This window comes from Moschus berezovskii, chromosome 9, assembly GCF_049115385.1.
Source record: "Moschus berezovskii isolate FMDL1 chromosome 9, NW_MosBer_1.0, whole genome shotgun sequence".
NCBI classification, from domain to species: Eukaryota; Metazoa; Chordata; class Mammalia; order Artiodactyla; family Moschidae; genus Moschus; species Moschus berezovskii.
Genome location: NC_142468.1, coordinates 106,961,054 through 107,022,001, shown reverse-complemented (window position 1 = coordinate 107,022,001; position 60,948 = coordinate 106,961,054). Strand labels below are relative to the sequence as shown.

General features: G+C 45.5%; 4 protein-coding genes and 1 pseudogene across 4 annotated transcripts; 2 read left to right on the top strand and 3 right to left on the bottom strand.

Moving 5' to 3' along the window:
* Positions 1-1,506: 1,506 nt before the first annotated feature.
* Positions 1,507-2,617, bottom strand: NOP10 (NOP10 ribonucleoprotein). Its single transcript, XM_088840134.1, has 2 exons — positions 2,478-2,617; positions 1,507-1,896 (listed from the first exon to the last, which is right to left on the bottom strand). The coding sequence occupies exons 1-2, from the start codon at positions 2,529-2,531 to the stop codon at positions 1,756-1,758; spliced, it is 195 nt and encodes a 64-aa protein (XP_088696260.1). The 5' UTR covers positions 2,532-2,617; the 3' UTR covers positions 1,507-1,755.
* A 1,750-nt stretch (positions 2,618-4,367) lies between these two features.
* On the top strand, positions 4,368-14,414 carry NUTM1 (NUT midline carcinoma family member 1). The gene is made up of 7 exons (XM_055437222.2): positions 4,368-4,383; positions 5,995-6,703; positions 9,498-9,626; positions 10,745-10,884; positions 11,357-11,640; positions 11,870-11,986; positions 12,335-14,414. Exons 1-7 carry the CDS (start codon positions 4,368-4,370, stop codon positions 14,327-14,329), a joined length of 3,390 nt encoding a protein of 1,129 aa, XP_055293197.2. The 3' UTR covers positions 14,330-14,414.
* Positions 14,415-15,398: 984 nt separating this feature from the next.
* Positions 15,399-22,778, bottom strand: LPCAT4 (lysophosphatidylcholine acyltransferase 4). Its single transcript, XM_055436931.2, has 14 exons — positions 22,636-22,778; positions 21,245-21,387; positions 20,695-20,915; positions 20,034-20,146; positions 19,864-19,924; positions 19,517-19,575; positions 19,285-19,319; positions 18,709-18,763; positions 18,496-18,578; positions 18,112-18,237; positions 17,641-17,773; positions 16,409-16,507; positions 15,951-16,128; positions 15,399-15,745 (listed from the first exon to the last, which is right to left on the bottom strand). Exons 1-14 carry the CDS (start codon positions 22,747-22,749, stop codon positions 15,591-15,593), a joined length of 1,575 nt encoding a protein of 524 aa, XP_055292906.2. The 5' UTR covers positions 22,750-22,778; the 3' UTR covers positions 15,399-15,590.
* A 17,633-nt stretch (positions 22,779-40,411) lies between these two features.
* Positions 40,412-40,656, bottom strand: LOC148776992 (small integral membrane protein 15-like). Its single transcript, XM_088840455.1, has one exon. The coding sequence runs from the start codon at positions 40,635-40,637 to the stop codon at positions 40,413-40,415; it is 225 nt and encodes a 74-aa protein (XP_088696581.1). The 5' UTR covers positions 40,638-40,656; the 3' UTR covers position 40,412.
* A 9,549-nt stretch (positions 40,657-50,205) lies between these two features.
* Positions 50,206-50,618, top strand: LOC148776991 (protein BEX4-like; annotated as a pseudogene).
* Positions 50,619-60,948: the final 10,330 nt, after the last annotated feature.

The following is a 60,948-nucleotide window of genomic DNA, read 5'->3' as shown; positions in this document are numbered from 1 at the left end:
TACAACATTGAATTTTATTTCATACCACAGTGTATTTTCATTCACTTTATACTAAAGAGTCTCCCATTTCTGAGAACATCTCAGATACTTAGGAGATCTCTTAAGGAAAAAATCTTTGGTATATACACACCGATTTGAATTTTCTTTAGTCTACACAGTAGGTAGTATGGAAAATGCTAATCCTTTTTTGGCGGGTTGGGGTAGCTTATAAAGACAGAATCAGTCTGCATTAAAAAAAAAAAAAAAAGATAGGATTTGCTTGTTTGTTTTTTTAGCCACACCATGCAGCAGCTTGCAGGATCTCCCACCCCAAGGGCAGCAGAAGCTGGGAGTCCTAACCACTCGACCACCAACCACAAAGAATTCCCCTTAAGTTAGTTCTTTAAACACTTCCTTAGCAGAACCTTTTCCCTAGTCATCTACAGAATTTCTAGCAATTCTTCAAATATTAACCTCTAATAGGATAGGACAACTTTTTACAATCTCATTAATGCTAAGAGCCTTAAGAGGCTAAGAAACCAAAAATTACTTGACAGAAAATAAGTATTTCACCATTCTCATAAGTAATAGAACTGGAAATCCTGTCTTTTATTAACTAGGTATGACCCAAGTCTTCAGATTTTTTTTTTTTCTCTCATCAGTCAACTATTCTGAACTTTTCTGCTAGGACAGTCAGACATCAGCGTCAATGAGAAACATATTTACCCCTTTCCAGGGCCAGTCTTGATAAATCAAATTTGGGCTGATGTATGTTACAGTGGCACTAAGCAAACATTCAATTCAATGTCAAAGGCCACAAATAAGCTCAGGATGTACCGAACTGACTTGATAAGGAGAGGAAGAAGCAATCATTTCTTGAATGCCTGTATACATTTTGCCTCATCATCCCTATGCTATGAAGAAATTGGATTACAAGTTTATGGTTGCCCCATGAAAGAAGCTCATGGCCTAAGAAATCTTCCAGGATGAAAAGAAAACCCTCCAAGATATTTCCAGAGGGGCAGTAAAAATGCATAAAGGCATTCCTATTCACAATGGTTGGATGAATTAAGATCCATCACTGAACTCTTATCAATTTTAGAGGTGGAAGAGTACTTAGAAATGATGAGAAAAACGGAACTAAACAGGTTGACTTTCTCAGTTATAAACAGAGGGGTGAATACTCATTTTCTGGCTTCCAATTCAACATCTTCCTCCCACATAGCTGCTATTATTTTTCAAGCAACTCTTCCATTTTGAGTGAGATTTCATTTCAAGGAACAAAAAATTAGTTAACCGAGAACACGGCTATTTCTCACTGAATGCTGACAGTTGCAAGTCTTTCTCAAGCTTTTTTCCCCTTCCCCAGCACCTTACTATGACTCACAGCACAGCACGACTGCTACAGCAGTCACCTAAGTTTCTCTTCCAAGTGGTCTTGATGTAATCCTGGGGTACTCTTCCCTCTCGTCTCCCTCGTTTTTGTTTTTAAACCACGACTTTCTTCCCACAACATACAAAATAACAGCTTTTTGAAATCATTTTAATAACCTGGCAGTGATTCAAAGCACGAAAAGATTCAAATATCTCCCCTTGATCGGGGATGCTACCATGACTGCTTCACAACAAGCATGATCAAAGCAAAAGATGAGACCGGATTCGAGGAGCAAGAGTCGAGCAAGCTTCCAGGCTCACAAACTTAAGAGCCTGGCTGCAGAAAGTCTCTTGGGGGCTGGCAGGCAGGCAGCAGAAGACACATGAAATGTTAAGACATCCTCAGAGGACGGGGCGCGGCTGCTGGGTCATGAGCACCTTGAAGCGTTTCTTGATGGTGATTCGGTGTCGAGAGTATTTGTCGTCTGGGGAGAATCGAGCAGGGTGGGCCGAGCACGTCTGCTGTCCCATAGGATCAAGTTTCTGCTCGAGGAGGAAAGAAAGAACATAATCTCAGCACTGTAGTGGAAAAACTCAATCCCTGGCCTCAAAAGGGAGATGGAGGCTGTGATGGGGAGTTCAATTCAGTCGCTCAGTCGTGTCCGACTCTTTGCGACCCCATGAACCGCAGCACACCAGGCCTTCCTGTCCATCACCAACTGCCGGAGTCCACCCAAACCCATGACCACAGAGTCGGTGATGACATCCAACCATCTCACCCTGTCTTCCCCTTCTCCTCCTGCCCCCAATCTTTCCCAGCATCAGGATCTTTTCAAATGAGTCAGCTCTTCGCATCAGGTGGCCAACATCTTGGAGTTTCAGCTTCAACACCAGGGGGCCGCGCAAAAACGGTAAACATGACAGAAGACGCGACCTTAAGATCTAGAAGCCACCCATTTCTGCTTCCATTAATACAAACCACGCGCGGCTTCTGGAGTTTCTAGTCCCGCCCCCGCCCCCGCCCCCGCCCCCGCCCCCGCCCAAGCAGCTAGAGAACTCTCTCGACGGCTCCTTCCAATGACATGCATCGCTAAGCTCAAATCCAGCCCGTTTACCCTTCTCACCTTCAGCGTGTAGACCCGCTCTCCTTGCTCGTTGAGGTAATACTGGAGAAACATGATCACACTAAGTCAGGACGTTCCAATTCTGTCCGCACCTGCCTCTAACTGAAGGCCTCACGTGTTGGTCAATTTCCTTCCTGTACAGCCGGAAGTCTCGCTCTGAAAGCACGCCGGGAAATGTAGTCCAGTTTATTTAGACTTTTCTCTAGCGGGACAGAAGGAGGCGCACTAGCGCAGAAATTGACCAGTTGCAACCCAGTTGCAATCTTGCAGGAGTTGTAAGACACGTGCAGTGTGCCCACTGTGTGCTGGTACTGCTGGGGAGAGAGGGGGGTAGGGATGGATATAGATTAAACATAACTGAATAGTATCCTGTTTTTATCTCAAGATGCACACCCATTTCAGAGGCAATGAGTTTCTAGCACCTACGGAACTAAAAGCTCCAGGATCCAGAGCTTCCTTTAATTTAGGAAAGAAAGAAGATTTTCTTCCTTCCCCTATTTTACATCCGGTTCTCTCGCCCTGTTTCAAACATTGGCGGTAAAAATGCACGATGGGTATTCCATATTCTGCACAGCGAAAAGAGCGTGAAGTTATCTTACGAAACCAGTGAAGCATATTTTAGTGGTCGACCCAAGATTCAAACTCAGGTCTCTACCACAAATTCAACTCTGTAGTGGTGAGTAGCTAATAATAGCGTAATAAGATGCGCCTCTTAGAGGTATGGCGAATTTTTAAAAGAACGTACAAATTCTCTTTATAGGATTCTGGTTTAAAGATATGAAAATTGGAACCCAGATATCATTAACCGAGGCGATCATTGCGGTATGATTTATAATGGCGAAAAACGTTGGAAGACATGTTAGCTTTATAACCAGAAAAACCTTAAAGTTGTTTTTTTGGTTTTCTTTTTTTTTAAGTATAGTTTGTGTTTGCTTGTAGTTGTATAAAATATCTCAGTGAGGATCCAGAATAAATCCGGTTTTCTCTGGCATAAAGAGCTCAACTTGGTTCCAGAAGGAGTGGAGGGGGACTTCCTGTGTAGTACATTTTAAATAGTTTGACTTTTGAACGGTCCTGATATACTACCCATTTTAAAAATTAAAATTATTTAACAAAATTTAAAACCACAAAAATAATTTAACAAACAAACAAAAAAGACTTTTGGGCCTTGGAATTTTACTGAGTGGAAGTTTTTGATTAAGTGGGAAGCTTTTTAGCCCAGGGTAAGGCCGAGCCTTCTGTGGACTGCAGAGGTGATGGTAAGAGTCTATTTGGGAACTGCAAAACAGCTTTCTAAGGAAATGATATGCATACAGCAAATCAGCACCCTTGATATTGTGAGACAACCCTAATTTGAAACCTTCTGTTCCCTTGATCCTTAAATATACAGACTATGTGCTCTGATTTTGGTTTAGAAAATACAGCAAACATTGAATTGTCAAGAGTTTGCGACAGTCTACTGTTAACAGGAAGTCAGGTACAAAGCTGGGTGGAATTGAAAGGCACAAAACTAGATACATTGGTGAAGAAGTGTATAGGGAACCAAGATGTAAAACTATGTGGTTGGGAATCTGAGAAATAATTTGCAAGTTGTCCTGAAGAGATACACAATTGTGTCGCCATACTCTGGTTTGGAGGGAATTCCTGGTTACTGCCTACATACCAGAGTCCTTTGTGGAGTATCTCCCTAACCTCACCCCATTTCCCCCTTCCCTCCCCCCACTGTAGAATGCCTTGAGTTCTAGATTCTAGTTCTGTTTTGATCTGATCTTTACCCTCCCTTCCTTGGATCCCTGTGTTTCTACTGGAGGTTACTCTCTGGGTCCTGGACCTGCCTGTCTCATTCTGGAGGCTTCCAGACAGCCACAGTTAGTGCCCAAACCTGAGACGATGTCTTCAGAAGGAGGTGAGTCTTCCTGTCGGGGAGGGTCCCCTGCCACCAGCTCCCTCCTTGGAGATTCAAAACTTTACACTTTACCTGGGGACGAGCTCTCTGGGCTGACCTAGAGGGATGTGAGAATACCAGATACCACAAGAGGCATCACACTGGGGGAGGAGATGGTGCTGTTAATATTAGGGGTTGGGGAAGGCAGGGGGCCTCCTGGGTGCAGATCAGAGCACCTCTGAGGAAAGTGCTGAGTGGAGAGAAGGGGTGGTAGTTAGCAGCTTGCTTCTCTGGAAGAGGGATACCTTCAACATGTGTTTGTGTGGCAGGGGCAGGGATGTGTGTGGTACGAGGGACACAGAGGGTTTCCAGGGGAAGGCCCAAGTTCTGCTGTCTTCTTTAGGCAATTGGAGGCTGCTCTAGAATTTTGCCCTGAGAGAACTGATCTGGGGCCACTCTCAATCTTCCTGGGTGTAGGGAGTGGAAGCCTTGTCTGGAAAACTCTTCAGTGGGGCCATCTGTTGCCAAGTCCATCGAGAACTGCCCTCCCGGAAACTAGATGAGGAGGTGCAGTAAGTGCCTCTCAGAGCCTCCTGGCTCCTTCCAGCCCCAGCGAGGGCTTCTCTTTTAGTGTGGGGAGCAGTTTTCCTTGCTTTCCCAGGGTCAGGGGAGGTGGGTCACTCCAGCAGAGATGATGACTGGGGCTTCCCTGAGACGCTCTGACTTTCTGCCTTTTGTGGAACTCAGGCCTCAGACCCATTTCACTGTGTTCCGTTCATCAGGGAGTATTGCTGGTCCTCTGCTCTGTGCCTGAGGTGAAGAGTTTGCTCGTATTCCCTGTCTCCTTCAATGGTCAGGAAGCAGCAGAAGCTGAACGTTGTTAATTTGCCAGCAGAATAATCTATCTAAGAGGCGGAGGAGAGCAACCTCAAATTAGGCAGATGATCTATTATTATTGAAAGTCCTAGGAGACACATGTCCTGATTAAGTACACATTTTAATATATTTATCCTTGGTCTCTTTGACTAGAGTCCACATAGCCCCTGAACTGTGTCTCAGACTTCATGGTCAGTGCCTTTCAAAAGTGGATCCTATATTTCTGACATTAGGAGTTTCAAGCAGAAGAATCACAGATAACATTTTAGTATGTACAGCATCTACTTAAAGCTCTGGAAACCTCCCTCCCCACACCGCCCTCCCTTTACCCATTTCCTGGCTCTTATCTCTAGTCATTCCTGGCTGTTAAGTAACAAAATTTCTGGGAACCAAACCTCTAACCCACACGTCCCCTCCTGGGAAGAGTGCTTCTGTGAGTGGTGGCAGGGACCACAGAGAAGCTGGGAGCAGGGTCCAGGTGGCTTGAACGTGTTTGGAATGTACCTGTATGATGGATATGTTATGGAGTATGAGCTCCTGGGTCCAAGGTCACTGCAGCTTCCATAGTGCAGTCATTCTCAACAGGGAGTAAGGGACATCAGAGACACTTGGGGGACATTTGCAAATATACGCGTTCCCACTCATTCACTTGCTGAGAATCAGTGCTCTGCTTCTTCAGGGATGAGAGTTGAACTCAGATGACCTAGCTCTTGGTCTCTTTCTCTGCTACTCTGTCCTCTCTTTTTGTCTCTACAGCATCTGCATTGCCAGGATCGGACATGACCATGAATCCTGGCAGCGCCCTGTCTCCTTTTGCTGCACTTACCTTCCCCCAACCTGCTCCTGGCCCACCAGACCCACCACCATGGGAGCCGCCCTCTCAGGCCCCTGTGCCTTCAGCATTCTCTCCAGGCAACCCTCTGGTGCTCTCTGCTTTCCCCAGCCCATTGTTGGTGACCGGGGATGGGGGCCCTGTCCCCAGTGGAGCCGGAACTGGCAAAGTCATTGTCAAAGTCAAGACAGAAGCGGGGTCAGCTGAGCCCTCTCAGACTCAGAACTTTATCCTAACTCAGACCGCCCTCAGTTGGATTGCCACTGGCGCTTGCTGCGGGGGTCCTGAAAGTCCTGCCCCCGGGCTCCTGACAGCCTCTAATGTGAAGACCCTTCTGCCCACTAAGGCTGTTGGGCTGAACCAGGAGGGTGTCCCATGCCTTCCTGCTCAGGCTCCACCACCAGCTGCCCAACTGGCCCCCATCGTACCCCCAGAAAAGGCTTGGCCAGGGCCACAAGGGACAACCGGGGAAGGAGGTTCTACGGCCACCCGCCCCAAGCCCTCACTGGGTGACCTCTCCTATACATCCAAGGGTGTGTATGAGAACTTCCGGCGCTGGCAGCGCTACAAAGCCTTGGCGCGAAGGCACTTATCCCAGAGTCCTGATGCAGAAGCCCTTTCCTGCTTTCTTATGTAAGTGGGGAGACCGAAGATTCATTATCCTAGAGGCTTTTAAGTGAGGAGGGTTTGGGGATGGACAAAGTGGTTAGGCTATTTAGGGATACTTGAGGGCAGGTCGTGAGGGTGATGAAGATGCTATGAGAATTAAAATAGCAATGCAACAAACCTCTTTACCCATGTGCCAGAGGATAATAAGCCTCAGGTGTCTTCTTTCAAGTGATCTTCACAATCCTACACGTTCAGGCAGGCATTTTTCTGGTCATCCTCATTTATGGTTGAGAAGGCTAATGCTCAGAGCGTGATTGGAACACAGGTCTCTGATAAGGAGTGCCAGGGCCCTCTTGTGCTATTTTACTACCTTTTAAAAATATATATTATTTATTTTGGCCCCTGCTGGGTCCTCGTTGCTGCGAGAGCTATTCTCTAGCCGCAGTGAGCAGGGGCCACTCTCCAGTTGTGGTGCTCAGGCCTCTCGCTGCTGTGGCTTTTCCTGTTGCAGAGCACGGGCTCTAGAGCGGGCCGGTCTCATTATTTGCGGCTCCTGGGCTCTTGAGCACAGCGCAATAGTTGTGGCAATCAGGCCCTAGTTGACTCGAGGCATGTGGGATCTTCCCAGATCAGGGACTGAGCCGTGTCTCCTCCATCCGCAGGCAGATTCTTTACCACTGAGCTACCAGGGAAGCCCTTAATTATCTTTTGACATGGAGTTGAACTGTCCAAACCGACTCAGATGAGGAGTGCTCAGGGAGGAGAGGATGGTGTGGTGCCAGGCGAAGGAGCTCATGTGCCACCCTATCTACTCTCCTGTTTTGTTTCAGGGTTTGGGGCCATGCCTAGCAGCTTGTGGGAATCTTAGATCCCCATCGAGGGATTGAACCGGGACCCACAGCAATGAAAGGGCCAAGTCCTAGCCACTGGACTACCAGGGAATTCCACATACAGCTTCCTGTTTTATTAGGAGAAGTCAGGTTGAAATAGAAGTCAAGTCAAGGGAAGTGGCAGAGCTCACTTGGGCTCCCCTGCTGGCTCAGATGGTAAATGATCCACCTCCAATGCAGGAGACCTGGGTTCAATCCGTGCAGGAGGAAATGGCAACCCACTCCAGTATTCTTGCCTGGAGAATTCCATGGACAGAGAAGCCTGGCGGGCTGCAGTCCGTGGGGTCAAAAAGTCACACATGACTGAGAGGCTAATGCTTGGTCTAGAGCCCACGCATTGGTCGAGGGCTGGGCCCCGCCACTTGCTAGGTGTGTCACCCTGGGCCCTGGCACTAGTTCCTCTGCTCTCAGTTTTCTCATCTAGAAAGGGGATGGTTACTTACCTCAGAAAGTTGCTGAGATGAAATGAGTTACTGTATGTGAAATGCTTAGCAGAGTGCCTAGCACAGAGAATGCCTCATCAAATGGCGGCTGCTATTGTTGTTGTTATTGTTATTATAAAAAGGCAATCTAGAAGAGAAAAAGAACTCACAAAAGGCCAGAATGTCTATGCGGAGTGGATGCTTGGCCTGGGAGCCCAGGGTCACTGGGCCGTTAATGTTTATAAAGCAAAGTCATTAACCACCTGGGGAATTTTCTCTTCTTCCCACTAAGAACTCTGCCTTTCTCAACTGCACTGCAGTCTCAACATTTTGTGTGAACCATCATATAACAATATGCCACCTCCCGCACTTAAACCTTTGGGCTTCTCAGGTGGCACTAGTGGTAAAGAACCCACCTGCTAAAGCAGGAGATCTGAGTTTAGGGTTCAATCTCTGGGTTGGGAAGATCCTCTGGAGAAGGGAATCCAATCCATCCCAGTATTATTGCCTGGAGAATCCCATGGACAGAGGAACATGGTTGGCTACAGTCTGTGGGGTTGCAAAGAGTTGGACATGACTGAAATGACTTAACACACACATCTTTTACTGGACTTGGAAAAAAAATGAACATCATGTTCCTCCAGTGGCTGAACCCCTAAGGGAATCTCCCTTTCCTTCCTGACTCTGGAATGAATTATTCAAAAGGCTCCCCCAAAGTCCTTGGTGTAGATCACTCTCTGCTTTCTCCAGACAGCTCTGGGTGTCTTAGAGCCTGGGAATCTGAATTTCTAACTCCTGGCCTGTTTCTGTTCCCTACGTTCGGGGGCTCTGGGCAGGGTCTCCGGACCAGGCCCTCTGCTACGGTCACCCGGGAGGCTGGTAAAATGCTCAGTCCTGTGATTCTGGGGGCGCTGGGATCCATGTTTATAACAAACTTCCCCGGGTGATTCTAGGCACAATAATGATTGAGGATTCACAGGAAGTCAGAAAGGCAAAAATAAATCACAAAGAGCTCAAAGAGTATTGATATTTGATTGTGAGGGGTATCCTGGAGGCAAAAAACGCTTAAAAAGCAACAAGTAAAAACACCCCACAGCCTTTAATTAGATTCATTTGGGTTAGTGAGTGCCTTTTTTTTTTTTTTTGGAAATGTAAGAGCCTTTGGGCAGGGTTCAGCTTACTTTACAATGAATAACCTGAGTGCTTTCTTCCTTGTGTTTGGTTGAAGATAGTACTGTGAGAATTCAAGGTGGTTGATTTTAAAAGATGGGGAGATGAACTGTCTGATTTTCTGTGAGGATTGTAAATTTCAGTGGGAAGAAAGACCAGTGTGGTAAACAGCTGGCTGAAGGTTGGGGAGCTGGAGTCTGATCCACAGTGGGATGTGACAGGGACCTGGAGATGCCTGATCTGATGAGGGGCAGGGGGTGGGCACTGAGGAGGGGGTCAGGGCAGGTGGGTGGCGGGTACACTTGCAGACTGTGACTGACCCAGTGGGGGTTTTAGCCCAGTGCTTCGTTCCCTGGCCCGGCTGAAGCCCACGATGACTCTGGAGGAAGGACTGCCAAGGGCTGTGCAGGAGTGGGAGCGTACTAGCAACTTCGACCGGATGATCTTTTATGAGATGGCAGAAAAGTGAGTCCCAGCAACCCTCATCCTCCCTGGGGACGGGGGTGGTGGTGGTGGTGGTGGTACTGTGTGGCTGAGGGCAGGTAAGAGAGGCTTGGGTCTGGGCTGTGGGTGGTTATCATAAGGGATGCTGGAGGAGGGGTATAGACTAGCAGACGGTCTCCTGGATGCTCACTGCTTCTCCCACCATCTTTGACTCTTGGGACTTTTCTGTCCTATCTCCTCTTGGAAGCTTTCCCTTCTCCAGATCTTGAGTTATGTAGAGGCTTTGATATTGAAGCCCTTAGGACGGGATTGGATCCCAATTGGTATAAAAATCCCATGCTGAAGGGAACCTAGTGATAAAGAGGTTTAAGTCCTACTAGGAGGTTCTTTCCACCTCACTGACTAGGTAGCACCTTGGGGTCACCACTCCTGTGGAAACAGTGGCACAGGAATCATTTAGCCCATTGCCTCAGGGAAGGGCTTTTTCTTGAGGAGGTTTGTCCGGGGAAGGTCCTGGATGTCCAGGGTGGTCTTCTGGCTCATATCCCCAATTCCTCCATGATAATCTCCTTGGTTAAAAAAGTAACTCAGGAAAATGAACCCTATCCTCCAAGCTTGGCTATCACTTTCTCCCTGGAATCTTCTGGACCCAGACTTCCTAGATTGACCCTTCTGGGACCCCAGTCCCAGCCTCAGGCCTCCTGGGTCACAGCACTGCCTCCTAGTGGGAACTTCCTTGAATTGCAACTCAGGCTCTGCTTCAGGAACACAGCCATTCTTTATGGTTGCAGGAACGGGCAGATGAGGCCTTGAGGAGAGGATCTTGCCAGGTGCGGCCTGACTGAACTCACAAGCCGTTATTAATCTGAATACCCTCGATGTTGAGTGGGATAGGGTATGAAAAAGCCATGATTCTGTCCTGTAAAGCTTACTTACAAGCTCTAGATTCTTTTCTTTTTATTAAGAGTAGTTTCTTAATAAGCTTTCTAAGTGACAACTGCAGGGAGAGGGGCCATGTGGTGACCTTGTGAGGGTCTTCCAGAACTGTTATTCATTCGGCCGTCTGTGAGCAGGTCCCCTGGGTTTTTAATGAATCACGGTCTTCTCAGCACTGCCTGGGCCTTCTGCACCCCCTGCAGGTTCATGGAGTTTGAGGCTGAGGAGGAGATGCAGATTCAGAACACACAACTGATGAGTGGGCCCCAGAGCCTGCCTCCTGCAGCCCCTCTGAAGCTTGATCCTCCAGGACCACCTGTCCCTGAGGTTTGCCAGCAGCCAGGTAAGGCCACCCAATGCCAGCAGGAGCCCATGGGCCAGGAGCTCAGAGGGAGTCACACAGAAACCCGTCACTTCCATCCAGGGAGTGGCAGGTGATGTTCCAGACAGGACAGGCGAAGTTCCCTTTGTGCCAAACTGGATGTTGATCTTGGCCAAGTAAACCAACCCTGTCACTGAGACTGTAATTGAGGCACACGATGCCTCATCTGCCTAACAACTGAGCGCTGGACCAGGGGGCTTTTTGGAATTTCAGGGGTTCTGAGAGTCCTCCTCCAGATTCTCAGACCCTCCAGCTCCTAAGTTTTCTCCCCTGACTGGTACTGTTGTCAGGTCAGCCAAATCCACTCTGGACCCATCTCAGTGTGCCCAGGTCACTGCCCTTAGAAGCAGGGAGTTGGGGTGGGAGGGGGTGGGAGGCAGGAGCCGAGGTCTCAGCACTGCTTCCCGTTTCTGCTTCCCGCCTCGCCCCTCAGTGTACATTCCCAAGAAGGCGGCCTCCAAAGCACGGGCTCCCCGCCGGCGGCAGCGCAAAACCCAGAGGCCTCCGGCCCCTGAGGCTCCCAAGGAGATCCCATCAGAAGCGGTGAAAGAGTACGCCGACATCATGGAAGGGCTGGTGGGGAACCACTTGGCCAATGAGGAGTCAGATGGGAGACAGGAAGAGCAAGAACAGCAGCAGGAGGAAGGGATATATCCAGATGCTGGTCTTCTGAGCTATATCAATGAGCTGTGTTCTCAGGACGTCTTTGTCTCCAAGGTGGGCTTGCCCAAGGGGTATGGTTTCTAGCAGATCCGGGGTGGGAACTCCAGGGAAGATCTATGGTTTTGCCCGAGGCCTTTGGGAACTAGACTCTCTTCAGTGCTGAGGAAAGTGTGTAGCTGGTGGTTTCCAGCCACCCAGGTAGAGGGTGGTGAGTGGGAGGGTGCCTCTTGTTTCATGTTACCTCCTCTCAATGACTCCCATCACTTTCACTTCTGTTCCCCAGGTGGAAGCTGTCATTCACCCTCAGTTTTTGGCAGATCTGCTGTCCCCAGAACAACAGAGGGATCCCTTGGCCTTAGTTGAGGAGCTGGAACAAGAAGAAGGACTCAGTCTTGCCCAGGTAAACCTGGGAGGTAGAGAATATCAGAATGAAAAACTTATGTGGCTTCGTCTAACCTTACACTGTGTTGGATGATGCAGCTTCTGGAGAGGGACAGCTTTAGCATCCAGCTTTGGGTGTAGAACAAGCAGACGAGGGACCATGGAAAAGGGGAGTTTAGGGCTAACGGCATTGCAGAATAAGACCCAATAAGGTGGAGAAAAAGAGCGGTGGTACCTGGCTTTGATACCATCACTTAAGCCACTTACTTGTATCCCCTGTCCTGCCTAAATACCGTCTCCTCCCACCCGGCCTGCTACCCCTTCTCACAACTATGTATAGAACAATATTTGTCCATTCTCCTTCCAGCTGGTCCAGAAGCGACTCCTGGCCTTGGAAGAGGAGGAGGATGCCGAGGCACCTCCAAGTTGCAATGGAGCCCAGTCAGATTCAAGTCCTTCTATTTCTGATGAGGATGAAGATGGGGGTGGGCGGCTTCGGCCCTCACCTGGGCCTCGGGGGGCTGGGTGCTCCCTCCGCCTTGGAAAGGCTGCTTCTCTCGGAAAGCGGGCAAGAGAAGTGTCTGGTGGGCAGGAGCGGGCCCTACATGGCCTGAGGGTGATGGGCAGGGATGGGAACACCCTACCATCTCCCAGCAGCTGGGGCCTGCAGCTAGAACTTGTAGCTCCCCAGGGAACTCAAGGGCCCCCGAGTATAGAGAGAAGAGGGTCTGGGGAAGTTTCAAACCAGATATCCCCACCGCAGGATGACCTCCTGGGAGGTGCTGGGTCCCCTGGGTACTCCCTGGGCACTGACAGGACTTCCGAGACTCTGCCCCTTCGCTGGCAGGAAGGCCCCCAGCTACAGCCCATTCCTAGTTTGGATGTTGGACTTGCAGGGCTGGCTCCTCTGCAAGGACAGGGGTTAGAAAAGCAGACCCTGGGGCTGCCCCCAGGACAAGAGGTAGAGGCTCTTGGAGTGGCTCCTCAGAGCATGGAGCCATCAGTATTGTCCCAGAAAGGCTCTTCAGAGGCCACGTGGGGAGATGACAGTGGTCTCCCCGCAGTTCAGAGTTATGATCAGAACCCTTCACCTAGAGCAGCTGGGAATAGGGATGAGGCTGGGGCTTCTCTTAGCCCGAGGCTGTGGCTCAGCAGTGAGATGGATGCTGTAGGCTTGGAGTTGCCCTTACAGATCGAGGAGGTCGTAGAGAACCTCCACGAGGAGGAATGTGTAACTGAGGCTCAGGGTGGTGGCCAGGCATTGGGCTCTAGAAGCAGAATTTCCCCAGGCCCCAGAGAAGCCCTGGCACCTGGGGACGTGGGAAGCAGTGCAGTTCCCTGTGGAGACACAGATGCCACACTTGCCCTAGAAGAGAGAAGCTATTGTGGCCTGTTGGAACCTCAGACGGCCAATAGCCCGGCCTCGAGGCCTAGAAAGGACACGGCACAGAGCCCTGGGACTCTGCAGGATCCTCGTGATCTGTGGTCTGAAGATTGCCCCCCTTTGCTAGAAAGCAGAATTGGGGCCTCTACACTGGGGGCTTCTAAAGAAACCCTCCTGCCTGCAAGTCAAGGCAGTATCCTTATCCTGGGGACCCAGGACACCTCCTCCTTTCCTGAGGCCAGCCCAGAGGCAGGGAGCAGTGGCAATTCCATTTCTCCTCTGTTGGAAACCACGTATGTCAACATACTAGACATCAGGGATACCTGTGGCCTCCAGCTGGGGGTCAGCGAGGATATTTGCCCGCTAAGTTTTAATTCTTATGACCCCCAAGGAGAAGGCAGGGAGAATACTGATTTATCTGAGCCTAAAGACCTTGCTCCCTTATCAGGGGATCAAGAATCTTCTGGCCATGGGAACCCCAAATCAATACCTCCTCACCAGGGCCTTAGAAGCACTTCCCCCAGCTGGGGAACCAGGGATGCCTTAGTTGCAAGAGAAGCCTCTCCTGTTACTGAAGCATGCAGTTCAGCAGATGGGGCCAAAGCCGAGGAGGAAGACAAGGAGCTCTCCAACTTTGCCTACCTCTTAGCCTCTAAACTTAGCCTCTCGCCGAGGGGGCTTCCCCTCAGTTCTCACCCTACTTCAGGCTTGCTCGCCTCAGGGCATCCTCAGGGGACCCAGAGAGCATCGCACTCCCTTGCTCCTAAGGCAACAGGCCTCGGCCAGCTTCCTGCTGCCAAGTCTGGGAAGCAAGCCCTAGTTGGAGGACCAGTCAAGAGGCCTTTACGGGGAGATGAACCTGGGGCGCCTGGGGAGAAACCAGTGACTCTGGGAGTGATTCGCACCTCACAGCCTCGTAAAAGAAAGCATGATGGTTTCTCCAAGAGCAGGAGGAAGAAACGTCGTCGCAGCCACTAGGGGGCAGCCAGAACATCCTGTCCCACCTGCCAATCCCTGTGGGTGGGGGCCCCCCCAGAGTAGACTATCTCTCCCTGGCAGCCTGTGAACAGACACCAGATACTTGCTCTCAGCTCTGTTGTTTTGCGCCTGGGGCAGAGGGGTGTCGTGCTGGCTAAGTAGGAGGTGGTCCCCTGGGTGAGGTTGGAGGAAACACCTTTGGAAGTTGTATGAGAAAAAAAAATAAAGATTTTGTTGTTGGAAAATGTTCTCCATGTGCCCTCACTTCTTTGCTGCTAGATGGGGTGAGATGCTGAAAAGGAGAAAGGAGGTGGGGCAGCCTCAGATTTGATGGATCCAGATGGCTTTCCAGCCTCCAGCCTTACTGAGGTATCCTGATGAACCTGGTGCTAAGGGTCCTGTGATTACTTTATTCCTTCCTCATCAGAAGCCTGGATGTGGTGTTGGGAGGGCTTCTCTGGACATTCTGCCATGATGTGTCTCCCTTAGAAGTCCCTAGATGGAAAACTGCTTCTTTTTAACCTGTCAGATTTCTGGGATAGATCTCTATTTCCTTAACCAATTTTCAAAATGGTGCCTAAATCTATAGGAGGGGCCTATTCTTGTTCCTTGAAAAGCAGCTGGACAGAAGGGACTTATACGTACCCAATTCATCGTATGACAGAAACTCTGTGGAGTGACAGGTCTGAGCTGCAGGTAGGACTGCTGGGTCCAGACACAGCTCTCTGCCCCGACCACAGGGGCATCAACCTTAGTATGATTATTAAATATGAAGTGGTCAGCTATTCTTTAATCTCTAATGAGGGCAGAACAAGAGGGAACAGGCTGAAAAGAAGTTCAGGAGGCAGCCTGTTACAGGCTATGACAACAAGAGGGAAGATACCAGATCTGCATGATCCATCCACCCGCAACTGAGGACTAATTGGCTGTGGCTAAGAGATCTGGCCTTGGGAACCTTCGGGGGTGTTCCCAGGGCAGCCTGAAACCACCACTTACTTCCTTTCCTCCTCAGCTAATGATACTATCAATGTGACTGAACTTCATTTTTTTTTTTAAATAGATATAGATATATATTTATATATAAAATAGTTTCTTACAAAATAAAACCAAACGAAAAATGAAAACCAACTTAAAAAAAAAAGTCAACAACAATAATGAAAACTCAAGCAGGACAGAGGTGGGCTTGAGGCCCAGGGGTGGCCCCTGGTGCTGCCCTGAGTCTGTGAGCGGGTGCGAGCTGGCAGGGCGGGGGTCGAGGTGCTCAGTCGCCCTTCTGCTTGGGGGCTTGCACAGTCCCGTTGGCCAGAGCAGTGGTGCTGCCTGGGGAGGAGGTGGGTGGTGTCTGGGAGGGGCGCAGGTAGGTGCTGAAGATCTTCCCATGGAGCGGGTGGTGGAGGGAGAAGTCCTGGAACTCACCTGGAGGGGAAAGGAAAGACCCAAGGAGAAGAGGAGGAGGTCCCGGCTCTCCTTACTGTCTCAAAACCAAGGTACTGTCCCCTACATCCCTGGCTGTATTCTCCCGGTCTTGCCCTGAGGATGTCCTGATGCCCCCAAGCCAGCCACCAGCCCTGTGCTGCTGACACCCCGACTGCCCACACAGGGCCTGCAGGGGGTGACTCACAGAGGGAGAGGCCCTGGCGGGCCCCCGCCTGGCACAGCTCGGCATGCAGAGTCCTGGCAGCGGGGCGCGGTGAGCCGAGCAGCAGGTGCAGGATGGTGCTGAAGCCATCTTTGTACAGCAGGCGGCCTGGCCCCTTGGCCTGCTCCTTGGCCTGCTCCTCTGGCTCCTCGGCAAAGAGCTGGGAGGAAAAGGGAGGCAGGTCAAGCTCTTTCCTTGGGACATCACCCTGCATGTCTGTCTGACAGGCTCCTCCTTTTTTGGAATTATAATGGTCACAGCTGCTTCCTTATACCTGTTCCCAGTGAGGCCTCAGCAGAGACGCTGGGGCTCTGTGGTTCAGAAAGTTTGGCACTGGGGTGGACACCAAGCACCTACTAGCCAGAAGCTCCTGGGAACAGCTCACCGTGGGTGGGGTGAGCACAGGCACTCTGGGGCCAACCCCCACAACTTCCTGATACCTCAAAGGCCAGGCGAGTCAGCTCCTCCAGGCTCCTGCCCCCACTCAGAGCTGCCAATGCAAGGGCCACGTCTCGGAAGTCCACCAAACCATCGGCATCCTGCAGGGTGGGAGAGAAACCAAGGCAGTGTAGGGACCAACCCCATACCCGCCCTCCTGCTCTGGATCTCAGCTCCCCGCTCTTCTCAGCAGGCATGGGGTGACCCCTGTCCTGGGTCTGCTTCCCTCAGAAGTGTGGGACCTAAACTCTCCAGGATCCCTGACAGTTCTCTCGGGGCCCGGGTTCGCTCATACCATACCTCTTCAAGTCACCTGGTGACAAAGCTCTCCTACAAAGGGATCTCCTGGGAATGATGGAATCCCTCAGGTATGTTTAAGTTACCATCACTTCTGATATACAATCAGGGCATTTCGGACCCCAAGCTGGAAAAACTGGTTCTCTTCTGACTCGGCCTATGTGGGAGAGCTGGTTTGGCAAACTAATAAAAGGGGGCCACAGGCAACATTTCTCACCAAGAAAAAAAAAACCTGAGGATGCCTGCTGTGCGATGTCTATGGGGGACCAGGGTTTTGGCTCTGCTCGGCTACAGGCTATGATGGGACGCTCCTTTCAGGGACAGTCTGCCCCAATCTAAGGAATCAGCACATCTGGGTCACTCTCTGTCCCTTCAGAGGATGTCGAGAAGTATGGTCTGCATCTTGGATCAAAAAGAACTCCTTAGGACCATTGGGGGTTGTTTGTAAACATTACGAATCATCTGAGGTTATTATAATTCAACAGGACAACCTGGCTAAGTCCCAGGAAATATATGGCTCATCAAGATTCTTAAGAAAGTTCAGGAATCCTCCAGAGCAGCTCTGAGACATTTAAAAAAAATCTGCCCAAGTATTACAGATACGTGTGGGTCTTAAACTCTCAGCTGTCTAACATGTCCAGTGTAGCCTCCTCCATACGTCCCCTTCCCCACCCAGCGCTCACAAGGTCATGTGATCCCCATCTCCAGCATATCTCAGAAATTTATGGATCTCACTGACCATTATCTCGCCATCATTCTTTCCCACAATGACTAAAACACTGCTCCTCGGTGTATAAAAAAATGAATCTCCCAGGGGACCTCAGAAGATGTCTGTCTACCAACAGCTACTAGATCATCCAGCTTACACTCCAGATTGGCCATCCACAGAGCCCCTGGGATACGGTACTTAAAATCTTGAGCATCCCAGCCCCTTTACCTGCTGGAAGTAGCTAAAGGCACCAGCCACCGTCTGGGAGTCAGAGAGCTGTAGCTGCTTGGCAAACTCTTCCTTACTGATCCTTCGGCTCCGGCCTGGCTCTGTCCCAGCGTCTACACAGCCTGGGGACAGCCTACAAGGGAATTGTCGTCGAAGGTGCGGCGCTGACTCAGTTTTCTTCTGGAAACACCACCAACCAGCACCTTGGCCCCAGCCCCAAGAATCCTCCCAGCACAGGTACGTCTGGTATTTTTCTAAGAGGTACTCTGACTCATAGTCCCTGGAAAGCCATTCCTATCTTTGTCATTGGGGTTATTACATAACTTTTTTCCCTGCTTCCTTTTACTCCATTATCTTTCAAAAAATTCTTCTCATCTTCCTACTTTTTTTTTTTCTTTCTTAGGACTCTTCTTCCTCCTACCCATTCTTCCTTTTCCTCTTACCCACACCCTCACCTCCAAGGTCACTTACCCAGCCTTCCGAAGCACTCTGCCCAGTTCCCAGAGCTGCGGCTCCAGGGCCACCTTCAGCCGGCCCACCACAATCACAGGCAAGCTCCCCACAAACTCACACTCGGTGGCCGGAATGCCCAGGGCCCTACAGGACAGAGAGGGATGGAATGCTGGGGGACTGGGGTGGAAGACACATCTGAGGGTTCGTTACTGATTCTGGCCTGCTGACCAGGGAGAGGCGATCAGGCCCCCGTCACACATCAGCTATCAATAGCCCTTCCTCCGGACCGACTGCCTCCCCCACTACAGTTTTGCCTCAAAACCTCACTCAGCTCTCCTCCCCTTCCTGTGGTTCCTCTGCCCTGTGTATCTGCTTTTAGGAAACACCCCGTGGGACACTCACTGTGCCATAACCCTCTGGACATTGTTGGCATAGAGGGTGGGGTCCCTGCTCTCCTCCGGGCTGGGGCGGTATACAGGTAGGAACTGAAACACACACATACATAGGCTTCTCATCAGGACTTGAAAGTTAGGGGTGACCACTCCCACCCTCTTTTCCTAAAGATCCCCAGCTCAGCCAATGGTTGCTCTCCTACCCCACCCCTGGGAGTCATACCTCCACATCCACGATGCTGCAGGGCTGAGAGGCTGTGAGCCAGAGGACTTTGAGTCTAAAAGAAAAGAGACCTCAGATGCTCTCCAATCTCTAACTACGTGCACCCTCCAGCCCAAGGATGGGAGTGGCAAAGTTCTGCCCACTGATATAAAAATCAGTTACTAGCTGTAGAGTCAGCTGGATGAGTATGTAGCTTGGAGATAGAAGGGCCAGAAAGGCGGTGGGTGGGATAAGAGAGCGCTGCAGGGCCCTGCCAGGCAAAGAAGTATAGGCGAGGGGTTTGAGGAACCACGGGAAGGAGCAAGCCTGGTGCTGTGGATAACCGAGGAAGAAAAGGTTGCAAAGTGAGTCAAAAGGCACTATAACCACAGCAGGAATGATTAGTAGGGATAGCTGAGGGCACTTCCTGGTAAATCTCAGGAGATCAGGACAAAACAAAGGGATATGGGCATCCCCTTCTCTAGAGTTCTCTCAGTTCCGGGATGAACAAGGGCGATTCACCTTGTCTGGAGGGTAGAAGATGGGCTGTGAACTCTGGTGGTCCCCACCCTCACCCCCAGGAATACCACTACTCACACTCCAGGGCCCCTCCAAGCCCAGCTGGTAGTGTCCTGTGGGAGAAGCAGAGGTGAGAGGAGAAAGGCATTACTTTCCTTCCCTGAACTGACTGAGCCTCTCTGAGCACAGGCCTGCGCCCCGACCCAGCCCCGCCTCCACACACATATCTGGCGGCAGCGGCACCACCGGCAGTTTTCAGACTCCCATTCAGGGTGGACTTGTGCCCTCCCTTCCCCAGACGACCACTCACCAGACTGTTGGGGTAGCGGATGAGGACAGGCTGCACAGGCACCCCTGCGATGAAGGCTCCTAAATCCCATGGCCACCCCCACCCACAAGGCAGAGGTTAGTGCATGGAGGCAGCTGGAGGGCATGGAGTACAGGGGTCTGGATCAGCTCCACAAGGAAATCTGGCTGTGCTCCATTTCATTTATAATCTCCTCTGACTCCTGGAGACTTTCCAGTGTCAGCCAGGAGGTTCTCTATCTTCCTCCCTCCCTCCCCCACCCCGCCACTTTTCTTGGGTTATTTCAGAGTCCCTCTCCATACATGGGGCTCCCTTCCTACAGCCCTCCCATGTACTGCTGCTTTATTCACCTGGTTTGAATTTCAGCAGAGCCTTCTTGTTGGAACAGGTGCCCTCAGGAAAGAACAGTACCTGGGCGGGGAGGAATCAAGGGACCAGAATGGGTGGAAGGGGAGAAGCGGCAAGAGAAGCCTCCCAGGAGCACAGAGAACACGAGGAGGTCCTCCGACCTTTGACCCACCTGAGGCCACTTGCCTCCGGAGGTAGCCCGCCTTCGGACCTCTTCCACCACTCTGCGCCGAGAGGCTGGGTCATGCCTGGACACTAGGATGGCTTGGTTGAAGCGAAGGAGGGCTGGGGTAAAGACAGAATACAAAGAGCCACTTGGTTCTTCCCCAGGGGCACTAATACCAGAGCTCCCTTCTAAGCACAGAGCTCAGAATCTAAGAGGCTGCTTCACAAATAGTATTCATTTGCATTTCATTTGCCAGTATCAGTCGATATTGCTTCTAACTTCTCCCTTCTCCACCTGGGACCAGTTCTCTCCAGAGTCTCTGACTCCTGTCTTTTTTGGCCCAGAGTAGCCATCTCGCCGGAGAAGGCAATGGCAAGCCACTCCAGTACTCTTGCCTAGAAAATCGCATGGACAGAGGAGCCTGGTGGGCTGCAGTCCATGGGGTCGCTACTAGTCGGACACGACTGAGCGACTTCACTTTCACTTTTCACTTTCACACACTGGAGAAGGAAATGGCAACCCACTCCAGTGTTCTTGACTGGAGAATCCCAGGGACGGCGGAGCCTGGTGGGCTGCCGTCTATGGGGTCGCACAGAGTCAGACACGACTGAAGCAACTTAGCAGCAGCAGCAGCCATCTCGCCCCTTAACTCCTCTTAATCTCTCACCTCCAATGACAGGAACGGAAAGGTTCTCAGCTCGAGACACAACCTTGGGCAGGTCACAGGGCAGCAGTACAATGGGGTCAAAGAAAGTAGAGTGAGGGGCGGCAACCAGGACGGGCGCTTGAAGGCGAGAGGCCCGCTGGCCCCGAACTCGAATCCGGAGGAAACCAAGCAGGAAGAAGAGCAGGCGGCTGAGGCCCAGCACCCCATGGTGGCACACAGTCCTGCAGGGTAAAGCTGGGCATCAGTGGAGGCAGCTGACCTTCACTCATCCCAAGCTCAGACACCCAGGAAAGCAGGTGCCCTTCTTTTGCCCTCTATTACCTGGCCAAGAGGCTAAAGTCTCTGGTTAGTCTGGGACATATCCGGGTGCATCGTTTAGAGTTAAGGTCCTGGGTACCAGGGTTTGAGCTTGGCTGACTCATCTCACCTACCCAGGCCGGGTAGGAGAACTTCAGAACCCTCCCTCATCCTCTTCTCAAAGAGGGAGCAGAATGGATAACAGGGAAGACAAAGGAGAAATTGGGTCTCTGGGGGCTGATCCCTCACTTACTTCCTCCATCCGGTAACTGGCTCCTGAAGCTGCTCCTCAGTAAGACCAGCTACTTGCAGCCAGGCAAAGGGCCAGAGGAGAAAGAGGACGATAAAGGCCAGAAGCACTCGGATGGGGGCCAGCAGTGCCCCCAGGAGGCAGAACTGCAGAGGGTGGGAGAGAAGGCCACTTCAGGGCTGTGAGATGCTCTTTACAGGCTTCCCTCCCCAGCAGGGATGGACCCAAGAGCAGAGGGCCATCACCCCACCTCTGTGGTTCAGAAGACAAGTAGTGTGGGAACGGGAGATGGGATTGGAACCCAAGGTGGGATGAAGACACCAATAAGGGAAAGAGGATAAAAGATTAATAGGATCAGTGGCCTCACTTTCATGTCTTTCGGTTGGTCCCCACCACACCTAGAAAATTAAAAGGCTGTTAAGAGGATTCAAGGATAACCAGTGTGAAAGTGCCCAGCACTGTGTTTGGTGTAGAGTAGGCTAGAGATAGTTCGTCCTCCCCCTCGTCTTCCATAAATAGATCCCACGTCCAGCAGAAACCAGGTGCATAGTCCTTTTCACTGTGGGCCTGGGAGGTAGAGGCCAGAAAACAGAGAGGTTCACTTTTCAGACCCAGGGCAGTCTCTAGTTCTGCCCAGCAGCACGCCTCCCCAGTTCTAGGAACTGGGGGGAGAAAAAGAGTTCGGCCTTACTCCACACAGCAGGGGTTGCCAGGGTGACTTCAGGGGCTGCCCTGGGGAACGTGCAGGTAAACAAACCGAGCTCCAGGAACCGACCTCAGGGGAAGATGAAGGCAACAGAAACCTTGGACACTCCCTTCTCACACCATCCCGCAGCTCCCCCAGGCCCTTGCGGCCCTCCACTTCCTGTAGCCAACCCCCTTCTTTACTTCCCTCCCTGCCCCCACCATGAGGTGCTGCATTGCGCGTGGAGAGGGCAGTGCAAAGTGGGGTTGCTGAAAGGGCACAGGGGGTGCAGGCTCCGGGCCCAGCAACCTCTTCCATGTCAGAGCCTCGGAGAAGCACTCAGCACGCCTCTACCCCCACCCCCGCTCTTCGTAGCCTCCAACTCCATTCTAGCCCATCTGCATCCGCAGGATGTAATCCGCAGTCTCCAGGGTTCTCCGTCTCCCCCACCCCTGTGTCCCCTGCAGTCCTCCAGGCTCACCTAGTCAATTCTCACCCACCTTCAGCCTGCAGATCGCCCAAGCGCGCGTCCTCTCCAGGACTCCTTGACCACCCCCGCCGCCCCCACGTGCGCACCTCGGACTCCCCGCCCGGCTAGCCTCTCACCCACCTCCTTCCTGGATCTCCATCCCCATCTGCGTCAAGGCTCTAAAAGGCCTCCTTTTTCTATCCGCGCGAGTCCTCCGGGCGCCCCCCGCCCACACCTTACCTTAACCCTCTGGAGGCGGGAGAGATGTAACTCGTGCACGAAAGGGTTGGGGGGCGCTGGGGGTCCGGGGGTAGGGTCGAGGGGGGCCCAGTCCCCCGGACTTCCCTGGCTCATAGCGGCGGGAGAAGGTGGGCGGGCGGGCGCCCCGGCCCGGCCCCGGGCCCCTCTCTGCAGAGCGGCGGCGGCGCCTGCAGCGGCGGCGGCACTCTGGCCGCGGCCCCGCCTGGTGCGGGGCGCCGAGGGGCGGGGAGCGGGCGGCGCGGCCGGGCCCGCGTTGTCAGGGAGCCGGCCGGGGGGCGGGGCCTCCAGCGCCCGGGCGCCGCCGCTGCTCCGCGGCCGCCGCGCCGCGGGCCATTGTTACGAGGCTGCAGGTTGCGGGAGCGCGGTGTCCGCCTGCGAGCTGCCCCCTGGGCCGGCCCTCCGGGACTTCCCCTGGGAAGACGCGGCCTCCGCCTCCCCGCAGGCCTCCGGCTCGGAGCGGGTTTAGGGCCGCGGGGAGCGAGCGAAGCGGAGAACGCCCTACGACCCCGCCCGGGCGTGGAGGGCGCCCTGCAAGCGCGGATAGGGTGGGGCCCTCGGGCGGATGAGCGCGGAAGGGTGGGCGCGCGGAGGCCCGCGGCTCCCGGGCGACGCGGGCCCGAGCGGCCCCGGCGGGCTCCCGAGCCCCATCCCTCTCTCGGAGGCCAACCACCTTTCCTTCCCGGCCGTGCCGACGCCATCGCGCGTGAATGTGAGCGCTCGCGCCCTCTGGCGGCCGCCTGTGTCTCAGCTCGGCGTCCGCATCCTACCTGCGTTAGGCAGGGCTGCCTGTCGGTTTAAGGACTCCTTGAGCCGTGCAGACTAGGGTCACAAACTTGTAAGAGCCCAGCTAGACCTGGCTAGGAACGGGCAGTGAGAACCTGGGAAGCTGGGATACGTGTCTCTTTTTTCCTGTCTTTCTGCTTCTCTCTTTTCCTCTCGCCACTGCTTGAGAGGACAAAGAAATGCCCTTCATCCCCAAACTGTCCTGGAAAACTCTTAAACCGTTGTCGTCAGGTCGTGGTGAGATCAGGGAATTGGGTAGACTTTGAGATCCACACCCAGTGACACAATCAGAAAGATAATTCTTGTGACAAAAAGGAAATAAAAGCCTCATTGCTTTTGGAAAGAATTTGCCTTCAGTTCACCCTGCTTTACGGCTCTCTCCTGCATCTTTGTCAGTCACTATTGCTTGAGGGTAATGGAAACAATGGCAGGTCAATGGGCTACTGGGTCATTGAGTAATATTAATCTTTTACTGGAAGGGAGACCAGGCTAAAGTCAGGAGTCACTTCTAGCTAGACCCCCTTCCCTCCCTTCTTGCCACATAATTTACCCACTTACATTCCTGTCTCTGTCCTTACATCAACTACAAATTGGCGCTTGCCAACGGTATTTGCCTCCTGCTTTTGTCGATATTAAATCCTGTGCTGCTGTAGCAGCTGATCTTCAGCACACCCTGAATGAAGTTAAGGGTGGAAAGTGAGGCAGTGTGTGCTCCAGGGAAACTGGTGGAACAGGTTTTTAGGTAGGTAGATATTTTCAGGAACTTATTTTATGATCCCAATCCTTGCATCTTCTCATATCTAGGAAAGCACTATAAATCCTTCATTGTGACATCAGCTCCTAGCAGAAAATCTTCTGTAAGTTAAGCGCTTGATTGCGTTGAAGTCCCCTTTCACCAGAATCACGTACAATGACCTCCTCCCACTCCCTCTTTGGAGTACCTCAGAGCTATCTGAGGTGCTGTCTCCTGGGCTGCGGTCCTGATTTTTCCTCAAATAAAACTTAATTCTCGTGTTGTGCATGTTTTTGAGTCGCCACTTACGAGAGCAACCAGCATTCTCAGAATAAAAGGATATCCTAGGCGATATTTCTTTCTTATAGATTTTTAGAGACGATTCCATATCTCTTTAATTTTAACAATTTACTTTTTCACCTTTTTTGAGATATTAATGCCAAAATGTAAGTTTAATGTACAATATGATTATTAGATACAGATATACATTTTACCTATTATTTAAGAGAAACCAGATTATGTCTTGGCTTTTCCAAAGTAGTTTCAATATTTTTATAATTTCATTTTTTTCAATTAAGGCAATCATTAAAAGCATAATTGCACATAAGTTGCTTTTTATGCTTCTAATATTTTCAGTTTAGTTCAGTCGCTCAGTTGTGTCCGTCTCTTTGCGACCCCATGGACTGCAGCACACCAGGCTTCCTTGTCCTTCACCATCTTCTGGCGCTTGCGCAAACTCAGGTCCATCCGGTCGGTCATGCCATCCAACCATCTCATTCTCTGCTGTCCCCTTCTTCTCCTGTGCTGCTGTAGCAGCTGACCTTCAGCACACCCTGAATGAAGTTAAGGGTGGAAAGTGAGGCAGCGTGTGCTCCAGGGAAACTGGTGGAACAGGTTTTTAGGTAGGTAGATATTTCAATTATGAGGACGGCTTAATCTTTCCCAGCATCAGGGTCTTTTCCGATGAGTCAGTTCTTTGCATCAGGTGGCCAAAGTATTGGAGCTTCAGCTTCAACATCATTCCTTCCAATGAATATTCAGGACTGATTTCCTTTAGGATTGACTGGATCTCCTTGCAGTCCAAGGGACTTTCAAGAGTCTTCTCCTACATCACAGTTCAAAAGCATCAATTCTTGGGCACTTAGCCTTCTTAATGGTCCAACTCTCACATCCATACGTGACTACTGGAAAAATCATAGCTTTGACTATATGGACCTTCGTTGGCAAAGAAATGTCTCTGCTTTTTAATATGCTGTCTAGGTTTGTCATAGCTTTTCTTCCAAGGAGCAAGTGTCTTTTAATTTCATGGCTGCAGTCACCATCTGCATTTTGGAGCCCAAGGAAATAAAGTCTGTCACTGTTTCCCCATTTATTTGCCATGAAGTGATGGGACCAGATGCCATAATGTTCACTTTTTGAATGTTAAGTTTTAAGCCAATTTTTTTACTCTCCTCTTTCACCTTCATTAAGTTTCTTTAGTTCCTCTTTGCTTTCTGCCATAAGGGTGGTGTCATCTGCATATCTGAGCTTATTGATATTTCTCTTGGCAGTCTTGATTCCAGCTTGTGCTTCATCCAACCTGGCATTTCACATGATGTACTCTGTGAAACTCTAGAAGTTTTACCCTTCTATAACTCTAGAAGTTAAGTAAGCAAGGTGACAATATACAGGCTTGATGTGGTCCTTTCTCAATTTGGAACCAGTCCGTTGTTTCATGTCTGATTCTAACTGTTGCTTCTTGTCCTGCATACAGATTTCTTAGGAGGCAGGTCAGGTGGTCTGATATGCCCATCTCTTAAAGAATTTTCCACAGTTTGTTGTGATCCACACAGTCAAAGGCTTTAGTGTAGTCAATGAAGCAAAAGTAGATGTTTTTCTGGAACTCTCTTGCTTTTTTTATGACCCAGTGGATGTTGGCAATTTGATCTCTGGTTCCTTTGCCTTTTCTAAACCCAGCTTAAATATCTGGAACTTCTTGGCTCACGTACTGTTGAAGCCTAGCTTGGAGAATTTTGAGCATTACTTTGCTAGCATGTGAGATGAGTGCAATTGTGCAGTAGTTTGAACATTTTCTGGCATTGCCTTTCTTTGGGATTGGAGTGAAAACTGACCTTTTCCAATCCTGTGACTGCTGCTGCGTTCTCCAAATTTGCTAGCATATTGAGTGCAGCACTTTAACAGCATCATCTTTTAGGATTTGAAATAACCCAGCTGGAATTCCATCACCTCCACTAGCTTTGTTTGTAATACTGCTTCCTAAGGTCCACTTGACTTCACACTCCAGGATGCCTGGCTCTAGGTGAGTGATTACACTATAGTGGTTATATGGGTCATGAAGATCTCTTTTGTACAGTTCTTCTGTGTATTCTTGCCACCTCTTCTCAATATCTTGTGCTTCTTTCAGGTCCATGCCGTTTCTGTCCTTTATTGTGCCCATCTTTGCATTAAGTGTTCCCTTGGTGAGGATCAAAGTCTAGTTGAAGTTGACTTGTCTGGCATCTGGGACCCACTTGAGTCTAATCAGTTTCTGTTGTGTCCTCGGGCTATGTCATTCTTTCAAAGAGTGTGCCTTGCCTCCTTCCCTCCTGTTTCAGCTTGACTGGGGAAGGATCTTCATCTAACCCCCTTCAGTTGATGGCAGAATTAATTTTCTTGAGACTGTAGGATTCATGGCAGCTTGATTCTTATAGCCAGTGCCAGAGAGAGAGAATCTCTGACCTCCAGGTTCTCTTTTAGGTTAGCCCACCCAGGATAATTATCGGGGTCCAGCCTCGATATGGCCCAGAGTATCCTCAGGATGAACGGCGTCGGCGTTAGAGAGAGAGAGAGAAAGAGAGAGAGAGAGACAGGGGCTGATGATTCCTTGGTTTACGCTGGAAACCAATAAAACCCCAGCATGCGGTTTGCTCTGTTTACGTAGGCCGCAGGCGCCCTCTCGAATCGGCGGAGGCATCCCACCAGGGCACCCCCTTGAGTGAGTCTTAGAAGCCCAGGCAGATAAGTAAACGCAGAGGGCCCAGCGCTCCAAGGATCTCAACCAGAAAAAGGAGAATAGAGAAAAGGATGGAAAGAGAGAAAGAACGACACGGGGAGACCAAGCTTCAGTGAGCAAGGCCCAAAACTTTATTTTCCTGTGCTGCTTTTATACCCTAAGTTATGCGCATAAGAAACAGAGAAAGGGAGGTATAGAGTCACGCCAAAATCAAGTGGGGTCAGCAGTCTTGATCCTTATCAGGATCAGGGCTTATTTTTGTGTGATAAAAGTTTTAGGTGATTTACATCATCTTCTGGCCAGGGGGCCTGCTAACAGTTTTATGGCCCTCTCTCCTAACAATAGGTTAGTTAGCAAGTAAAAGACCCTTTTTTTAAGGTGACTTTCCTAAAGTTAGGTGCATAACAAAGTTACATTCCTATAAGGCACCGGTGTAGTGAGCTGCAAGAAAGGAACTTATTAACTTAAGATCTGATGTGGTTAAATCAAAGGCTACTACTTATATTCTCTATATGTGATTAATATATTTCCAAGGATACAATAGATAGAGGAAACTTTGCAGCAAGCATTGATTCAACAATGAAATCTTTTTTAGTACTACTCTAATGATTTTAACTTCTTCAACAGATTCCTGTATATTAGAATATTAGGCTTTCTGTCCTTGCATGGCTGGGAGGCTATAAACAGTCACACTCACAGTTGTAAGAGCCCGGACAAACTTGTCATGCAAGTTAGAAAGCTATCAGAGGGGCTTGGATTGGAACACTCCTATTAAGCCGAGGAGAACTTTTAAACTACAGCTCTGAATTAATGTTTTCAGAGAAAGGTGGTTGGGGGGAAGCCCCCGTAAGTATTAGAGGACTTGGTAAGAGGCGTAAGATAGTAGAGCAGTCAGATTCCGGTTTTCTTTGGGGTAGATGCTCAGGTAAGTCCAGGGGGCTCCTTGAGTCCTGATTAGCCTTTGCCCGTCAGGCCTCTTCCCCAATTGACCTTTGCCATGGGTAGGATTTCCCTCGCTGGCTCCCAGCAGATAATACTGCCTTTGATTAACTCATAATCAACTAATTAGGGATTGTGGCCCTTAACTACATCTGCAAAATCCATTCACTTTTTCATTATGATGTGACATAATCATGTGAATGATAGTGCATTACCTTTGCCATATTCTGCTGTTAGAATCAAGTCAGGACATGCATAGTCAGGAGGAAGGGATCGTAAGACCACCCTAGAGTGTGTTTGCTATAGACACTAAGTGATTTTGGGTTCCTTATGAAACATACTGTCCAGTATGTTTCACTGTTGTGGAGAAATATACTTATTTTTCCTGTAAAAGTAAAATTTTTCTCTCATTCAGAATTTATTGTTTAACCATCTCACACTCACAATTATTGTTCTGTCACTAAGTCATGTAGAGCTCTCTGCAACCCCATGGACTGCAGCTTGCCAGGCTTCCCTGTCCTTCACTAGATCACACTCACAATTACATGAGCTATACTGAAATGCAAGGAGATCCAACCAGTCCATTCTAAAGGAGATCAATCCTGGGTGTTCATTGTAAGGACTGATGCTAAAGCTGAAACTCCAATACTTTGGCCACCTCATGCGACGGGTTGACTCACTGGAAAAGGGTCTGATGCTGGGAGGGACTGGGGGTGGGAGGAGACGGGGACGACAGAGAATGAGATGGCTGAACGGCATCACCGTCTTGATGGACATGAGTTTGAGTGAACTCCGGGAGTTGGTGATGGACAGGGAGGCCTGGCGTGCTGTGATTCATGGGGTCACAAAGAGTCGGACACGACTGAGCGAATGAACTGAACTGAACTGAACTGATACTGAAATGCAGATGTAAACAAAAGCTCTCATAGCATAACAAAAGCAAAATTAAGTAGAGTGAGGTCTATAACTATTTCAAGAGCAAATTCCCTAAAGAAGGTAATTTAGTTAGATCTTGATATATAAGTAGTGGTTTGTAAAGAAGTTGGGAAAGAACAGGTCAGACAGAAAAGGAGCACTTACTCTGGGACAGGAGAAAGTTAATGAAGGTTTGAACATACCCATGTGGTCAGACTGCTGGGAGATTGGGGGTGGAGGTGGAGACTGAAAGATATTGTGCAAAACTGTTAAAGCAGTCTAAATGATTAGTGTTTGTTCCTACCTCTAGTAAAGAGTAAGCTGTACTCAAATAAGGACACAGCAGCTTTCAGTGGAAGTTCTATTAGTTCAGTTCAGTTGCTCAGTTGTGTCCGACTCTTTGCGACCCCATAAACTGCAGCATGCCAGACTTCAGAAGTTCTATAGACATCTACATAGTAATGTGGATAATCACCCATTTTGTGTGACTGTAACCTCACTGTAAATGGACCCTAATCTCAGACTTCCAGCCACCTGAGAACATACCTTTCTGTTTCTTAAGCCACCCTTGTTATTTTGTTATGGTGTCTGAACTAAGACACTCTTGCCATATTGTTTATCACAAATCTACTATTTAAACATGAGGCTATGTACTACCATAAGGGCTGGAGACAAGGGTGCTTGAAGCAATCTGAGATGATTCTGAACCTTTGCAAACTTACTTTCTAAACGAATGAGAGTTGGTAACTGTGTAACTGGGAGTTTTTTTGAGTTAAATTCCATGCAGAGTATGGTGTTCATCAAAGGATAAATAATAAAAATGTCCAACTTGTAGTTTAAATAAATATTTTTAAAACTCAAAAGTAACCTTAGCAATTGTTTAAAACTTGGACCCATAGGGTATTTTTTTTGGAGGAGTAATTTATCTTTGACATTGTTCAGAATTGCTGGTGCATAGTGATAAGAAACTACTGAGTAATTTTTGGCTGGTTTTATTACTGTTTTTAAATTTTCTACAGAGAGTGCATACTCTTGTTGCCTACACGTGGGGCTGACTCTGTCTAGCAACCTGCTCTTTGTTCCCTACTGACTCCATGATCTCTTCGGTGCTTGTTTCACAGGTTAAGAACCACTGGTCTAGCTTGGGAGACTTGCAATATTTGGGGCTGACATGATTTAAACATATTCATTGTGAGCCATCAGCCAAATCCAGGTGGGACTGTCTAGTATGTGGATCTGGGGCTCAGAGATGGAGATAAAGGTTTTGGAGTGGTCTACGCATCTGGTAGAGAAATCAAAATTAGAAGTGTGGGAACAGATGTATTTCTATTTCCTTCAGAGGTGCCTTAAATCAAGAAAGAATTCTTCTGATTGTTATCTTTTCTGTTTTATTATTTAATAAAATAAATATTTATTAAGCTACACCTATGGGTGGTGCAGTGGTATAGAATTCGCCTGCCAATGCAAGAGACACAAGAGACTGGTTCGATCCCTGGGTCAGGAAGATCCCCTGGAGTAGGAAGTGGCAACCCACTCCAGTATTCTTGCCTGGAAAATTCCATGGACTGAAGAGCCTGGAGGGCTACAATACATGGGGTCGCAAAGAGTCAGACATGACTGAGCCACTGAGCACACACATACATCTATTAGACACCATGTTATCTTTAACATATTGAAGAATATTCAAGATAGGTTTAAGACGAGAAAAAAAGTTTCAAAAGGGGAGCTTGCTGCTTAAGGGCATATGCAAGCAAGGGGAAAGAGGTGATTCCATCTCTGTGGTCCTGAGTGTACCATAGTGCTGAGTCTCAAATTTTTAATAAATGAATAATTGATGCTTATCTCAGACATCTCCTGTTCCTCCATGAGTCACTTAAATCCAGGGACCTGGAACAATGGCCATCAATCACTATACCTGAGTGACTATGCTGAGATATGCATTCACAGTGAGCTTTAGAGAATACTAGGCTACTACATCTTTGGCTGCAAAGAATATAATCAATCTGATTAATCTGATTTAATCAATCAATCAATCTGATTTCGGTGTTGACCATCTGGTGATGTCCATGTGTAGAGTCTTGTGTTGTGGGAAGAGGGTGTTTGCGTTCTCTTGGCAAAACTCTATTAGCCTTTTCCCTGCTTCATTCCGTGCTCCAAGGCCAAATTTCTCCACTGATCTCCAGTAGCATGCTGGGCAAGACCAGGAGCTGACTGTGGCTCAGATCATGAACTCCTTATTGCCAAATTCAGACTTAAATTGAAGAAAGTAGGGAAAACCACTAGACCATTCAGATATGACCTAAATAAATTCCCTTATGATTATACAGTGGAAGTAAGAAACAGATTTAAGGGAATAGATCTGATAGAGTGCCTGATGAGCTCTGGATGGAGGTTCATGACACTGTACAGGAGACAGGGACCAAGACCAGCCCCATGGAAAAGAAATGCAAAAAAGCAAAATGGCTGTCTGAGGAGGCCTTACAAATAGCTGTGAAAAGAAGAGAAGTGAAAAGCAAAGGAGAAAAGGAAAGATATAAGCATCTCAATGCAGAGTTCCAAAGAATAGCTAGGAGAGATAAGAAAGCCTTCCTCAGTGATCAATGCAAAGAAATAGAGGAAAACAACAGAATAGGAAAAACTAGAGATCTTTTCAAGAAAATTAGAGATATCAAGGGAACATTTCATGCAAAGATGGGCTCGATAAAGGACAGAAATGGTATGGACCTAACAGAAGCAGAAGATATTAAGAAGAGGTGGCAAGAATACACAGAAGAACTGTACAAAAAAGATCTTCATGATGAAGATAATCGCAATGGCGTGATCACTCACCTGGAACCAGACATCTTGGAATGTGAAGTCAAGTGGGCCTTAGAGAGCATCACTACGAACAAAGCTAGTGGAGGTGATGGAATTCCAATTGAGCTATTTCAAATCCTGAAAGACGATGCTGTGAAAGTGCTGCACTCAATATGCCAACAAATTTGGAAAACTCAGCAGTGGCCACAGGACTGGAAAAGGTCAGTCTTCATTCCAATCCCAAAGAAAGTCAGTGCCAAAGAATGCTCAAACTACCACACAATTGCACTCATCTCACACGCTAGTAAAGTCATGCTCAAAATTCTCCAAGCCAGGCTTCAGCAATATGTGAACCGTGAACTTCCAGATGTTCAAGCAGGTTTTAGACAAGGCAGAGGAACCAGAGATCAAATTGCCAACATCTGCTGGATCATGGAGAAAGCAAGAGAGTTCCAGAAAAACATCTATTTCTGCTTCATTGACTATGCCAAAGCCATTGACTGTGTGGATCACAATAAACCATGAAACATTCTGAAAGAGATGGGAATACCAAACCACCTGGCCTGCCTCTTGAGAAACCTGTATGCAGGTCAGGGAGCAACAGTTAGAACTGGACATGGAACAACAGACTGGTTCCAAATAGGAAAAGGAGTACGTCAAGGTTGTATATTGTCACCCTGCTTATTTAACTTATAGGCAGAGTACATCATGAGGAACGCTGGGCTGGAAGAAGCACAAGCTGGAATCAAGATTGCTGGGAGAAATATCAATAACCTCAGATATGCAGATGACACCACCCTTATGGCAGAAAGTGAAGAGGAACTCAAAGGCCTCTTGATGAAAGTGAAAGAGGAGAGTGAAAAGGTTGGCTTGAAGCTCAACATTCAGAAAACGAAGATCATGGCATCTGGTCCCATCACTTCATGGGAAATAGATGGGGTAACAGTGGAAACAGTGTCAGACTTTATTTTTCTGGGTTCCAAAATCACTGCAGATGCTGATTGCAGCCATGAAATTAAAAGACGCTTATTCCTTGGAAGGAAAGTTATGACCAACCTAGATAGTATATTAAAAAGCAGAGACATTACTTTGCCAACCAAGGTCCGTCTAGTCAAGGCTATGGTTTCTCCAATGGTCATGTATGGATGTGAGAGTTGGACTGTGAAGAAAGCTGATCGCTGAAGAATTGATGCTTTTGAACTGTGGTGCTGGAGAAGACTCTTGAGAGTCCCTCGGACTGCAAGGAGTCCATTCTAAAGGAGATCAATCCTGGGTGTACATTGGAAGGACTGATGCTAAAGCTGAAACTCCAATACTTTGGCCACCTCATGCGATGAGTTGACTCACTGGAAAAGACTCTGATACTGGGAGGGATTGGGGCTGGGAGGAGACGGGGACGACAGAGAATGAGATGGCTGGATGGCATCACTGACTCGATAGACATGAGTTTGAGTGAGCTCCAGGAGTTGGTGATGGACAGGGAGGCCTGGCATGCTGTGATTCATGGGGTCGCAAAAGTCGGACACGACTGAGCGACTGAACTGAACTGAACTGAACTTAAGGCTACTACATAGAAGAATATCTTTGGCATTTATGCAGATACCATTGCTATCTGAGCAACCAGCCTTGGGGTTATATTTTCATTAATCCTTCCTGAAAGTAATGGTATAGATTTGAGTTGCTAGAATGAGACTGGTTCAGAATAAAGTAAACAGTCTTAAATTTGGCATCACCCAATAGTTACTGCTGTCCAATCACTCCTTTGCTTGAGGCACATATCCCCACTCTTCCTCACATCCCCCTGTCCAGTGTTAGCTGCTCCTGAAGCCACTCCCTTCTATTAATACCATCCTAAGCTTGCCAGTTTTCTGGTGATAACCAAAAAGTTCTGTTTTCTGCCTTCTTTTTCACTTAGAAATACCATTTAAATTTTGATGAAATATCTAAGAACTAGCAATGATTGATGGGACAGAATTAGGTTAGGTACTGTATGAGGCAGTAGTGGAATGTGTGAAGAGGCAAAGCAAGCGTGCGTTCAATATTGTCATGTCCGTTAGGCCTAGCACAGTGTCCGATGGGAAATACTTCGTAATTATTACTGTTGGCTAAATGCAGAGTAGTAGTTATTGCTTTTTCGTGCCAGAGTTTGAAAAATTCTCTTGTGGCTTACAATCAGAAGACATAAAATAGAGTATCAGTGATCAAAGAATTAGAGCCGTAAGAATCAAGATGGCAGAATAGGAGGACATGGAATTCGCCTCCCCCCATAAACACATAAAAAATCCATCTGTATGGGGAACAGTTCTCACTGAAAACTAACTGGGAATTAGCAGAAAGCTTGCTGGCTTCCACAGCAGAATGGGGGAATTCCTTGGTTGTCCAGTGGTTAGGACTATCTGTTTTCACTGCTGAGGTCTGGGTTCAATCTTTGGTCCGGAAACTAAGACCCACAAGCCACACAATGCAGCCAAAACAAAAATAAACAAAACCAACAAAGCAGGGTGGAAAAGGCAGATCGAAAACTATGTGGCTGGCCGACTGGTTTCAATGACCACCCTGGCACATCCTGCGATCTGAACCAAGTGAATGCTCCAGCACCGTTTGCCTTGCATTGAAGCTCCACGCTGGAGTGACGGTTCCCATAACCGAGGAAAAACTCTGGCCATGAGGTGCTGTGGTGGCTCAAATTCTAAGCAGAGCCTGAACAGGGAGGGGCAGCCATTGCTGGTGACTGCACAGCAGCCCATCAGAAGCAGACCACATCTCTGATGGTGGCTAGACCGCCACCCCCATGCCCCACTCTCAATGAATACCCACACTGGCCCCTCTTACTCCAACACTGCTCCCCTCTCAGGCTGAGGTGCTGTTGTTGGGAGGAAGCAGAACATACACTTGAAGAGAACAGAGCCAGCTGAAACCAGACCCTCAGGGTTTCAGCTCCAGAAACTTAGGACCTGACCCCGCCCCGATAGGGTAGTGACAGCCACTAAACAGAGGGGCAGAACCACCTCCCCCCGGCACAGACCCTGGCCCTTTCATCCCCAGCCCCATCTTCTACCAAGGTGACAGCTGCCAGCATACCCTGAGGAAAGATGGGACCTCAAATCCGGCTCTCACCAAAGCCACTGGGCACAAACAGACTGTATAGAGAAGCTCCTGTATAAGGACCCCCTTCAAGACTAACAGTTAACTGTTTCACCTAATTTCATAGAGTCAGAGAAAGATTTAAAACAAATGAGAATAGGGAGGGCAGGGGAATGAATAATGGAGTTCAGAGGATTTTTCAGGCAATGAAACTACTCTGTATGATACTAAGATGGTAGATACACGTCATTATAAAAAGATTAAAAAAAGGTACATGCTCAAAAAAAAAAAAAAAAGAGAAAGCAAGAATTTTTTTCAATTGAAAGAGCAAGAGAAAAGCCCTGAAAAAATAAACTAATGAAACAAATAAATGATTTATTAACTAAAGAATTCAAAGCATTAGCAATAAGAATTCTAACTGAATTGGAGAAAAGAATAAATAAGCACAGCAAGAATTTTAATAAGGATCTAGAAAATGTAAAAAAGAACCAGTGAGAGCTGAATATGAAAACTAAACTGAACTGAAACACACTAGAAGGAATAAATAGGAGACTAGGTGATACAGAAGAACACATAAGTGATTTGAAAGATAGAATAATGGAAACCAGAATAGCAGGAAGAAACACACAAAAAATGGAAAGAGTTTAAAGGATCCTTGGAAACACATCAAGCATATCAATATCTGTACGAGACCCAGAAGGAGAAAAGAGAGACAGAATGGGATCGAAAATTTATTCAGTGACGTTAGGACTGAAAACTTCCCAAGCTTAAGGAAGGAAACAGATGTGCAGGTATAGGAAGCACAGAGGGTCACAAACAAAATGAACACAAACAGACACATACAAAGGCACATCATAATCAAATGGCAAAAGTTAAAGACAGAATCCTAAAGGCAGCAAGAGAAAAACCAGAGTCATACATAAGGGAATCTCATAAGACTAGCAGAGACTTTGCAGACCAAGAGGGTCACCTCATATACCTGTCAGAATGGCCACCATCAAAAAATCTACAAATAAACTCTGGAGTGGGTGTAGAGAAAAGGGGACCCTAGGACACCGTTGGTGGGGTTGTAAAATGGCGCAGCCACTATGGAAAACAATTTGGAGCTTCCTCAAAAAACGAACAGTAGAACAGTGGATCGAGCAATTCCACTGCTGGGTATACATCTGAAGACAATGAAAACTCAAATCTTTTTGCTTTCATTTCTAAAACTAATTTATTTTTAATTGAAGCATAGTTGATTTACAATGTTTTATTAGTTTCTGATGTACAGCAAAGTGATTCAGTTACATACATTCTTCATACTCTACGGAGGGACGTTTTAGCTACTTCCAGGTTTTGGTATTATAAATTAAGTGTCTATGAACATTCACCTACATGTTTCTGTGTAGACTAAATTTTCATTTCTCTGGGATAGATGCCTAGGAGTGTTATTGCTGGTGGGGTTGTATGTTTAGCTTTATAAGAAGCTGCCTAACTGTGGCTGTCCATTTTACAATTGCACAAACAATGTACAAGAGATTCAGTTGTTCCACATATCCTCATTAGCATTTGGTCTTGTCGCTATATTTTATTTTAGCTCTTCTAGTAGATGTGTGGTCATATCTTATTTTGGTCTAAATTTGCATTTCTCTAATGGCCAGTGATGGTGAACATCTTTTCTGTTGTTGGTTTTTAATCTTTCATCAAAGACTTCTTTCTTCTGAACCATGATAACTGATTGAGACCACATGTTCATTTTTAAGCTTGGTCCTAATGAAAATCCTTCCTCTCTTTACTCTCCATGGGAGGTGGTTATTTTTCATAAAAGTCTTTGCATCCCCCTTTGCTCCAGCACTGCCTGGGGTGAACACTAAAAAGGCTATTAATGACAAATTATTTTCTGAATAGAAGCCCTGTGTTTGGAGACATTGTCTCCAGGTGACAAGCACTGTTACAGTGAAGGCATTAGTTGGTATGTTTTCTGAATATATTAACTCTAGATGTTTTTGATTCTAACTAGATTTCATCTTTTCTTGTTTTGTTCAATCGCCAAGTAGTGTCCAGCTCTTGGAGACCCCATGGACTGCCGCATGCCAGGTTTCTCTGTCCTGCATCATTTCCTGGGGTCTGCCCAAGTTCATGTCCAGAGGTTATTTTATACTGTAGGGCACAGATCGGCCTCAGCAAGAGGCTCCGTGATGTAATACTTGGGAGTTAATCTTTAGAATGAGACCAGTATACATTTAATTCCTGGTTTTGCCATTTCTGAATTTGGTGACTTTGGGCAAGTTATTTATACTCTAAGCATTAGTTTTCTCATACGAGAAGATGCAGGTAATAATGGCAATTACCTCATAGGATTTTTCTGAAGATTATCTGTTTTAGTCATCTATGGCTGTGTTACATGTCATCCCAAAGCTTAGTCCAACAAGAATGATTTATTTCTCATGATTCTGTGGGTTGACTGGTGCTATAGGTTGAATGTTTGTGTTCCTTCAAAAAGTCACGTGTTGCAGCCCCAGCCTTCAGTGTGCCAGTACTAGGCAGTGGGGAATTTGGGAGGGAGAAGGCAATGGCAAGCCACTCCAGTACTCTTGCCTAGAAAATCCCATGGATGGAGGAGCCTGGTAGGCTGCAGTCCATGGGGTCGCTAAGGGTCGGACACGACTGAGTGACTTCACTTTCACTTTTCACTTTCACACATTGGAGAAGGAAATGGCAACCCACTCCAGTGTTCTTGCCTGGAGAATCCCAGGGATGGGGTAGCCTGGCGGGCTTCCGTCTATGGGGTCACACAGAGTCGGACACGACTGAAGTGACTTAGCAGCAGTAGCAGTAGTAGGTTATAAGGGTGGAGACTTCATGAATGGGATTAGCACCCTTAGAAAAGAGACCCTGGTGAGCTCTCTTGCCCCTTCCACTATGTGAGGACACAATGAGAAGAACGCTCAATATGATCCAGTTTCAGGCTCTTGCTGCTGCTGCTGCTGCTAAGTCACTTCAGTCGTGTCCGACTCTGTGTGACCCCATAGACGGCAGCCCACCAGGCTCCTCCATCCCTGGGATTCTCCAGGCAAGAACACTGGAGTGGGTTGCCACTTCCTTCTCCAATGCATGAAAGTGAAAAGTAAAAGTGAAGTCTAGACACCAAATCTTGGTCTTGGGCTTACCAGTCCCCAAAACTGTTGTGTCTCTTTAGACATTATTTCTATGACACATTTTTCTTTTTTAAAGGTCTAGGCCGAGCATTTTGTAAAACTCTGAGGTTCTTGATTTGTTTCTTCATGATGCCACATCATTTGTTTTTCTCTCCCCTGTATTTCCTGTACACATCATTGGGAGGTTTAGAGACTTAGTTATATTCATTTTAACAGTTTTGACAAGAATATATCATAGTTAATGCTGTGTAAGGAGATCCAACCAGTCCATTCTAAAGGAGATCAATCCTGGGTGTTCATTGGAAGGACTGATGCTAAAGCTGAAACTGCAATACTTTGGCCACCTCGTGTGACGAGTTGACTCACTGGAAAAGACTCTGATGCTAGGAAAGGTTGGGGGCGGGAGGAGAAGGGGACGGCAGAGAATGAGATGGCTGGATAGCATCACCGACTCTGTGGACATGAGTTTGAGTGAACTCTGGGAGTTGGTGATGGACAGGGAGGCCTGGCGTGCTGCGATTCATGGGGTTGCAAAGAGTCGGACACGACTGAGCGACTGAACTGAACTGAACTGAATGTTGTGTATTTGATATTGTGTCACCTAAGGAAACAATAATGTCAGATTGTTCCAGTGTTAGTTAGTGAGAGTTAAGATGGTGAATACCAGATCACATATTTTCTTTTTTTTTAAAGTATCAAATTTATTTCAATATCTAGTTTCATTTTTAAATTAAAGCTATTGGACAATTTTTTGCAATTTAAAATTCATTATTAGAGGTGAGGAAAAGATTAATAAGCTATTAATTATTGAAAACAAAATTATCAACCATGCATTTAAAAAAGTCATGTTAAAGAGTAAAAAGGTCCAATTATACTATTTAACTGAAGGCAATAGCCTTTACTTCTTTATTTCTAATTATAACATTCTCATTTTGACACAATTTACACCTTTTTCATCCAATTAATACAATGCAAACAAAATTTTTCCAAATGTTAAGACTTTCTTTACCATTTATGACACATGACATAACCGTAACTCTTTAAAAGTTCCTTAAAAGAAAGTTGAAGTTTTAATTTTCACTGTGAACCTGTCTGATCAAAAAGTAAAGGACATCACCACCACATGAATTAAAACAAAGAATGGAATAAAAAACAAAAGTGGTATCTATATAATCAGCAAGTTATCTGATAAGACATATTAACTACTTCACATTTCTACTTAGCACAAGTGAGAATAAACTGGTTCCAAGGTTTGGCATTTTTACTCTTAAGCTTTAAATCATAGTGTTTACTCAAGTCATCGCTAAGAAAATGGCAGTGTTCATAAGTACAAAAATGATTACATCCAGGAGGTGGTATTCTACACAGTCAAGATAACAAGAAAATTCTTTATAAAATTAGATTTTTAAAAATGCAGACTATCTGGTAATTACCAGTATATCAAAAGCTAAAATAAGAAAAATACAGAAAATAGAGAAGTACTCATTGAATGATATTATTTTGCTTTGAGGAAACCAGAAATGATTCTATTACAAAAAATAAGTAATAATGATAAGAGATGTAATTAATACACTATAGATCTTTTAAGCCAAACCACGCTTTTTTGCTCAGAACAACTCTTGATTTTTGCATTCTTAATCTCCAGGCCTGGCGTGCTGTGATTCATGGGGTCGCGGAGAGTCGGACACGACTGAGCGACTGAACTGAACTGAACTGAATCTCCTTTGTCCAGAAGAGGACCACATTTTAAGCCATTATTTGAATAGAGTTCATAATCTAAAGCCACTTTTCTTCACAGGATGTTTTCATTTTAGTATTCATACATAAGCTGCAAAAAGGCAAATGAAAGTCACTTATAAGAATCCGTAGCATAATAAATCGGAGAAGGCAATGGCAAGCCACTCCAGTACTCTTGCCTAGAAAATCCCATGGATGGAGGAGCCTGGTAGGCTGCAGTCCCTGGGGTCGCTAAGGGTCGGACTCGACTGAGCGACTTCACTTTCACTTTTCACTTTCACACATTGGAGAAGGAAATGGCAACCCACTCCAGTGTTCTTGCCTGGAGAATCCCAGGGATGGGGGAGCCTGGTGGGCTTCCGTTTATGGGGTCACACAGAGTCGGACACGACTGAAGTGACTTAGCAGCAGCAGCAGCAGCATAATAAATGCCGATTTACAGTAACTGTCAACAGACTTCTATACCGAAGCCGAAAAGTTGCTACAGTACAGGTGAGAACTGACATGGTTCTTCCATAGACTCAGACTTCATTGAGTAATACTGTCATAAGATCCAAAAAGAAACCTTAATGGGTCCTTTCAGAGATGCATAATTTCCCGAACAATTTTCCTCTGAATGCACATCCTGTTCATTCCTTCAATCCTTTCTTAGTCGTTTAGCTTTTGCAATGTTTTCTTGAAGTTTTTTTTTCTTCTTTTGCTCCTTTTCCCTGGCCTCAATCATCTTGGCCAATTTCCAAGACAGCACAGCACTTGCTAGAAACAATGGAGTCAGAGCCAAAATAACTGTTGTAAGGAAGCCATATGGGTCCTTTGCAGCCCATTCCACAACATACTCAGCCCAAGCCTTTAAATCAAACATCTTCGTGGAGGCCTTATGCTTGAGTAGTGATCTCTAATTTTGTCCTGGGATTATCAGCCAGTCACAATTTCAGATGACCTTTGGTTGGCTGTCTTCTTTAACTCTACCAATAGACTTCTGAGAGAAGGCTTAAATTCTATATACTCCCGTGCACCTCAGTTTCGGACCCCAGGTGCAAGCGCCCTCCACACTTTAAAGAATATTATTCTTCTTTTTTCCGAAAAGGATCCACTAGGCGTGATCTTCGGCTGAGACCCTCACGGCGCCCGAAGCTGAGGGCACTTCGCAGCCCCCCGCATTTTCCTCTCCCTGTGCTTTCCCCTCGCTCACACTGCCCGGCGGCCCGCCTTGGGGCCACGCTTCCCTGACCCTCCGCCTCGGCGAGCGCGTTCCCGGCGGGGCTCCAACAGCCGGCGGCCCCCGGGAATCAGGGGTCGCCCCCGCCACACCCTGGGCCGCTGGCGCCGAAGAAACCTCCGCCGAGCAGCGAGGCGAAAACCGCGGGAGCGACCCCCAAGCGCCGCCCCTACAGCTCGCCGGGTCCCAGTTCTTCTGTAACCAAACCTCTTGCAATGTGACTTTGATGGTCTCCTATAACGAGATAGAGTCTATTTTCCCTATCTTGTGCATCTCAACTGAGTCCTGATGGCTTAGACAGTAAAGAATCTGCCTGAAATGCTGTAGACACGGGTTCCATCCCTGAGTCGGGAACATCCCCTGGAGAAGGGAATGGCTACCCACTCCAGTATTCTTGCCTGGAGAATTCCATGGACAGAGGAGCCTGGTGGGCTATATACAGTCCATAGGGTTGCAAAGAGTCACTCACAACTGAACAACTAACATTTTCACTTTCATGCATCTCAGTTCCTTGAACTCACCACACTCTTAATGCCTGCTAGACTTTGAACATGTGGTTCCACCTCCTGAAAAACCCCCTCAAGCCCAGCCATGCCTGACTACATCTTATTCATTTTTAGTTTAGATACTACTTCTTCAGGGAGACCTTCTTTCACTCACAAACTGATTTATGTTTTCCTGTTTTGTGTCCTACAGTACTTGAAATTAATGTTTTCATTCATGGTCAGATTATAAGTATCAAAGGGTACAGTAACTGTGTCTTCACTGTACACCGCTGTATCCTCAGGACTGGCATAGCGTTTGGCACATCATAGGTGCTGAATAGGCTTCAATGGTAAAGAATCCACCTGCAATGCAGGAGTTGTAGGAAACGCAGGTTCAATCCCTGAGCCCAGAAGATCTCCTGGAGGAGATCATGGCAACCCACTCTTCTTGTCTGAAGAGTCACAAGGACAGAGAAGCCTGGGGGGCTACTGTCTATAGGGTCACAAAGAGTTGGATACGATCAAAGCAACTTAGCATGCACGCAGGTACTGAAAATATGTTTATTTAATGAAAGAAAATAGAATGGTATTCTGAAATTTTGGGAACTGATGCTGAGTAGGGCCCTATGGAACTCCTGGGTACAAAAGCCTTTTTTCTGTGTCCCCCATTTCTTTGATTATAGGAAACTGCCTACATTCAGCCTCCATGACCTTTGCTGAATTCAACTGGCAGATTCAAACAGCTGTTAATTAGGGAAGGGAGAGGATGCAAGATCAGGAAGAAACAAACAGTTAAGAGGAATAATAGTGCAGTCTTGGGGCAAGGTCATGGTTCCCTACCAAGGGATGCACACAAGGATCTTTGAGCTGTTTTGTAAATACAAAACCTCCACCACTAGGGAGGAGTTAATGGCTAACTACAGTATGTTGTCCACAAGCATGGAGACCTCAGATTGGTTGGAACCAGAAGGTTGATGATGCTGACTCCTACTTAACCTCACCACCAATCAATCAGAGGAATTTCTATGAACTGATCACACCCTCTTTGAACCATTACTATAAAATCTCTAACTACCCTCTTCAAATGGGGACACAGTTGTGAGGGCATTTGGCCACTGTGGTCCCCTTGCCTGGCAAAGCAATAAAGCTATTCTTTTGTACTTTGTCCAAAACTCTATCTCTGAGATTTAATTTGATTTTGGGGTGCAGAGGCTGGATTTTGCTTCATAATCAGTGTTACAATCCTATTTCCAACCATTTCCCTCCTCCCTAACCGTTCAGTTCCTGTACCATCAGTGCTCTGCCTAGATCCTCTTGGATCCTTGATAAAACTGTGTGCTTTTATTAGCCAACACCTGTGGCTCTCTTAGGAGTACTACCCTTGGGCGGTTAGAATTGCTTTTTTTGAGGTATAACTGACAAATAAAAATCCTACATACTTAGGATACATGGTAATTTTTAATTTTAATTTAAACAACAATTCAGAAATACATAGAAATTATTCTTTTTTTGTTGTTGTTCACAATTAAAAAACATGATTTTGATAGGGACAGAGTGGGATAATCAAATAGTTAGCTCAGAAATCCCATTAGGGGATTATAGATAGAGAGGGAATTTTAGGGGGCCTTGGGGAACCACAGTAAGTTAATAATCACTTAAGAAAGCAAGTTTGTTAAACCACAAAACCAAGCGGACTTGCTTAACAACAAACCATGCAGCACAAGCATGAGACATGCCCCCAAACAATAAAACAATGGAAACATGAGACCCCCATCCCACCCAGTGAGCTCAGTAAGTTAATGACCCCTAGGACATGCTCTCTGCTCACATAAAAAAATAATTTATGGAAAGATGACATTTCAAAGTAAAGACCTTCATTGTACTGAGATGTGAAATAATTTTTCCACAGGCCATGACAGTTCAGTTCAGTCGCTCAGTCGTGTCCGACTCTTTGTGACCTCATGAATCACAGCACGCCAGGCCTCCCTGTCCATCACCAACTCCCCCTGGCTTAATCATGTAGGAATAGAAAACTCCCCTGCCCAACCTGGAGGAGGAGCTGATGACAGAAGTATGATATCTACTCAAGAATGAGGAAGAAGATGATCTTTTCCCCCTCTCTACTCTTCCTTTGATTATAATAATGTAACCCACTATGTACTCAGGACAGTGCAATGCTCACCTCCCCACTTGTAAGCCTCATAAGCGTCCTATTCTAATAAATCACTTCTTATCTATTACTTTGCATTTCACTGAATTCTTTTTGTGCTGAGACATAAAGGACTGAAACTCCCTGAAGACCCCCTGAAATGCCACCTGGTAGTTTCAACTTGATATGCATATATACTGTGCAGTGATTACCACAATCAAGTTAATTAACATCATTGCCTCACAAAGTTAGCCTTTTGTGTGTGTGTGTGTGTGTGTGTGTGGTGAGTTAAGAGCTACTTAAGATCTACTTTCTTAGAAAACATCAAGTACATGGTACAGTGTTATTAACTATGGTCACCAAAATGCATGTTATATCTCTGGAATGCAATCATTTTATAAGTGAAAATCTGTACCCTTTGACCAACATCTCCCCACCTCCCCCAGCTCCCAATTCCTGGCAACTACTGTTCTATTCTCTGATTCGGTGAGTTCAATTTTTTAGATTCCACATGTGAGACCATCAAGTATTTGCCTTTCTGTGTCTGGCTTATTTCACTTAGTATAACTTCTGGGTATATAGCCAAAGGAAATGAAATCATTATTAGAGCTGCTTTGCTGAGGGAAAGGCAAAAGGAATTGACCGGGAGTTTACATTCCTCCTACACCAACTCACCCAGTCCTCAACTGCTGCAGAAGTATGAAAGCTCCACTCCTTTGACTCCAAGTTGGGATAAACTCTAAACTCTGAGCAAGAATCTACATTCCAGAGGTCTCCTGCAGGATCTGGCTGAAGTCCAGACTTTGCATGGGATCTCACCCTTTTCTGTCTTTCTTTCCTCCCTTTCCTGCTTCCCAAGCTCCCTTACGAGTTTCTCTTGGGAGGATTTTCTTCCCACTTTTCTTTCTTTTCAAGAAATCAGGAAATGTTGTTCCCATGAGCCACTTCTAAATTAATAAAGCTATAATTGGCACATAGCAGTGTTTTAGTTTCAGATCTTCAACATAATGATTTTTTTAAATTGAGGCATAATTGACATACAACATTATATTAGCTTCAGGTGTGCAACATGATTTGATGTTTGTATAGGTGTGAAATTATCATTACAATAAGTCTAGTTAGCATCCTTCACCTTAGTTCAGTTCAGTCACTCAGTCATGTCCGACTCTTTGCGACCCCATGGACTGCAGCATGCCAGGCTTCCCTGTCTATCACCAACTCCTGGAACTTACTCAAACTCATGTCCTTTGAGTCGGTGATGCCATCCATCCATCTCATCCTCTGTCATCCCCTTCTCCTCCTGCCTTCAATCTTTCCCAGCATCAGGGTGTTTTCCAATGAGTCAGTTCTTCGCATCAGATGGCCGAAGTATTGGAGTTTCAGCTTTAGCATCAGTCCTTCCAATGAATGTTCAGGACTGATTTCCTTTAGGATGGACTGGTTGGATCTCCTTGCAGTCCAAGGGACTCTCAAGAGTCTTCTCCAACACCACATGTCAAAAGCATCAATTCTTTGTCGCTCAGCTTTCTTCATAGTCCAACTCTCACTTCCATACATGACTATTGGAAAAACCATAGCTTTGACTAGATGGACCTTTTTGGACAAAATAATGTCTCTGCTTTTTAATATGCTGTCTAGTTTGGTCATAACTTTTTTTCCAAAGAGCAATCTTTGAATTTTATGGCCGCAGTCACCATCTGCAGTGATTTTGGAGTCCAAAAAAATAAAGTCTGTCATTGTTTCCATTGTTTCCCCATCTATTTGCCATGAAGTGATGGGACTGGATGCCATGATATTCATTTTCTGAATATTGAGTTTTAAGCCAATTTTTTCACTCTCCTCTTTCACTTTCAGCAAGAGGCTCTTTAGTTCTTCTTTGCTTTCTGCCATAAGGGTGATATCATCTGCACATCTGAGGTTATAGATATTTCTCCGGGCAATCTTAATTCCAGCCTGTGCTTCATCCAGCCCAACATTTCTCATGATGTACTTCGCATGTAAACTAAATAAGCAGGGTGACAATATACAGCCTTGACATACTCCTTTCCCGATTTGGAACCAGTCTGTTGTTCCATGTCCAATTCTAACTGTTGCTTCTTGACCTGCATGCAGGTTACTCAGGAGTCAGGTCAGGTGGTCTGGTATTCCCTTCTCTTGAAGAATTTTCCACAGTTGTGATCCACACAGTCAAAGGCTTTGGCATAGTCAATAAAGCAAAAGTAGGTGTTTTCTGGAACTCTCTTGTTTTTTTGATATGTTGGCAATTCCTTCACCTCACATAGTTATGATTTTGTGTGTGTGTGATAAATTTTTTTTTTCTAGTTTTTGGTTACTATTGGCATGTGAGATCTTAATTCCCCAACCAGGGATTGAAACAACCTCCTGAAGTGGAAATGTGGAGAAATTAAGTTATTAAGAAATCCTTTGGGCTGCCAGGAAAGTCCCTGATTAAAGTTTTAAGATCTACTCTCAGCAACTTGCAAATACTAAAGATGGTCAATTAATTGTTAACTCTAGCCACCGTGTCGTACGTCATATTCCCAGGACCTATTTATCTTATAACCGGAAATTTGTACATTTTGACCACCCTCATCAATTTTCCAACCCTCCTTCCCCCTGTCTCTGGAAACCACCAATCTATTCTCTGTATCTATGAATTTAGTTTTTTTTTTTTTCAAATTTCATATACAAGTGAAATTATACAGTATTTTTTTTCTAGTTCTGACAAATCACATTGCATAATGTCCTCAGGGCCCATCCATGTTGTTGCAAATGGCAAGATTTCCTTCCTCTTAAATGATTTCATAACATTAGATTGTACACATACATATCACATTTTCTTAATTAAAAAAATTTAAAAAAAATTTATTTGGTTGCACCAGGTCTTACTTGAGGCACATGGGATCTTTGTTGTGGCATGTAACATCTTCAGTTGTGGCATGAAGGATCTAGTTCCCTGAGCAGGGATTGAACGCAGGCCTTCAACACTGAGTCAGCCCCTGGACCTTCAGAGAAGTCCCTATACCACATTTTTAAAATCCATGCACCTGTTGATGAATACTTCAGTTCAGTTCAGTTCAGTAGCTCAGTCATGTCCGACTCTTTGCGACCCCATGAATCGCAGCACGCCAGGCCTCCCTGTCCATCACCAACTCCCAGACTCATGTCCATCGAGTCAGTGATGCCATCCAGCCATCTCATCCTCTGTTGAACCCTTCTCCTCCTGCCCCCAATCCCTCCCAGCATCAGGGTCATTTCCAGTGACACTCGTCGCATGAGGTGGCCAAAGTATTGGAGTTTCAGCTTTAGCATCAGTCCTTCCAATGTACACCCAGGATTGATCTCCTTTAGAATAGGTTGGTTGGATCTCCTTGCAGTCCAAGGGACTCTCAAGAGTCTTCTCCAGCACCACAGTTCAAAAGCATCAATTCTTCGGTGATCAGCTTTCTTCTCAGTCCAACTCTCACATCCATACATGACCACGGGAAAAACCATAGCCTTGACTAGATGGACCTTTGTTGGTAAAGTAATGTCTCTGCATTTTAATATGGTGTCTAGGTTGGTCATAACTTTCCTTCCAAGGAGTAAGCGTCTTTTAATTTCATGGCTGCAATCAGCATCGGCAGTGATTTTGGAGCCCCCCAAAATAAAGTCTGACACTGTTTCCACTGTTTTTCCATCTATTTCCCATGAAGTGATGGGACCAGATGCCATGATCTTAGTTTTCTGAATGTTGAGCTTTAAGCCAACTTTTTCACTCTCCTCTTTCACTTTCATCAAGAGGCATTTTAGTTCCTCTTCACTTTCTGCCATAAGGGTGGTGTCATCTGCATATCTGAGGTTATTGATATTTCTCCTGGCAATCTTGATTCCAGCCTGTGCTTCCTGCAGCCCAGCATTCCTCATGATGTACTCTGCATATAAGTTAAATAAACAGGGTGACAATATACAGCCTTGATGTACTGCTTTTCCTATTTGGAACTAGTCTGTTGTGAATACTTAGGTTGTTTCTATATCTTAGATATTGTAAACAATGTTGCAATGGAGTACAGATATCCTTTCAAGATAAGTGATTTTATTGCCTTCAGATAACTATCCAAAAGTGGAACTGTTGGATCATATGACAGTTTTACTTACAAAAAAAAAAATGCTTTTTTTGAAGTCAACAACTTTACTGGAAATCACATGTCTCATAGAAGAAGGAATTGTAGCACCAGGTCACGGAGAAGGTGATGGCACCCCATTCTAGTACTCTTGCCTGGAAAATTCCATGGATGGAGGAGCCTGGTAAAAGAAGTCCATGGGGTCGTGAAGAGTTGGACATGACTGCAGCGACTTAGCAGCAGCAGCAGCAGCAGCACTAGATCAGGTTGTGTGGAAAAAAAAAAATATATAAATTTGTCATGGTTGTTCTATCGACAATTGGGGCAGGCTCTGCCAGGTATCAGGTGCTGCAGTTGCACTTGTCATAGGCCCCTTTGCAGATGCAGCCCTGGGCACACTTGGCACAGCTCATGGGGCAGTAGGAGCAGCAGCTCTACTTGCAGGAGGGGCATCTTCAGACCTCACAGGTGCAGGAGCCCGCACAGCTGCAGGAGCCACCAGTGGGGCAGGAGCAGTTGGGGTCCATTTGGAAGAAAGGCAGGGTCCGAGGTCCAAAGCAAGTGTAGAAGCACATCCCCTGGTCCAGTGGGAGGTGTACTTTAAAATTTTTGAGGAAACTCTACACTGCGTTTTTTTTTTTTTAAATAGTGGTTGCACCAATTTACATTCCCATCAACAGTGCACAGGGTTCTCTTATCCATATTCTCATCAACACTGGAGTACATTTTCTTAATAAATCACCTGAGTATGAAGTTTTGTCTCAGTCTGCTGCTTCTGACTAAGGGCACTTGACCTTCCTTTGACTTCTTCCTTCCTTCTTTTATCCAAGTCTCTGTTCAGGTACCATCCTCTCTTTGAGGCTTTCCTGAACCCTAATATAAAATAGCATCCCTCTGTTCTTTCCATCCTAATCTTGTTGCCTTCCATCTCAGTAACTTGCTCCATTTCTCTTTCATAGCACTAAGGACTCTCTGAATTACATACTTATCTTTGTGTTTATGGACTATTTCCCTGGTGGCTGCTCCATGAGGGCAGGAACTTTGTCTATTTTGTTGTTGCTCTGGAACACAACCCCTAGAGGCACTCAATAAAAATAACTTAAATGAATTATTACTCTTTACTAGAGCTTGGAAATGTAATAGTAGAAATTTGGGGTCAAAAGAATACGATAAAAATTCTACTGTTAAAATTTATATTTTCCTGAACATTTTATATAATCTTTAGAACTTTGCATATTTCTTGGTTTTCTCTTTTTTCATTTTGCAACTATTTGTCAGAAATAAATATTTTAATTAGTGTTGTATGGCCTCCTTATGGGAACCCCAAGTTCTTCCTGAGACCTTAACACCATTTTGGGTGGTATAAATGAAAGTAATTTGTATTGAAAAGAAGAATGGAATGATAGCTGTAGTCCTTGTTTTCTGCAAGCTAGCTCTATAATCTTGGCCATCATATCCTTTTTGTGAAATGACTTGGTTGGTCTGGATCAACTGTTCTCAAACTTTTATGTGCCAGGTAGATAAAAATTTCCTGACCCAACCTAAGAATTTTTAATTCAAGAGGTCTGGGATGGCCCTCAGCAATCTTCTATAAACATATTGAAAAGTAGAATATTGCCTGCCATATCAGTTACAAAGGATATCACAGTCATCAGTGATTGTAGCCACCAGCTGTGGTGAGCTGGTGAGCTCTGAAGGAACTCAGGAAGGAGACAAACAACAGATTGCAGTCACTCCCCGTGGCAAGCCCTGAGGAAACTCAAGATATGAAAACACAAGCCCCTGTCTCCAGATAGCTGAGGTGCACTTCAAAGGAAAGATTTCAGTATCTAGATTCTTTATCTTCCCATGCATAGAAAAGCACCAAATTCCTTAACTTGACATATCTGGTTTTCTTTAATTAACAATAATCTTTTAATGTTCAGACTTCTGCCCTTTGTTGCAAAACTCCTACATATCCTGGTTTCCCCTCACCTCTTTGGAACAATTCTTTCAGGGTTATTTGAGATGCTGCCTCCTGGGCTTGAAGTCTTAAAAATTCTTGTCAAGCATAGCATAACTTTCAACTTTAAGGTTGTGCATAATTTTTTAGTGTAAAATACCAAAACCAGGTGACTTAGAAAGTGTCTGTAAGCCACACTTTTAGAAAAAACTGGGCAAGATGTTCATTTATTATGTCCATCATTCCACAAACATTTATTGAGCATCTACTATGTGCTCTGCTATGTGTTCTAGAGCCTGTGGATATAGCCATGAACAAAATAAACCAATCTATCGTCATCTGGAGCTTCATTCAAAAGTCTGTGCATGAGCGTGTCTGTGTGTGTGTAGACCCTAACTTTGCTCACTCCCTCCTTGGTCCCTGCTCCCAGTGGCCATGAGGGCTTTTTGGGAGGGGGCAACCCCCAAAGAGGGGGAGCAAGTCTGTGAATCTAAATGTCCTGGGCCAACTGGGAGGAGGGGGAGACAGCTGGATGGTGTCCAAAGAGGAACAAGTAGTAAAAAAGCTCAACATGGAAAATGCCTGGGAGGAGAATGAAGGAGGGGCCAAGCCTCTGTGCAGAGTAGAGAGGAATCATGTCTTTTGGGATCGGGGTCAGGCCAGAAGCCTGAGACAATTCAAACTGGGGCAGGACTAGGTGACTTGTCCCTAGTTTTGACAGGCCATATCCAGCAGGCATAGTGATCACAATAAAGTGGGAGAGGATGTGGACAAGTACATAGGGCAGATGAAGGAAATCAGGAGAAAGATTAGGGAGCAGCAATGGTACAGTTTTCAACTTCTGAGCCTGACAGTCATCATGACTTCTGCCTTATACCTAAGAGTGCTAACTTTCCCCCTGAGGTTATAATGAGGCTTCTGCTCTACAAGTTTGTAGCTCTGTGATCAACAAGACCACCTGACCTGCCTCTTGAGAAATCTGTATGCAGGTCAGGAAGCAACAGTTAGAACTGCACATGGAACAACAGACTGGTTCCATATATGAAAAGGAGTACGTCAAGGCTGTATATTGTCACCTTGCTTATTTAACTTATATGCAGAGTACATCATGAGGAACGCTGGGCTGGATGAAGCACAAGCTGAATTCAAGATTGCCGGGAGAAATATCAACAACCTCAGATATGCAGATGACACCACCCTTATGGCAGAAAGTGAAGAAGAACTAAAGAGCCTCTTGATGAAAGTGAAAGAGGAGAGTGAAAAAGTTGGCTTAAAGCTCAACATTCAGAAAACTAAGATCATGGCATCCGGTCCCATCACTTCATGGCAAATAGATGGGGAAACAGTGGAAACAGTGGCAGACTTTGTTTTTTTGCACTCCAAAATCACTGCAGATGGTGACTGCAGCCATGAAATTATTTTTATTTATTTATTTATTTTAATTTTAATTGGAGGCTAATTGATTTACAGTACTGTGGTGGTTTTTGCCGTACATTTACATGAATCAGCCATGGGTGTACATGTGTTCCCCATATAGACCCTCCCTCCCACCTCCCTTCCCATCCCATCTCTCAGGGTCATCCCAGTCTACCAGACCTGAGCACTCTGCCTCATGCGTCGAACCTAGACTAGCAATCTATTTCACATATGATAATATACATGTTTCAATGTTATTCTTTCAAATCATCAAGGCTCACTTTCTCCCACAGAGTCCAACAGTCTGTTCTTTACATCTGTGTCTCTTTTTCTGTCTCACATATAGGTTACCATTGTTACCTTCTTTCTAAATTCCATATATATGCGTTAATATACTGTATTGGTGTTTTTCTTTCTGACTTACTTTGCTCTGTATAATAGGCTCCAGTTTTATCTACCTCATTAGAACTGATTCAAATGCATTATTTTTAATAGCTGAGTAATAATCCATTGTGTGTATGTACTACAGCTTTCTTATCCGTTCATCTGCGGAGGGACATCTAGGTTGCTTCCATGTCCTGGCTATTATAAACAGTGCTGCAATGAACATTGGGGTACACGTGACTCTTTCAATTCTGGTTTCCTTGGTGTGTATGCCCAGCAGTGGGATAGCTGGGTCATATGGCAGTTCTATTTCCAGTTTTTAAAGGCATCTCCACACTGTTCTCCATAGTGGCTGGACTAGTTTGCATTCCCACAAACATTTAAGAGGGTTCCCTTTTCTCTGCACCCTCTCCAGCATTTATTGTTTGTAGACTTTTTGATAGCAGCCATTCTGACTGTTGTGAGATGGTACCTCATTGTGGTTTTGATTTGCATTTCTCTGATAATGAGTGATGTTAAGCATCTTTTCATGTATTTGTTAGCCATTTGTATAACTTCTTTGGAGAAATGTCTGTTTAGTTCTTTGACCCATTTTCTGATTGGGTCGCTTATTTTTCTGGAATTGAGCTGCAGGAACTGCTTGTATATTTTGGAGATTAATTCTTTGTCAGTTGCTTCATTTGCTATTATTTTCTCCCATTCTGAAGTCTGTCTTTTCACCTTGATTATAGTTTCCTTTGTTGTGCAAAAGCTTTTAAACTTTTGTTTATTTTTGCTTTTATTTCCATTACTCTTGGAGGTGGGTCATGGAGGATCCTGCTGTGATTTATATCAGAGAGTGTTTTTCCTATGTTTTTCTCTAGGAGTTTTATGGCTTCACAGTTAGATCTTTAATCCACTTTGGGTTTTTTTTTTGTGTGTATATGGTGTTAGAAAGTGTTCTAGTTTCATCTTTTACAAGTGGTTGACCAGTTTTCCCAGCACCACTTGTTGAAGAGATTGTCTTTTCTCCATTGTATATTCTTGCCTTCTTTGTCAAAGATAAGGTGTCCATAGATGTGTGGATTTATCTCTGGGCTTTCTATTTTGTTCCATTGATCTATGTTTCTGTCTTTGTGCCAGTTCCATGCTGTCTTGATGACTGTTGCTATGCAGTATAGCCTGAAGTCAGGAATGAACTAGAGGTTGATTCCTCCAATTCCATTCTTTCTCAAGACTGCTTTGGCTATTAGAGGTTTTTTGTAATTCCATACAAATTGTGAAACTGTTTGTTCTAATTCTCTGAAAAATACCATTGGTAACTTGATAGGGACTGCATTGAATCTATAAATTGCTTTAGGTAGTATACTCATTTTCACTATATTGATTCTTCCGATCCATAAACATGGTATATTTCTCCATCTACTTGTGTCCTCTGATTTCTCTCATCAGTGTTTTATGGTTTTCTATATACAGGTCTTTTGTTTCTTTAGGTAGCTTTATTCCTAAACATTTTATTCTTTTCATTGCAATGAAAATTTCTCTTTCTGTTTTCTCATTGTTAGTGTATAGGAATGCAAGGGATTTTTGTGTGTTAATTTTATATCCTGCAACTTTACTATAGTCATTGATTAGCTCTAGTAATTTTCTGGTGGAGTCTTTAGGGTTTTCTGTGTAGAGGATCATGTCATCTGCAAACAGTGAGAGTTTTACTTCTTCTGTTCCAATCTGGATTCCGTTTATTTCTTTTTTTGCTCTGATTGCTGTAGCCAAAACTTCCAAAACTATGTGGAATAGTAGTTGTGAGAGTGGGCATCCTTGTCTTGTTCCTGACTTTAGGGGAAACACTTTCAATTTTTCACCATTGAGGGTAATGTTTGCTGTGGGTTTATCATATATGGCTTTTATTATGTTGAGGTATGTTCCTTCTATGCCTGCTTTTTGGAGGGTTTTTATCATAAATGGATGTTGAATTTTGTCAAAGGCTTTCTCTGCATCTATTGAGATAATCATATGTTTTTTATCTTTTAATTTGTTAATGTGGTGTATCACATTGATTGATTTGTGAATATTGATTAATTCTTGCATCCCTGGGTTAAAGCCCACTTGGTTTTAAATATGTTGTTGGATTCTGTTTGTTAGAATTTTGTTAAGGATTTTTGCATCTATGTTCATCAGTGATATTGGCCTGTAGTTTTCTTTTTCTGTGGCATCTTTGTTTGGTTTTGGTATTAGGATGATGATGGCCTCATAGAATGAGTTTGGAAGTTTACCTTCCTCTGCAATTTTCTGGAGGAGTTTGAGTAGGACAGATGTTATCTATTCTCTGAATTTTTGATAGAATTCAGCTGTGAAGCCGTCTGGTCCTGGGCTTTTGTTTGTTGGAAGATTTCTGATTATGGTTTCGAGTTCTGTGCTTGTGATAGGTCTGTTAAAGATTTTCTACTTCTTCCTGGTTCAGTTTTGGAAAGTTTTCTAAGAATTTGTCCATTTCTTCCAAGTTGTCCATTTTATTGGCATATAGCTGCTGATGGTATTCTCTTATGATCCTTTGTATTTCTGTGTTGTTTGTTGTGATTTCTCCGTTTTCATTTCTAATTTTGTTGATTTGATTCTTCTCCCTTTGTTTCTTGATGACTCCGGCTAATGGTTTGTCTATTTTATTTATCTTCTTGAAGAACCAGCTTTTAGCTTTGTTGATTTTTGCTGTGGTCTCTTTTGTTTCTTTTGCATTTATTTCTGCCCTAATTTTTGTGATTTCTTTCCTTCTACTAACCCTGGGGTTCTTCATTTATTTCTTTTCTAGTTGCTTTAGGTGTAGAGTTAGGTTATTGATTTCTCTCCTGACTCTTGATTTAGGCTTGTATTGCTATGAACCTTCCCCTTAGCACTGCTTTTGCTGAATCCCATAGGTTTTGGGTTGTTGTGTTTTCATTTTCATTCTTTTCTACGCATACTTTTGTTTCTTTTTTGATTTCTTTTGTGATTTGTTGGTTATTCAGAAGTGTGTTGTTTAGCTTCCATATGTTTGTATTTTTCATAGGTTTTTTCCCTGTAGTTGACATCTAATCTTACCGCATTGTGATCAGAAAAGATGCTTGAGATGATTTTGATTTTTTTGAATTTACCAAGGCTAGATTTATGCCCCAGGATGTGATCTATCCTGGAGAAGTTTCCATGTGCACTTGAGAAAAAGGTGAAATTCACTGTTTTTGGGTGAAATGTCCTATAGATATCAGTTAGGTCTAACTGGTCCATTGTATCATTTAAAGTCTGTGTTTCCTTACTAATATTCTGTTTAGTTGATTTATCCATAGGTGTGAGTGGGGTATTAAAGTCTCCCACTATTATTGTGTTACTGTTAATTTCCCCTTTCATATTTGTTAGCATTTGCCTTACATATTGCAGTGCTCCTATGTTGGGTGCATATATATTTATAATTGTTATATCTTCTTCTCAGATTGATCCTTTGATCATTATGTAATGTCCTTCTTTGTCTCTTTTCATGGCCTTTATTTCAAAGTCTATTTTATCTGATATGAGTATTGGTACTCCTGCTTTCTTTTGGTCTCCATTTGAGTGAAATATCTTTTTCCAGTCCTTCGCTTTCAGTCTGTATGTGTCCCTCATTTTGAGGTGGGTCTCTTGTAGACAGCATATAGAGGGGTCTTGTTTTTTTAATCCATTCAGCCAGTCTTTGTCTTTTGGTTGGGGCATTCAACCCATTTACATTTAAGGTAATTATTGATAAATATGATCCCATTGCCACTTACTTTGTTGTTTTGGGTTTGTGTTTATAATCCTTTTCTGTGTTTCCTGTCTAGAGAAGATCCTTTATCATTTGTTGGAGAGCTGGTTTGGTGGTGCTGAATTCTCTGAGCTTTTGCTTGTTTGTAAAGGTTTTGCTTTCTCCTTCGTGTCTGAATGAGGTCCTTGCTGGGTACAGTAATCTGGGTTGTAGGTTTTTCTTTTTCATCACTTTAAGTATGTCTGTCATTCCCTTTTGGCCTGAAGAGTTTCTATTGAAAGATCAGATGTTATCCTTATGGGGATCCCCTTGGGGGTTAATTGTTGTTTTTCCCTTGCTGCTTTTAATATTTGTTCTTTTTGTTTGATCTTCGTTAATTTGATTAATATGTGTCTTGGGGTGTTTCGCCTTGGGTTTATACTGTTTGGGAGTCTCTGGGTTTCTTGGACTTGGGTGGTTATTTCCTTCCCCATTTTAGGGAATTTTTCAACTATTATCTCCTCAAGTATTTTCTCATGGTCTTTCTTTTTATCTTCTTCTTCTGGGACTCCTATGACTCGAATGTTGGGGCATTTGACAATGTCCCAGAGGTCTCTGAGGTTATCCTCGTTTAATTCTTTTTTCTTTTTTCCTCTCTGCTTCATTAATTTCCACCATTCTATCTTCCACCTCACTTATCCTATCTTCTGCCTCAGTTATTCTACTGTTGGTTCCCTTCAGAGTGCTTTCGATCTCAGCTTCCAATAGGGGGTGGCTGCGCGGGTGCAGGAGGGCCGAGAGGAGCTACTCCACGTTCAAGGTCAGGAGGGGTGGCCTTGAGGAGACATCCCTCATCCAAGGTAAGGTGCAGCGGCTGTGCTTTCTTGGAGCAGCTGTGAAGAGATATCCCACGCCCAAGGTAAGAGAAAAATAAGACGGTAGGTATTGCGAGGGGGCATCAGAGGGCAGACACACAGAAATCATAATCACAGGAAACTAGTCGATCTGATCACATGGACCACAGCCAAATGTGGTCCTCTGGAGAAGGGAATGGCAAACCACTTCAGTATACTTGCCTTGAGAACCCCATGAACAGTGTCAAAGGGCAAAATGATAGGATACTGAATGAGGAATTCCCCAGGTCGGTAGGTGCCCAGCATGTTACTGGAGATTAGTGGAGAAATAACTCCAGAAAGAATGAAGGGATGGAGCCAAAGCAAAATCAATACCCAGTTGTGGATGTGACCGGTGATAGAGGCAAGGTCCGGTGCTGTAAAATGCAATATTGCATAAGAACTTGGAATGTTAGGTCCATGAATCAAGGCAAATTGGAAGTGGTCAAACAGGAGATGGCAAGAGTGAACGTCGACATTCTAGGAATCAGTGAATTAAAATGGACTGGAATGGGTGAATTTAACTCAGATGACTATTATATCTACTACTGTGGGCAGGAATCCCTTAGAAGAAATGGAGTAGCCATCATGGTCAACAAAAGAGTCCGAAATGCAGTACTTGGATGCAATCTTAAAAATGACAGAATGATTTCTGTTCGTTTCCAAGGCAAACCATTCAATATCACAGTAATCCAAGCCCATGCCCCAACCAGTAATGCTTAAGAAGCTGAAGTTGAACAGTTCTATGAAGACCTACAAGACCTTTGAGAACTAACACCCAAAAAAGATGTCCTTTTCATTATAGGGGACTGGAATGCAAAAGTAGGAAGTCAAGAAACACCTGGAGTAATAGGCAAATTTGGCCTTGGAGCACGGAATGAAGCAGGGCAAAGGCTAATAGAGTTTTGCCAAGAGAACGCATTGGTCATAGCAAACACCCTCTTCCAACAACACAAGAGAAGACTCTACACATGGACATCACCAGATGGTCAACACTGAAATCAGATGGTTTACATTCTTTGCAGCCAAAGATGGAGAAGCTCTATACAGTTAGCAAAAACAAGACCCAGAGCTGACTGTGGCTGAGATCATGAACTCCTTATTGCCAAATTCAGACTTAAATTGAAGAAAGTAGGGAAAACCACTAGACCATTCAGATATGACCTAAATCAAATCCCTTATGATTATACAGTGGAAGTGAGAAATAGATTTAAGGGACTAGATCTGATAGACAGAGTGCCTGATGAACTCTGGATGGAGGTTCGTGACATTGTACAGGAGAGAGGGACCAAGACCATCCCCATGGAAAAGAAATGCAAAAAAGAAAAATGGCTGTCTGAGGAGGCCTTACAAATAGCTGTGAAATGAAGAGAAGCGAAAAGCAAAGGAGAAAAGGAAAGATATAAGCATCTGACCGCAGAATTCCAAAGAATAGCTAGGAGAGATAAGAAAGCCTTCCTCAGTGATCAATGCAAAGAAATAGAGGAAAACAACAGAATAGGAAAAACAAGAGATCTCTTCAAGAAAATTAGAGATATCAAGGGAACAATTCATGCAAAGATGGGCTCGATAAAGGACAGAAATGGTATGGACCTAACAGAAGCAGAAGATATTAAGAAGAGGTGGCAAGAATACACAGAAGAACTGTACAAAAAAGATCTTCACGACCAAGATAGGCACGATAATGTGATCACTGACCTAGAGCCATACATCTTGGAATGTGAAGCCAAGTGAGCCTTAGAAAGCATCACTATGAACAAAGCTAGTGGAGGTGATGGAATTCCAATTGAGCTATTTCAAATTGAAAGATGATGCTGTGAAAGCCCTGCACTCAATATGCCAGCAAATTTGGAAAACTCAGCAGTGGCCACAGGACTGGAAAAGATCAGTCTTCATTCCAATCCCAAAGAAAGGCAATGCCAAAGAAAGCTCAAACTACTGCACAATTGCACTCATCACACACGCTAGTAAAATAATGCTTAAAATTCTCCAAGTCAGGCTTCAGCAATATGTGAACCGTGAACTCCCAGATGTTCAAGCAGGTTTTAGAAAAGGCAGAGGCACCAGAGATCAAATTGCCAACATCCACTGGATCATGGAGAAAGCAAGAGAGTTCCAGAAAAACATCTATTTCTGCTTCATTGACTATGCCAAAGCCTTTGATTCTGTGGATCACAATAAACTGTGGAACATTCTGAAAGAGATGGGCATACCAGACCACCTGACCTGCCTCTTGAGAAACCTGTATGCAGGTCAGGAAGCAACAGTCAGAACTGTACATGGAACGACAGGCTGGTTCCAAATAGGAAAAGGAGTGCGTCAAGGCTGTATATTGTCACCTTGCTTATTTAACTTACATGCAGAGTACATCATGAGGAACGCTGGGCTGGAAGAAGCACAAGCTGGAATCAAGATTGCCAGGAGAAATATCAATAACCTCAGATATGCAGATGACACCACCCTTATGGCAGAAAGTGAAGAGGAACTCAAAAGCCTCTTGATGAAAGTGAAAGAGGAGAGTGAAAAGGTTGGCTTGAAGCTCAACATTCAGAAAACAAAGATCATGGCATCTGGTCCCATCACTTCACGGGAAATAGATGGAAAAACAGTGGAAACAGTGTCAGACTTTATTTTGTGGGGCTCCAAAATCACTGCAGATGCTGATTGCAGTCATGAAATTAAAAGACACTTACTCCTTGGAAGGAAAGTTATGACCAACCTAGATAGCATATTAAAAAGCAGAGACATTACTTTGCCAACAAAGGTTCATCTAGTAAAGGCTATGGTTTTTCCCGTGGTCATGTATCGATGTGAGAGTTGGACTGTGAAGAAGCTGATCGCCGAAGAATTGATGCTTTTGAACTGTGGTGTTGGAGAAGACTCTTGAGAGTCCCTTGGACTGCAAGGAGATCCAACCAGTCCATTCTAAAGGAGATCAATCCTGGGTGTTCATTGGAAGGACTGATGCTAAAGCTGAAACTGCAATTCTTTGGCCACCTCATGCGACGAATTGACTCACTGGAAAAGACTGATGCTAGGAAAGGTTGGGGGCGGGAGGAGAAGGGGATGACAGAGAATGAGATGGCCGGATGGCATCACCGACTCTGTGGACATGAGTTTGAGTGAACTCTGGGAGTTGGTGATGGACAGGGAGGCCTGGCGTGCTGTGATTCATGGGATTGGGGAGAGTTGGACACGACTGAGTGACTGAACTGAACTGATTGGATTATTCATTATTGATTGACTCTTTTTTTTATCTCTTCTATGTCCTTGTTAAACTTTTCTTGCATCTACCCAATCCTTGTCTTCAGACTATTTATCTGTAATTCCATTTTTTTTTCAAAATTTTGGATCATTTTTACTATCATAATTCTGAATTCTTTTTCAGTTAGACTCTCTATCTCCTCCTCTTTTGTTTGTTTTGGTGGACTTTTATCCTGTTTTTTTACCTGCTGAATATTTCTCTGCCTTTTCATCTTGTTTAGGTTGCTGTGTTTGGGGTGGCCTTTCTGTATTCTGGGAGTTTGTGGTTCCTCTTTATTGTGGAGGTTCCTCACTGTGGGTGGGGTGGGACGAGTGGCTTGTCAAGGTTTCCTGGTTAGGGAAGCTTGCATTGGTGTTCTGGTGGGTGGAGATGGATCTGTTCTCTCTGGAGTGCAATGATGTGTCCAATAGTGAGTTTTGAGGTGTTTATGGGTTTGGTGTAACTTTTGGCTGCCTGTATTTTTGTGCTCAGGATTATGTTCCTGTTTTGTTGGAGAATTAGCTTGGTATGTCTTGTTCTGAAACTTGCTGGCTCTTGGGTGGAGCTTGGTTTCAGTGTAGGTATGGAAGCTTTTGGATGAGCTTTTGTCAATTAATGGTCCCTGGAGTCAGGAGATTTCTGGTGATCTCCAGTTTTGGTTTTAGGCCTTCTGCCTCTGGCTTTCAGTCTTATTCTTGTAGTAGCCTCAAGATTTCTCCATCCATACAGCATGGATGACAAAACATCTAGGTTAATGGCAAAAAGATTTTCCACAGTGAGGGACACCCAGAGAGGTTCACAGAGTTACATGAAGAAGAGAAGAGGGAGGAGGAGGACAGAGCTGACCAGGAGGAGAAGAGGGAGAATCAAAAGGGGAGAGAGCAGTCTAGCCAGTAATCAATTCCCTATTTGTGTACACAGTCTGGAACACTCAAAGAGGTTCACAAAGTTCCACAGAGAAGAGAAGTGGGAGGAGGGAGATAGAGGTGACCAGGAGATGAGGGGGAGTCAAAAGGAGAGAGACCAATCTAGCCTGTGGTCAGTTCCCTAAGTTTTCTCCACAGCCCGGAACACCCAGAGAGATTCACAGAGTTAAGTAGAGAAGAGAAGGGGGAGGGAGGAGACAGAGGTGACCTGGGGGAGAAAAATGAGAGTCAGAAGGGGAGAAAGAAATCAAGCCAATAATCACTCTCCTAAGAAAAAGTGGGTACTGAAGATTGGATTCTTAAAGGTACAAAATTGATAACAAATACCAAAAAGCAAAGATTAAAAATCTAGAGTAGAGGTTAGACATTCAAAAATACAATATTTAAAAAACAAAACAAAATCGAAAAAGTTATATAAAAATATGAAATTTGCTTTAAAAGTAGGGTCTTCTTTTTCAAGATAATAGTAGTTTTTAAAAACGAAAATTAAAGGATTAATAAAGAACTTAAAAATTAAAAAAAATTAAAAAGAAATTAAAAAATGATAATAGTAAAATATATCTAGGAATTCCTCTGGAGCTGTTTGGGACAGTGTGTGGTCAGTTCAGTTTCAGATAGTTCCTTGTTCCACCTTATACTTCTTCTCAAGGTCTATAGGTCCCTTCCAATGTAGTCAGTATTAACTATAGGGTTTTAATCCATTGCA

What these genes read in the sequence shown, in the direction of transcription:
- NUTM1 (XM_055437222.2), top strand. An exon ending in TTTTATGAGATGGCAGAAAA is followed by an intron (nt 9,627 to 10,744) that starts GTGAGTCCCAGC and finishes CACCCCCTGCAG; the next exon opens with GTTCATGGAGTTTGAGGCTG. An exon ending in AGGACGTCTTTGTCTCCAAG is followed by an intron (nt 11,641 to 11,869) that starts GTGGGCTTGCCC and finishes TCTGTTCCCCAG; the next exon opens with GTGGAAGCTGTCATTCACCC.
- LPCAT4 (XM_055436931.2), bottom strand. Translation starts at nt 22,749, where the DNA reads ATGAGCCAGGGAAGTCCGGGGGACTGGGCCCCCCTCGACCCTACCCCC. An exon ending in TTCCGTTCCTGTCATTGGAG is followed by an intron (nt 20,147 to 20,694) that starts GTGAGAGATTAA and finishes TCTTTACCCCAG; the next exon opens with CCCTCCTTCGCTTCAACCAA. An exon ending in GCAGCATCGTGGATGTGGAG is followed by an intron (nt 18,579 to 18,708) that starts GTATGACTCCCA and finishes TGTGTGTTTCAG; the next exon opens with TTCCTACCTGTATACCGCCC.
- LOC148776992 (XM_088840455.1), bottom strand. Translation starts at nt 40,637, where the DNA reads ATGTTTGATTTAAAGGCTTGGGCTGAGTATGTTGTGGAATGGGCTGCA.
- NOP10 (XM_088840134.1), bottom strand. Translation starts at nt 2,531, where the DNA reads ATGTTTCTCCAGTATTACCTCAACGAGCAAGGAGAGCGGGTCTACACG. An exon ending in AGCGGGTCTACACGCTGAAG is followed by an intron (nt 1,897 to 2,477) that starts GTGAGAAGGGTA and finishes CTCCTCGAGCAG; the next exon opens with AAACTTGATCCTATGGGACA.